Source organism: Serpula lacrymans, assembly GCF_000218685.1.
Source record: "Serpula lacrymans var. lacrymans S7.9 unplaced genomic scaffold SERLAscaffold_3, whole genome shotgun sequence".
Classification (NCBI taxonomy): domain Eukaryota; kingdom Fungi; phylum Basidiomycota; class Agaricomycetes; order Boletales; family Serpulaceae; genus Serpula; species Serpula lacrymans.
In genome coordinates this window covers 226,826-293,352 of record NW_006763292.1, presented here as the reverse complement: position 1 = coordinate 293,352, position 66,527 = coordinate 226,826, and the positions used below count along the sequence as shown (strand labels likewise).

General features: G+C 41.6%; 8 protein-coding genes across 8 annotated transcripts; 2 read left to right on the top strand and 6 right to left on the bottom strand.

Annotated features, from left to right (window-relative positions):
• Window positions 1-7,467: 7,467 nt before the first annotated feature.
• Window positions 7,468-8,222, bottom strand: SERLADRAFT_434057 (uncharacterized protein; the record flags this gene model as incomplete). The annotated part of the gene is made up of 3 exons (XM_007314333.1): window positions 7,468-7,650; window positions 7,796-7,915; window positions 7,968-8,222. The coding sequence occupies 3 exons, from the start codon at window positions 8,220-8,222 to the stop codon at window positions 7,468-7,470; spliced, it is 558 nt and encodes a 185-aa protein (XP_007314395.1).
• Window positions 8,223-11,052: 2,830 nt separating this feature from the next.
• SERLADRAFT_458623 (uncharacterized protein) lies at window positions 11,053-13,187 on the top strand (the record flags this gene model as incomplete). Its single annotated transcript, XM_007314332.1, has 9 exons — window positions 11,053-11,128; window positions 11,217-11,281; window positions 11,345-11,479; window positions 11,536-11,630; window positions 11,699-11,911; window positions 11,964-12,100; window positions 12,155-12,472; window positions 12,526-12,938; window positions 12,995-13,187. 8 exons carry the CDS (start codon window positions 11,248-11,250, stop codon window positions 13,030-13,032), a joined length of 1,383 nt encoding a protein of 460 aa, XP_007314394.1.
• A 2,006-nt stretch (window positions 13,188-15,193) lies between these two features.
• Window positions 15,194-15,717, bottom strand: SERLADRAFT_434054 (uncharacterized protein; the record flags this gene model as incomplete). Its single annotated transcript, XM_007314331.1, has 2 exons — window positions 15,194-15,311; window positions 15,365-15,717. The coding sequence occupies 2 exons, from the start codon at window positions 15,715-15,717 to the stop codon at window positions 15,194-15,196; spliced, it is 471 nt and encodes a 156-aa protein (XP_007314393.1).
• A 15,925-nt stretch (window positions 15,718-31,642) lies between these two features.
• SERLADRAFT_405839 (uncharacterized protein) lies at window positions 31,643-34,219 on the bottom strand (the record flags this gene model as incomplete). The annotated part of the gene is made up of 8 exons (XM_007314330.1): window positions 31,643-31,903; window positions 32,005-32,033; window positions 32,311-32,436; window positions 32,457-32,545; window positions 32,983-32,991; window positions 33,147-33,282; window positions 33,353-33,547; window positions 33,862-34,219. 8 exons carry the CDS (start codon window positions 34,217-34,219, stop codon window positions 31,643-31,645), a joined length of 1,203 nt encoding a protein of 400 aa, XP_007314392.1.
• A 1,487-nt stretch (window positions 34,220-35,706) lies between these two features.
• On the bottom strand, window positions 35,707-36,656 carry SERLADRAFT_434049 (uncharacterized protein; the record flags this gene model as incomplete). The annotated part of the gene is made up of 4 exons (XM_007314329.1): window positions 35,707-35,972; window positions 36,040-36,444; window positions 36,497-36,606; window positions 36,643-36,656. The coding sequence occupies 4 exons, from the start codon at window positions 36,654-36,656 to the stop codon at window positions 35,707-35,709; spliced, it is 795 nt and encodes a 264-aa protein (XP_007314391.1).
• A 5,101-nt stretch (window positions 36,657-41,757) lies between these two features.
• On the top strand, window positions 41,758-43,245 carry SERLADRAFT_405837 (uncharacterized protein; the record flags this gene model as incomplete). The annotated part of the gene is made up of 8 exons (XM_007314328.1): window positions 41,758-41,796; window positions 41,847-42,112; window positions 42,166-42,202; window positions 42,481-42,500; window positions 42,593-42,852; window positions 42,946-43,004; window positions 43,104-43,153; window positions 43,200-43,245. 8 exons carry the CDS (start codon window positions 41,758-41,760, stop codon window positions 43,243-43,245), a joined length of 777 nt encoding a protein of 258 aa, XP_007314390.1.
• A 1,079-nt stretch (window positions 43,246-44,324) lies between these two features.
• On the bottom strand, window positions 44,325-47,965 carry SERLADRAFT_445807 (uncharacterized protein; the record flags this gene model as incomplete). The annotated part of the gene is made up of 13 exons (XM_007314327.1): window positions 44,325-44,661; window positions 44,715-44,937; window positions 44,985-45,284; window positions 45,338-45,438; window positions 45,488-46,037; window positions 46,087-46,228; window positions 46,288-46,358; window positions 46,410-46,630; window positions 46,689-46,780; window positions 46,834-47,037; window positions 47,106-47,276; window positions 47,330-47,471; window positions 47,525-47,965. The coding sequence occupies 13 exons, from the start codon at window positions 47,807-47,809 to the stop codon at window positions 44,518-44,520; spliced, it is 2,646 nt and encodes an 881-aa protein (XP_007314389.1).
• A 6,643-nt stretch (window positions 47,966-54,608) lies between these two features.
• On the bottom strand, window positions 54,609-55,133 carry SERLADRAFT_434047 (uncharacterized protein; the record flags this gene model as incomplete). The annotated part of the gene is made up of 2 exons (XM_007314326.1): window positions 54,609-54,952; window positions 55,025-55,133. The coding sequence occupies 2 exons, from the start codon at window positions 55,131-55,133 to the stop codon at window positions 54,609-54,611; spliced, it is 453 nt and encodes a 150-aa protein (XP_007314388.1).
• Window positions 55,134-66,527: the final 11,394 nt, after the last annotated feature.

Here is a 66,527-nt window from a genome sequence, read left to right as displayed (position 1 = left end):
CCTAGATCTATTCCCGCGGAGCCAAAGTCATTTTGATGCAATACATTCCTATTTGCAAACCAAACATAGTATCAATGGAAATACGTTAACAAAAATACACTATTCTGACAAAATCTTGTAGGTCCAAAATACAATTAAGTATTTTAACTACTTTTCAGGGCTTTTTATCAATTCTGCGTATGATAAATGTTAGTTATGCTTGGTGTGATTGTTTCTCTATAAGGTATGTTTTGCATCTCAATGACTTTGGCTTTAGCGGATAGTGATTGTGAGTCATCAAATAGCAGGCCTGGCTTGACTAGAGTTGATACCGTTTTGCAGTCTTCTATGTGGAACCTTTTTAATATGGTCTCAATGTACTTTTCTCTCAATGTCTTCTTTAAATTCACTAATGGGCTCTGTAGTTTCACAAGCAATTAACATGTTGTTAACTGACACTGCAACTACTAGGCTGTTGGTGTTGCTATGTTTGATGAAAAGAGTGTGGTTGTGTTGTGACTTCAGGAATCCCAGGGTGGTAAACATCTTGGTGAGTCTTGTGTACCACTGTTTTCCTGACTGTTTTAAATCATAGAGACCAATGTTTAGCTTGTATACTAGCCCTTGCTGTTCGGGTTTCAGGTAGTTTGGTGGAGGATACATATATATATCCTCATCTAGTGTTGCATTAAGGTATGCACTCTTAATGTCTAATTGGTGAGTTTCCCAGCCATTTGCTTTGGCATGTGTAAGAATGAGGCAGTTGGTGGTCATGCAAAACTATAGCTGAGTATGTCTCATTGTAGTCTACACCATTTATTTGTGTGCTGCCATTTGCTACTAATTGAATTTTGAATTTTAGGATCCCATTGTTGGGTCCATGTTTGATTCAAGGCACATAGTGGTGGTTTATTATATTTGCGTGCAGTGGGGGTTTGACAAGGTCCCAGGTGCGCAGGTTTTTATTTGTTTTCACTCTTCTTATATGGCCTTTAGCCAATTTTTCTCTCTCTATATGGTCCCTTTAGCACCTCGGTTATTGTCAGATTGTTGCTAGCAGTTTCAGTGTCTGCTACTGTGGCAGCGCTGTTGCTGTTATTCGCCATCTGAGTCAGCTGACTTCTTGATGGCAGATGCAGCTGTGATCTGGCCTTCATGTAGATTTTTGGTTCACCACATTTTGGTTGTTCTGCAAGTGTATGCTCTTGTTCTGCTACCTGCAGAGGTTCAAGGAGAGCCTGAGAAGGCAGTTTGAGATGGCTTTGAGGTGGTTGGACAATGGGATTGGGATAGGTGGTAATAGGATGGATTGGTCAGGCTAGAGGTCATTTAGAGGAGAGTATGAGCAAACAGCTGCTGGTAAGTTGTTGACATTTTTGCTTTTGTGAGTTGCTGATTTGATCGGTTTGTTTGTAAAGTCAACTGTTGGTTCATTAAATATACAGCTGACATCATTTTTGGCAGTTTTGGATAGGGTAAAGTTTTCCTGTGGATTAAAAATAATGTCGCATTCAACGCTTATGGTATGTCATTCTGGCCAGTATATTTTGTGCCCTTTTGATGCATCATCAAATCCAATCCATTTACCAGCCTTTGCATGTGGGTCTAGTTTGCCTGTGTTGATATTTTTGATGTGTGCTGTGCATCCAAATTTGTGAGTATTGGAAAAATTTAATATGCAGCTGTGGATTACTTCATATGGCATAGTACCTTGGTAGGGGCTTGGTTTTGGATCCAGACAGTGTGCCTAATAGCTTTGCTCCACAGGAATTTAGGCATATTTGCACCAAACAACATTACGCAAGCACATTTAATGAGTATGCAATTGAGGCATTCTGATACGCGGTTCTGCTGGGGTGAGTCATGGGTTGCTAATCCCCTGATGGTGCTTTATTTTTGCAGATGTTCATCAAAATTGAGGCTTGTCTATTTGCCTCCATGATCAGACCTCAAGATTTTAATTCTGGTATAATCCTTTTGTGTATCCAGCCAGGCTTCAAAGTTCTTGTACATCTGTAGGACCTCATCCTTTTTTGTGAGTAAGTGTACATGTGTTTCTCAGCTATAGTCATCCATGAAAGTTAATGACAAAACCGGATAAACCCGGTCTCTGCCAAAGCAGCCATTGTTCTCCATGGAGCATAGCCACCACTCCATGGAGTCGCCATTGTTCTCCTAGGAGCACAATTGGAGTCATTATACTGTAGCGAGTAGCACCTCCGACTATAAGTAGTACGGGGCTTAGTATAGAAATAACTCAGTCGTTTCTATAGCCTCTTGGGCAGCGGCTGAGGTATGTTACATTACATTTATTAGAGATCACCTTAAACTAACATCAATTGTAGTTTCACATAGATTTATTAGTTAACATGTATCATTATGCTTTCATGTCTTGGATAATAGCAGGACCCCAGAGATCCAAATGAATCCTTTCCCCATACTTTTTGGCTTGAGTATAACCAATTTTTGGGAAAGGTTTCCTAGTAGCCTTTGCTTTTACACAGGTCTCACAGAAGGCTATAGCTTCAGAATTGTCAATAGTAACTCCTTCGGTTAGGCCTGAATCTATGAGATGGTTCAGTAATTTGTGGGCTACATGACCCATGTATTGGTGTAGATCATTTATGGTTATTGTGGTTGCAAGGTATGCTCCCCTTTTGTGGTTTTTGCTAATGCCTCCACCTATATGGACAGTGTATCCTGCCTTGTCCATGTGACTAGCAGATATTAGCGTTGAAGCCATTGTAGGACAGTGTAGTGTGTCTTTTAGTATGACACAAGAGCACTTGTCCCCATTTGGTAGATTGACAGTGACACCACCCTTGCCTTGGGTGTACATAATATCACTGTTCGCTGCATTTATGGGTATAGGATTGATTGGAGTGTATAGTTGTAATCTTTGATAATCTGGGCAGAAGTGGTCTGTTGCATCACAATCAATAATGACTTCATTTGCGCTATTGTGAGCTTCAGCTTTGTTTGCTGAAGCTGTAGCATATGGAAAGTGAGAGTGATCAGCTTGTAAATAAATATAGAATGGGAATCTAGCAACTGCCGTGCCTGGTTGCTTACTGCTTTAGGGCCAATTCCCACCTCGTGTAGTATCAAATCCTTTGGGGCTGGCTGCAGTTGTGCAGAGCATCAAGCTCACTTTTTAAGCATTCAACCACCACAGTTGTTCAATCTTCCATCTATGTAAGTCCATCAGATACTTCTGTTCAACCATACTAAAGTAACCAGTAGGATCATTAATTCTACCACTGGGCTCATGATCAAGGCTTAGGCTTGCCGACACCAGGAAAAACCCTTTCGCTATATAGTGCTATATAGCCACCACCTATATATATAAATGCATTCATAGAAAGTATAGTACTATCAGTGCAAGCATAGCTCTTATAGCTCTTATAGCACAGTAGTAGGCAAAAATTTAACCAAGGGGAGAAGTGTCTATAATTCCCTCAAACTCTGGATTAATCTAATAAACTTGTTCAATAATAGAAAGAGGCCAAAAGTGTTTGGAGTTAAGTATATTATTATAGGCAAGGTACTATAAGTGCTTTTATAGCCTATAGCAGCCTATATAGCTCCTATAGCTGCAAAGGTCATAGTTATAATATAGTTCAAGGTGCTTGAAAGGGCTAATAAATCATACAGTATTAATCAATTATGTAGTCTGTAGTAGTGAAATAGTAGTTTGTATCTTTGATATATATATAAAAAGGAACAATGATTTATCCAAATATAAGTGGTGACAATGAGTAAAAAAATAACTAAGTCCATGAAAGGTCAATATATAACACCTGTATGATACATTTTATAAGCTCTCATGGTGTAGTGGATAAATGTGATGTGTGGCTATAGGTTGCTTAGTCACCTAAAAGCTGACTAGCAGATTGAGAGTTTAAATACTGTCTGTGTTAATGTTTTTTTATCAGCCACACAACAATTTCCAACATGAGCTATATGAGGCTCTATAGATGGCAGAGGTTCTATAATAGGTTTGACTATTATAACAGCTTTATGAGTACTTATAGTGCTATAGAGCTCTATATAGCTACCCCCATTTATCCTAATGGACTTTACCATTGATCTGTTTTGCCAAGAGGCTCGTCAATTGTTTCCCACCATAGAGTGACCCAAACTTGCATACCCATGATTTTGAGGATGTGCTAGATGCTAAGTTGATATGAGGGAACTATGTTGACCGTTAAATGGTGCGGAGGAGGGAGCACAAGTATATCAGCATTTTATCACTCTAATGACATTTTTTTTCAATCTCTAAATATGTTTGAACTTAAGACCATTGACTTTAACCCTAAGCTCTAAGCTAAGTCCAGGCACAATGCCTGACTTCTAATTGCTGTTGTTCCAACAGAAAAGAGATGGCCTCTGGTAAAAATGAGATTCGGCATCAACTGGGGCCTATGTAGATGTGGTGAGGGGCTCCAGCTCAAAGAATTCACAAAAGTGGTTGCATTGATGTTCTGACATGAATAATGCATGAGTCAAAAGGAGGTTTCCATCAGAAAATATTTGGCCAGTGTCTCTGCATGCATATTAGCCAGCAACAACAGAATGGTACAGTAGTGAAACATACAGAGAAGTGATTATTTGAGGGTCTGTAAGGAGTATCCGACCACCTATAATAGATACATTCAATTAGTTACAGTGAATATATTGTCGAGTTTAAAGCTTACCTTGAAAATCCACAATGAAAGCCATTTTATGTGTCTTATAATATTGAATATGCTGCGAAACTTTCCATCCTCTAACTCCTCAATAAATTCTTCAATCATGTATGTGTCATGGTTATTATTCTCTATAATAGTGAGTGCCAACTTGACAAAGTGCATTTGTGGGATGGCAAATGGTGGATTAGCATGTGACTCTAATCCTTCTGCAATGAAGTTATGTACAATGTGCATAAATGCTTCTGCCCAACGGAGACAGTTGATCTCGGCACTGAGTCTTGAAACTTGTGTACCATTTTCATATGGAATATGGGAAGAAGTTGACTTGCATTGGTACCAGCACTGCTTGATACAAGCCTGAGATGACATGCCAAAAATTAGAATGTTGGTATGACCAGATAGTGCTTGTTTGAATCCTCCATAGACAGCATGCGAATTAGGGTTGAAAATAAGGCTAAGGTGGATAGGTGGATTACTATCAACTATAGCATTGAATGAGGAAGGCCAGGAATCTAATCCACAGAAGTCTGTTAGAGAGACAATATAGACAAAGCATGCAAGAAACACAGCATTTATTGCCAGTAGCCTATATTAGCCATTAGTCTGTAGAATTAATGTTACACTTAAATATTGACTTAACTCCATGCTTTGAGGGACATCTTTGTACCTGCAGTGCACACCGCACATCATCAGCATTTGGTGATATTGTGGCTTGAGCTGTTCATGCTTGTTTTTTATGGGGACTTGGAGTCATTGGAGCTATTAGTGAAGTCCTATTAGATGACTTTGCAGAACCTAGGAGCTCATATGGCAACAAAAGCTACCAGGGTTTGTTGAGCATTTGGGTTTGGTTATGGCCATGAATTGAGACTAAGTTACAAAACCACTTAAGGCCGTGATACTCCTAAAATGGAAATACCCATTTGATCATCCATGGAGAACAACAAGATAAAACAGCAATATATGTTTGAGCAACTCCTTCTGCTTGCCCCACTACTTTTTGAGTCACAATGCCAATTTGATGAGCTAAATTCCCTTATAGCCCAAGCAACTAGTGCTGTTGCCCTCACCTTGATCAGTAATTCACTCAAAAAAACAGCACTTTCAACGCTCTAGTGACACTATATCCAAGAAAGTTCCTTCTTGTCTCAATTTTGTGATCTATTTATTCAAGTCATTGTAGATATTCCTAGGAGATGTTATACACATTCCCGGCTCCTCCACTATACACTATATTTTTTCAACTACTACTAGATACAGACTCTACTCCACCTGAGATTTACAACAATCCAAAGTTGTATCCATACTTTGCTGATGCTTTAGGTGCCATTGGCGGCACCCACATCAATAGTGCCTCGTCAAGCGCTGAAAGGCATCTATCCTGCAATTGCAAAGGTGGTTTATCGCAAAACTGCCTTGCACGTTGCTCATTTGACCTGTTGTTCTTCTACATCCTGACGGGCTGAGAAGGTTCAACTGCAGATGCAGCAGTATTTGATGATGCTAGGAGGCATAACTTTTGGATCCCCAAAAGCAAGTACTACCTTGCTAATGCAGGATTTGGCATCTGCAGCCAATTGCTTATTCCTTACCAAAAGGAACACTACCACCTTGCTGAATGGGGCTATGCTGCAGTCAGGTAAATCTGTAGTGTCATTTTTCATTTACATCTGGCTAACTTGTGTGCAGACCTAAGAACACACGGGAGCTGTTTAATTTGCATCATGTGCAGGCACACAATTGTGTGGAACATATCTTTGGTGTCCTGAAGAGAAGGTTCCAAATACTCACCTGCCCCCCAGACTTTTCTATGGACATCCAGTCACGAATTCCAGCAGCACTTGCAATGCTCCACAACTTCATTTGCATTCACAATCCAGATGAAATCAATGACTTACTCCCACCCAAAAATGGCAAGGAGAAAGAGTAGCATGTTTCATTATTGACTGGCGCTGTTGAACAAAGCTAAGAGGGTGGAAGTGAGATGTGGCAGGATTATCATTGTGAATTGTTGGCTAGAGGTATTGTAGCAAACTCAAACTAAAAGTAGCCCATGCACTTGAAAGTTTGATTAATGAAGAATAAACTTTCTTCCATAACATTGACAACGCTAAGGAGACAAGATAGCTAATAGCAATATAGGAAAAAAATATTCAGTGCTATCATACAACAGACATCCAGCAATGAAAGATGGCAACACTACAACCCAAGCTGCTTGTAAACCCAGGCCTTGTAAACACCTTCCTTTGCATCCGCAACCCTCAAATAATATTTGGCCCAGCGTGCATTTTCCTTGAAGAGGTCAATAATCACCACCATTTGCTTATCCTCAAGATAAGTTTTGAGTGCCAGGCAGTGGTTGATGGTGTTATCTACCATCTGCTGCATCTCTGCATTATGAGGTGCCCTTCTCTCATTATTTTTCAAGTTGATATACATTTGGGAAGTTGTGGCAGATAAAGCGGGTGCTTGGGATGCACCCATGATTTCTTGGACAGTGTAGAAATGCACTCTGAAATTGTGTGTTCTTCTGGTCATTGTCCAGTAAGCAAGTGTTCATGGGGGATAAGGTGTTATTTACAAGGCTGTAGGCCTCATGTTGGGTAGGACGCGTATGTGAACAAAAAGAGCTGGCATTAGGGGAGGGGGTTTTCTTTGATGGAGGGGTCTCAATAGAACCCATGTTAGAGGAAGGTTGTTTGCTTGAAGATTGCATAGACATGCTAATAGGAGGTAGTGTGGGGGCCATAGTACAATCACTAGTGTCATAGCTGGAAGTCCCAAACCATGGAATGGATTACCCAATACCAGATATTGGTATTTCCTGCCTATCCCAATCAAGATCCATTGGCTCATCATCAATATCTTTGTTATCAGGTGTGTCATCTTCCTCAAAATCATTGTCATCCAATATACTATTGTCTACTCTACCAGTGGGGTCTCTAGCAGTGGCTTGTGTGGCGTAAAATACATGGGTGCCCTTTGGAACTTGAGCAGGACAGATAGTGTCCATCATTGCATAGTGAGGCAATCCTTGAGTTTTGAGATCAATAATATTGGTACTTGGGGAAAGCCTTCACAACGGTGAAAAAATTAGCGGTTCAAAAATGTAATAAATGACTTACTGCAATGAAGGTATCAATCACAGCACTATTTGCAGCAGCATAGTCAAGCCCATGCTCCAATAAAAATACAAAATCAGACTGGTTATACAGCTGTTGAACACCTTTGAGGTCAGTTTTTAGCTGGAGGAAAACAGCTAAGACATCAGTTGATCTGGATATTAGTATTACTTACATCTTTCCACTTGGCCTTGCATGCCTTTGGTATCTTGACAGCCCCAACAGTCCAACATTGAGCAACTGCCACTGCAGTGCCAGTCCAGATAGCAGGCTTGAATGTGAAGTTATCTTTAGCCTCCAATTCATGCTCTATAATAAAACTAATGAGAGTTTCTATATCTTTTGTTGTCCATTTCCATTGGTTGACTTTGGTATTCTGGATGGCTGTGTCAGCCTGGAGTGTAATAGCAGTAGCAGATTTCTTGGCCATATCCTCACAACTCCTGAGGTTGTACTTGCATGGTTTCTTTCTGGACCTGGAAAAAAGACATCAGGACATAGTCATAGGGTTAAAACTGGTGCAAAAGCTAGAGAAATTGATAAAGATCAGTGATATTCTTGTCGCATCTCTATCCTATCCCCTCGCACACTGATGTGGCTGAAAATAGTAAGTCCCATCACATCACCATCACAAATTTGGCATTCTAGCATGAGTCAAAAATCAAAATTACAAGCAAAGCTTGTTCATCCTAGCTAGCTTTTGTTGCCGTATGGTCTCTAGATAACACAAGGACATTATAGTACCAGTGTTGGTTTCCAACAGTAGCCACAGCAGTGTGAGAAAGTGAAGTTTGAATAAAATGGAAAGTGCTGCATAGCATAGTGTGTGAAAACTACAAAAAAAAAGTTCAAGTGGAGAATGAAATTTGAAGGTCCAAAAATTGTGTATTGTAACACCCAGTCTTTATCCCTTAAGCGCACATTGTCTGTATTCAGTAAAATATCCTTTATCCACTTATGGAAAAGGGGATGCAGATGAGGAAGCAGATTTGCTTAAGATCTTGAACACCAATATGCACAGGAATGTTACTGATTGACTTGGAGATGTTCTAAAATATTGGTTAAAGTAGGTAGTGCCACCAGTTGTAACAGAGCTACGCACAGACACAACAGATGGGTTTCTGTTACCGGGCTTAAGCCACATCATTGTCACTCTTGAGAATATAAGCTCAGTATTGCTAGTGGCAAAAGCTTGCCTTGCAAAAAACTCTCACATCTCATTATACATTTTGTGAGCTTCCTGATATCCAGGACATAGCAACCCATTTGTAAACTTTGGGATACTAGTAGCTGTGGCAAGTTGGCCTGGTGCAAGAGTCTTGGGCCACCTGTTGGTACTTTGTTCCAAGCTAGCCATGGTTTATAGTTTACAGCATTTGCACTACCTGCTTTCACTGGTGATGGTGGCATTTGCAGACTTGCGCTTGATTTTCCCTGGTCATGCCCTATATACACTAGGTGTGATTGACCTGTAGCAACATGTTGGCAAGGTTAATAACTATAAATACACTAACTCACCTTGCCATTGAGCAGCAGCAACTTGCTGTCAGACATTTGCCACTACAATACAGTCAGTTACTAGGATAGCAAGGACTGACAGTAATACCTTCAGTTGTGCAAATAGTTGTAGGTAGCTGACAAGACACAGATTTGCAGATTTGGTATTCTCAGCAGAAGCTGCAGAGTGACTTTCCTGGCCTGTCCTGCCTGCAGTCATGCATGTATAAAAAGCTCTGTTCCTTTTAGAAAGGTAACATAACATTTATCACAGACAATGTCTGTTGCATTATCTGTGGTAAAGTCAGCAACCTCTTGGACATCCATGTTGGCTCTCAATTGTAGGCTCCCTTATGTATGCCATGCTCGGAACCCACCCAGACATTGCCTACGTTGTTGGAATACTAAGCAGGCATAGCTCAGCTCCAAGGAGCCATCACTGGGAAGCTGCAAAATGTGTCCTCCGATATCTGAAAGCAACCAGGGACATGGAACTACGATATGATGGCACAGATGTCTCCATGGACATGGATTTCTATGGATATTCAGATGCAGATTGGTCTGGAGACCCAGACACATCTCGATCAACATCAGGGTTTGTCTTTATCACCATCCAAGGAGCAATCTCCTGGACAAGCAAAAGACAAAGCATGGTCGCTTTATCCTCCACAGAGTCAGAGTACATTGGATTGAGCAATGCTGGACAACACCTTGCATGGCTTTGGACATTTTTTGAAGAAATTGGACATGCTCAAAATGGACCTACAACATTGCACTGTGACAATCAAGCAACTATCATTCGTACACGAGATCCACAGTTCCGTGCTCGCACAAAACACATTCAACGGAAATATCATTTTATCCGAGATGACTTAGTATCAAAGGGAGAGGCAGTAATCAGATACGTTCCTACAGGAGATATGGTTGCCGACATTCTCACTAAACCCCTCACTCACAAAAAACACTGGAAATTCTCTAAAGCTATGGGACTACGGTTGCACTTGAGTGGGAGTGACAAAACCGGATAAACCCAGTCTCTGCCGAAGCAGCCATTGTTCTCCATGGAGCATAGCCACCACTCCATGGAGTAACCATTGTTCTCCTAGGAGTCATTATACTGTAGCAAGTAGCACCTCTGACTATAAGTAGTAGGGGGTTTAGTATAGGAATACCTCAGTCATTTCTATAGCCTCTCGGGCAGCGGCTGAGGTATGTTACATTACATTTATTAGAGATCACCTTAAACTAACATCTATTGTAGTTTCACTTAGGTAAATAATAAGTTGTTTCTATAGCCTCTCGGGCAGCGGCTGAGTTTCACTTAGTTTTATTATGGTGGACTTGGTGGGCTATAACATAGCTAACATAGACTACCATATCTTAGTACAATGCTAGATCTGACCAAGTAGTGCATATTTACAAAATGACATAGCTCCTCATACTTTACCAGAGCTAATAATCATGAAAGATGTGCTAGATTTTTGTGAACTTAATGACCATTGTATTATGGTAACTCAGAATGATACTCAATGTAGACATGTCAGTTTTGATAACACAAAATAAGAACATATATAGCTTTGTTGTACCTTCATCAATTTTCTGATGTTAGTGGTGTAACTCTACAATATTCCGGAACGTACCGGTGTTGTGAATGACAAAAATTTCGCTTTTCCTCCGCCGGGTCAAATGATAACGCCACGGCAGGAACCGAAGCGGAGTCACAACGTAATCAGTTCATCAGATCGATAAAAAAATTTCGGTGCGAGGTAGTATAATTATCGCCAAACATCTCCAATCTCCCTTTCTTCCTTACCACCACATCCGTCCCTCTGCTTTCCAGTAAGTGGTTTACCGTGTTCTTATATTCTAAGACTGATCATAATTGATCATCTAATGTATTCTTTTCGACACAAATTGGTCATTGTAGCTGACTTACATCTTCTGACTTTGCTCGCCAAATGGGAAAGGAAAAAACTCACGTTAACGTTGTTGGTTTGTTGATTTATGTCTTCATTTGTGTCTTAATCTAATGGGTTGTCATCTCACCTGTCGCAGTGATCGGACACGTTGATTCAGGGAAATCGACGACGACTGGACACTTGATCTACAAGTGCGGTGGAATTGACAAGCGCACTATCGAGAAGTTCGAAAAAGAAGCGGCTGAACTCGGCAAGGGTTCTTTTAAATATGGTGGGCATCATCGATCTATCGATAATGGGATCTTTTTTACTGAATGCATCATGTAGCGTGGGTATTAGACAAGCTAAAGGCTGAACGTGAGCGGGGTATCACGATTGATATCGCATTGTGGAAGTTCGAAACGCCCAAGTTCATGGTTACAGTAAGTAGTTGTTTAACATTGATTGATGTAATCCCATCGACATATTTTTCCTTCTTCATTAATTTTAGGTAATCGATGCTCCAGGCCATCGCGATTTCATCAAGAACATGATTACTGGCACCTCCCAGGCTGACTGTGCCATCCTTATCATTGCCGGCGGTACTGGTGAATTTGAAGCTGGAATCTCGAAGGATGGGCAGACTCGTGAACACGCCCTTTTGGCGTTTACCTTGGGTGTTAGGCAACTCATTGTTGCTGTCAATAAAATGGATACTACGAAGGTCAGTCATTCTTATTTGTATGGTCTCGCATCAATTACAACGTATGACCCAGTGGAGCGAGGATCGTTTCAATGAAATTATCAAGGAAACCTCTACTTTTATCAAGAAAGTTGGTTACAACCCGAAAGCTGTCGCCTTTGTCCCCATATCTGGGTGGCATGGTGACAACATGTTGGAAGAGTCTCCCAAGTATTCACGTCAATAATTTTTTTATATCATCATTTACTAATGATTATGCTGTAGTATGCCGTGGTACAAAGGTTGGACCAAGGAGACTAAGGGCGGCGTTGTGAAAGGCAAAACTCTTTTGGATGCTATTGACGCCATTGAGCCACCCGTCCGTCCTTCAGACAAGCCCCTTCGCCTTCCCCTTCAGGACGTATACAAGATTGGCGGCATTGGAACCGTCCCAGTTGGTCGCGTTGAAACTGGTGTCATAAAGGCTGGCATGGTTGTTACCTTCGCTCCTTCTAACGTGACTACGGAAGTCAAGTCTGTTGAGATGCATCACGAGCAGCTTGTTGAAGGTGTCCCTGGAGACAACGTAGGGTTCAACGTAAAGTATGTGTTTTTATCCATGACTAGTTCACAGCAGAGCTGACAACAGTGTCAAGAAATGTGTCTGTGAAGGATATTCGCCGTGGTAATGTCGCTTCTGACTCCAAGAACGACCCAGCCAAGGAAGCAGCATCATTCAATGCTCAGGTTATCGTTTTGAATCACCCAGGCCAGATTGGTGCTGGATACGCGCCAGTTTTAGATTGCCACACAGCGCACATAGCGTGCAAATTCGCCGAATTGATTGAAAAGATTGATCGTCGAAGTGGTAAATCTTTGGAGCAGGCTCCGAAATTCGTGAAGTCTGGCGATGCCTGCATCGTAAAGCTTATCCCCTCTAAACCTATGTGTGTGGAGTCGTACAATGAATACCCTCCTCTTGGTCGCTTTGCCGTTCGTGATATGAGGCAGACTGTCGCAGTCGGTGTTATTAAGTCTGTTGATAAAGCCGACAAATCTTCTGGCAAAGGTGCGTAGTTGATGTTCCCATTGGCCGTGTTCACCGGTTTAACCATGCTATTCCAGTGACAAAATCGGCGGAAAAGGCCGCAAAGAAGAAGTAAAAGCTTGGGCGAGATGGTCTGCCGTTTTCATACATGTAATCATTGTCACAGTAACTGTATGATCAGAGTGAATTTGCAACATGTGCACCGTTTTGACTTGATTTCGGTAGAAAAATGAGACTTCTGTAGAATAAATCTTGGCCTCGTAACTAACCAGTCCTGACACAAAAGTGAGCTGAGAAACGATCGACATCGTGTATGTTTGAGAAGCAGCTAGCACAATACTCACTACCAACCACACACATGGTAGCCGTATCGCTTTGGATTTTGAACGGCCAATCGCCAGCCTGTGCCAGTAGCAGCTAATATGAGGCAAAAAGACGTCGACCGTATCGTCATATCAGCAAAGAAGAGCGAAATGGGCAATCGAGTAAGTGCAGGTTCGCTGTGTTCAAAAATAGCCTAGAAGATCTCATGAGTGCACGTGTAAGCGGAGAAGCGAATAAGATACCAAGCCCAGGCTGTTATTAGATTGAAGCGATATGTCAAAAATAGGCTAACTTTGAATTCATCAAAGTCTTCGAGCAACCACCCTAAAGGCGTTGCAACGCATGCTCGTGTCATTGCAGTATGTTCTCTGGACAAGCAGCACACAACGGTTGCCTTTAGAAGTGATGCAGTCTGTTTAGAACCAGCTGGTACACGCAGACCTCCCTTTGACAGGACGCGTGACATCCCACCAAATGTGAGTCGGGACTTAGCAAAATTTTAGTGAAGTTGGTTAGTCAGCAATAAATTATGAGGTGTGATCATCTGGCAGAACAGAGGGGAAGAATTACACCTATGTTGTAGGACATGCTGATAGTGAAGGGATGTGCAAACAGGTTGCTGGAGGGAGCGAAGATGAGAATGAACTTGTGGTTGAAGATGATGAAGGTGATTTTGAATGTTTGGTACAAGATGGAGGCTTTGAGCCAACATTAAGCATTGAGAGGGCGGAAGATATATCATTTGATATGAATGCTGAAGATGAGGGTGGTTGTCATATCAGAACAGTACTCCGGCATCTCTGAAGGAGATATTTCCTCAAGTCCGAACCTCCTGATTCTTCGGTATTCTCGGGATTACGCCCCTCATGACCTGCCAGTCGGCTTAGCCCCACCCCCACCCCCACATGGTACTCCAGACTCTCGTTCTGATACTCCTGCACCGGACTTCTAGTCTGTGATATGCTCCTATGCACATTCCCGTACTCCTCATGCACTCTGTAGTTTAGACCTTATGATACGCTCCTTGCACATATGTTTCTCTCTCGCTAGATAATTGTCCGCAATGGAACTCCGTACCTACATTACTCCTTACAAGCACCTACTCCTCCGACAGTATATAAGTTGTAGCTCCTGTACTTCGTTCCTGCAGTTCAAATATCAACTAGATTCCCTCACCTTTTTACAAGTCTCTTTCTAAGTCTTTCCAATCCTTCTCCAAAGGATCTTGACTCTGCTCCCTTGTCATCCTCTACTCTCCTCCGTCCATGTCTGTCGAGTTAGGGACCAAGGTCTGCAGAAGGGCCTAGTGCACGAGCTAAGCCAATTCCCCACCTTGTACTTTGTTACGCCCCTACTCCATCTCTGTACTCCGTAACTCCAAACACTCCGTAAGGTCACGGTTCTGACAGTGGTGGGGTGTTTCATGACAGTGCTGAGGGCTCCAATAATGTAACCAGATGATTTTATCACTCCAAAATTGTCTAGTTCTACTGAGTGACCACGACCTACAAGCTAACAACATTGAAATTTGGCTAAGTCCTGTGTCACAAATGTGTGACCTGCCATGTTATGGTCCACATTTACCAGTCCGTTCACAAGCTCACAATTTTTCTAATTTATTGATTATTGAGTCCGAGCTTGTCTTTGGTACTGGTCACGAGTCTAAATAAATCTCAGCAAATTGAGTGAAATAGAAAATATTGATTAGTTTCCAGGCCACATCCTACTACACTTCCCTCCCCTTTTCCAAGTTTGAGGCCACTGCTGATTCTGGCTCTGAGGGCTGGTTTCATCTTTCAGAAGCAGTGACTACAGATGCTGCCTCTATTACTGCTGAGGGTATGGTATGGGGGGTACTTTGGATGGCATCTGCCACAGCCAGTGTTATTGTGGTGTTGCCAGAGTGCGCACTGGCAGGTGGACTTGCATCAGTAAGCGGTTGGAGTAGGTCATCAGAGGCTCCACAAGACACCAGTTTGGGGGAGGCTGATAAGAGGGACATTAGTTTCTGGAAGTAGTGAGTCCACTATGTTATAAATATGATCTGGTCTGCTGGGCACAATTTCAAGCCTGGACAGTGTGGTAATTAGCATATTCCTGATGGAGAGCACAGAAGCACTTACAATGGATCATTTGGTGGGTTATTAGCCATGTTCTGGATTGAGCTGATAGGTTCTACCCTGGTGGTGCCAGACTCAATGGCCATTTCATTTGGGGAAGTTAAAGTGCTGGCTTGAGCGTCACTTGATGTTGTCACTTTGCTTGCTAAAGGACTGTTTTTTTGCTTGGCAGGGCATATTGGGGGATTATCTTGATGGGACTGCTTGTAGTTGTCCTTATGGACAGCCACATATTCACACGTATCTGCTTGGACAGCCTCTTTTTTGACAGCCATCTTCTTGGAATTTATTGGCACAACATGGTTGGCATACCAGTCTAGCTTGCAATAGCATAGCTGTGGTACCTTCTGGTACATTTTGGACCTGTATGAATCAAGTACTTCCCAACAAGCAGCTGCTTTTGGTAGCAGGAACAGAAACATCTCCAACCGCAGACACAACAAACACAGCGAGAGACAAACATACCCCAGTGGGAACAGAAACACTGAGGTTTTAACTATGAAGGAGACCACATTATATACAGACTAGAATACTAATAGAGAATGCCAACAAGCGGAGTGTGAATGAAAGATATGCTGGTGTTGAGTTGGAACTCAACACACTCCCTCAACAAGATAACAGAGAAAGTCCAGACAAATGATGGAAGAAGGATCACCGAAGCAAGGCTTTGTTGGCAACATTGAATTGTGTAGAAATCCATAAGGGTAGGAAAAGGCCGGAATTGATATGTTTGTGAATGAGATGGTATCTGACGTCTATGTGCTTGGAACAAGAGTGATTAGAGGCTTCCTTTGAAAGAAAAATGGCCCCAGTATTACCTATGGATAAGGCAGCATAGTAGCATGGTTTGGGGTTAGATGGTGAACAGTGAATGCGATATTGGGACAGGTGTATATAACGAGGTACAAGAGTTTGCCCACAAGTTTGCTATAGGTGTTACAACAGCATTTTTGTCATCTATTTTCTCAGCTAGCACATTATCTGCCATTGCTGTAAACTCAGCATCAACAAACAGAATGCTTCTTCTCAGTAATCCTGACCACCAAGGTTTTCTTGTAGTTGTTTTACCAGGTCTAGATTGACAGTGACTGAGCAATCCTTTGCAGTGACTTGAACAAAGTCCGGTGTAAGCCACATGTGTTGTGGTGATGTTCCACTTGGCAGGACCATTTTTTCCTCTGAAGAAAGATGGTGATTACTCTGATATTTCTGAAAGTCATCCAGCTTTTCTTGAACCAAAGGCAGCCACAACCAATTAAAAGCTCAGCTAGAAAATGATGATTTTACTCTAAGGGTTAATGGATTATAAATATACACATGTAGCTCATTGTTTGGATTAAAAACTCCTTCACTTTGGCCTATTAGTATAACGTGCCGGATACTATGCCCCTCACCTGCCCATTTCCAGTGCCAAAAACCCTCAATAGGTGTGTTATGTTTGCTCTGAACTTGTACCGCTGTAGGCCAGAATCAAGTGCAAATTCAGGAGCGGCATTGAGCCTGTACAGCAATATCAACATTAGCTATATACAAGGGGCTACAATCTCACCAAAGAGTCTCTTGAGATCTAATCATTTCACCAACCTCTGAGCCTTTGTCAGCTGTTAACTGGAGGGGAATGCCTGCATATAAGTATTAGCTGATGTTTCTGTAACACCCAGTATATCCACATCCATACATCTCTACCATGTCTAGAAATACATGTGCAATGGTTTTTGCACAGTAAACATTAGGTAAGACGCACATATAAGGAACAAATGACACAAATTGATCTTTTGATGAATATATGGGGAGAGATACTTTACCACCCATCCTCAATGTCTGTTCCACTAGTTTATCATGTCCATCCATGTGTTGATGATGCCATGGCCCAAGACAATTGAGTGGAATGTGGCCAATAGCATTTTTTGATCCCACTAACCGCTTGTCAAACTCTTCATCAAAGTGGTCATGAAGTACTTGTCGAACATCTTTCCTGGGAATCAATAGACATAGTAAATTTAAAATAATATAGTATAAAACTCACTATTTTGTTATTATTCCTTGATTTGCAAGCTGTTGACAAATCTGGTTTACTCCCCATTTCCCGGCAAGGTCATGCCTTTTGATGTCAATAAACACCTGTGCTTGGTCAACATGGTCTGCTGCATTTTTACGAACACTTTCAATTCCAGGCTTGTCACAAAGTTGATATAGCTTGTTTCTCCTTGAAGAAAACTGACCAAATTTGGTAGCTTAAGAAGTTTAAGCACTTACTAGATGTCTAAGCCAAACTCCTTATTCAGCCGTGATATCTGCCGAATGGCTAATAGTGTTACAACCAAGAGTTTGTATACTCTGGCGCACAACTCAGACAATGCTTATAAAAAAGTGAGGGGAGTGGTTACCCTTTAGATAGGACCAAGTTTGTTGTGGGTAAACAACAGGAGGACTTGCTGAGGAGTCTCCTTGATCTATTGGGGTATATATACTACTACAGGTTGTTTGTACATATATACTATACAGTTGATGAAGGCAGTGGCTGATGATGTCATAGGGCACAGCCTGTGTGACCAGCTCCGCTGCATGAGATACTTGTATCTAAAAATGAAGAAAGGCAGCACGGCACGAGAAGGTGGAGTTTGAACAAAAAAATGGAAAGTGCCGCATGGCACAGTGTGTGAAAACTACAGAAGAGGGTTAAATAGGGGAATGAAATTTAAAGGTCCAAACATTGTGTATTGTAACAAACAGGCCTGAACCACTGTTCTCTTTTGCATACTGCTTAAAGGCTTCTTGCAACTTGTCATCTGGAGGGTCTGTGAACTGTCTCAGTGAAGCACATCACAAAGAAAAGCATACAAACAGTGTTTCTCTCCACACTAATTGTGTCCAAATGAATTGGCTGAGGTCTAAAAGGCTGTATTTTGTAGCTCGTCAACTATCTGAGCCTCAGCAACGGTCTGCAGATACAGTTCAAGTTGTGGGATCAAAGTATATGTTTGTACATATTAGGCTCAACTTTCTTGCGCTGCGCAGCTTCCTTTTTTTTTAGTTCAAGAGTAACCGCACTGTGAGACCAAGGACATGTGATAATCACCCTGGGCCAAACCTGTTTTAGTAGGGAGAAAGTCAAAGTCTTCAAGTGAAAATAAACACTATCATGCAATAATCAACTGATTCTGTGGTGACAGGATCAGGTGATTATTGCCTATTTTATGTCCAAATTCACCTCATGCACAATTTTTGGGTCAATGATGTATAGCACTACCTTTTAAGGTTATTTTCCTACTATGTTTCACCTGTAAAAAATACACTGATTGCTAGGCATGTTCACATATTATACACATTGATATTGCCTATGTAAGAAATTTGTTTACCTGGTATAGGATATAGTGATTTCACTCCTGGGATCATCCAATTCAAGTCAAATTTGCCTAATATATACCGGTAGTTTTTCCTAACCTTGAATGTTGAGAAAATCACTAGAATACTAATCAGCTCAAGTGATAGTGATTTCACTCCTCCCATCAGATCATCTACTTTGAGTAAATCTCACCCAATATAAATGAGTACACTTTCCTCTTCCTAAAAGTTGTGGAAATCACTTGAACATTAGGATTACTTTTTCCTGGCCCAAGTGGCCGGTGTATCTGCTGTTGTTCCAACCAATTAAAAAACAACTAGATACATGCAGAAGTGATTATAAAACATCAACATCAGGATTAATTAGCTGTAGATGTAGTTGATACATTGATAGCTGCATATATACATATATGCTTGAGCTTGGAAAAAACCTGTATTAAAGGCTGTGGCTGAGTATGGTCAGTTCTGGCAGCTAAGTGGTAAGTAACTTCATATACAATAAGGCTCAGTGGCTCACTGGCTAGCTTTGATGCCCATTTGTTGTCAATACCTGAGAAGCACACTATGAGTATAAAAGGCATTAGGCTAAGGGCACTAGTATTACTGCCCCTGCATCATGTCTATACTCACAACTACTCCTACCTTTCTACATCAACTACTCCTACCTCTCTACATCAACTACTCCTACCTCTCTACATTCATCAAGCACACAAAACACTCAGAATCTGGGACCTACGCTATTCTCCTATCTTCATTGGACTTGTTACCATGAAGTCCTCTCAAATGGGCTATTTCCTCATTTCAATGCTGAGGTCAGTGATCTGTGCCCTTGGTTGTGGTGAGCCTTGAAGGGATACTATGTGCTCTATATTACCTTGTAGACTTTATCCAGGCCTGTGACTGAAGCAGGCGAGAGGGTAACACCCTCTGATATAATAGATCAATGTGCACAATACAACTACCTGGGTCCATCTTGCTTATGTGCCATGGGCTTGAATGATAGGGGAGCATATACAGAAACAGCAATAGGTGTAGCTACTGGTGGATCATTTGCCGGCAAATACATAGCTGCTTCCAAAGCTTGTTCCTGTGGTTATTATGGTGAGAGATGGACCTTCATCAATATTGATATCAATTTACTTTTTTGGTACTCACCAAGTCTTCAGTTGGCATGGAACGCATGTACTCCCAAAATGGGCTTTTGCTTAATAAATACCCTCTTTGTGGTAAGGCTGTAACTTTTTGTTAGCTGTTCCGAGACTGATTGCCTTTCAGAGGGTAACACCCCTCCAGTCCCACTATATGTAGATGATCAAGGGTCATTTGATAATCCTCGGTGTCGATGATGAGAACTGTTGTTAGAAAACCACACACAAAAACAAACTAACACACAATCCTCCCAGATTCCACGGAACTTGTTTATGGGCTTTGCCTCCTAGAACAGTGGGTGCTCTGGTTGTTCGTGGGGTGGTATGTATGAGGATCCTTCAAAGTAAAACCCAGAGATGTATGGGTGTGGGTTTTGAGGAGAAGGGATAGTTGGAATATAGAAAGATGGGGGCTTTGTGGCGAGTATAGACGAGCACTACCTTGCTAATTGTAGCACAAGGTAGGTTTGAAAACAACAATATGACGAGGTTCCCAGTGATAGCAGGCTCCTGATGCACAAACTGTAGTGCTCAGAAGGAGTCTAATCAAAAGGGATGACAATGACTTCAAAAGTGGGAAGTGACGATGACAGCAGTTGACAGTGGTAGCAGTGGGAAGTGTTGTGACCACACTGGATCACAAGCAGCAGAGTAGTGAACTTGAAATTAGAGAAGAAGTCTGGAATTGAGTTCTTGTTCTTTACAAGGTAAAATACAGGGGTTTATATAGTAAAAGAAAAGTAGGCTATGCACAGTATAGCTATGCAAAAAGAATGAGAAAGAACATGAAGGAAGGAATGTACGCTGACAAATCCTGCATAGGTAGTACAGGATAAGATTGTCAAAAAAAGGAAAAGAAAGGGATAGAACAATGAATGCTGTGAGTAATATCACAGGTTTGTACAGCCATAAAGTAAAGTCCGATAGCAAAAAGAGAGCAGGAAAATCATGATGTCATGGGAAGATACAGGTAAAAAAAGGGCAAGGCAAAACACTATCAGTATCAACACAGTTCCTTTATTGTCAGTCAGGCATTCTAAAAAATATGTGTCCATAAAAATGATTCAAAAATCAAAAATAATCGCACTGTAAATGAATGTTCTGTTAGTTTTGGTGATTCTGCACCTTTGTGCTACCTATATATTTTCATTCCTTTCTCTATCTATTCTTCTATCATTCACTATTGATTGTGTTCTCTATTATTTCGCCTTTGTGGCTGCTTTGTTTACCTTTGTTTACAAAACTTCGGACAGTACTGCAGAGTCCAATGCTTCCTATTCTCTAGTTACTCACATTGGACTCTAGGTACTGTATACCTATCATACTCTCTAATAATATAGTTACTCACATTGGACTCTAGTTCCAGTCCCTGATTGCTCTCAGCAAGTGGCTAGACACTTCCTTCAAGCTTTGTTCTTAATATGTTCTGCTGAAAAAAAAGAAACTGGAGCCACTGGTCCACCACCTAGTCCAAATCCGACAGTTCCATGGCCTCACCAATGGACTGGTTGTGTTGGACCACCTGGTCAAACAAGGGCGGGAGAGGAGTAGTCCCAATTTGGAACAAGTGAGTCCCAGGCAGCATGTGGTAGGTGTAGCTGTAGCAAAGACAATGGACAAAAGATAAGTGTACCCAAGTGAATGGGACAGCAATGAACATGGGCAACGCAAGGGGATGAACCTTCTCCAGCTCAAAAACTACCCACCCACGCTCCAACCAGGCAAGATGAGCGACCGATGTTTCGATAGTATATGATGGTAGATCGACATCATAAAGATGGACCTGCTGCCCTATTTGAACCGGCCGCCGGGGCTTTGCTGATATCAGCAGTGGCACGTGGTAGTCAACGGATTGGCGACGAAAGCAGATAGGAAGTGGTGACATCAGAAATGGTGGGGGTGCAAATAAGATGAGGAGGAGGAGGGTGGAGGTGATGAAAAGGTGGATTAGAATGGGGATCCAGAAACGACCGTCAGGTGAGAATAAAAAAGAGAGGAAAGGGCCCATGGTGGGGCTAGGCAAAGGAAGGGAAGTGAAGGAAACGACAAAAACGAGGGCGCAATGCAATGTGTAGCCAGTGGCAACGGGAAAATTTGCCGAAATGCGGAAATGCGGAAAGTACCGAATGGAAAAGCAAAGGTGAGTGTGACTGGATTGCTATTTCACGTGGCACTGTGCCTGTGTGGCGCAAAGGCAAGTCTTTTTGAATATTCGCTTCGTTATTGACACCTGTCCATGCTACCAATCAACATTGGTGCATGACATCGGGTGCTCCTCAGTAAGTCCTTCCAACCCATGGCAGCTTTCCACTGATACAATGCAGGCTGGTCCTCTGTCCCCTCAGGGTTTGGTGATGACTAAGAGAGTCTTCCATTATCACCAATGTGTTTGAACAATCACACAGCAGGTAGAACCTATTATGATTGATTTTACACAAAATGATGATGGCTCGGAAGAGACTGTTTGAGATATTGCAATATATCAGTTTTTTGGTGCAGTAAATCACATTTGTGACTTGCTTACAGTTATAGCTTGAATTAAATATGGGTGGTTAAAACTGGAGCTACAAAGTGTGAAAGGAAGTTAACAATGGAGATGAGATGGAGGGTGAAGATACTTGTGAATACAAGGCAGATGCTGATGCCAATGGTACAAACAGCAACTCTGAGATGACTGAAAATAGGGAGGGGGAGAACAAGGATACATGTTCCAAATCACCAGATGACAGCAGCTTGGAAGGGACTGTGTAGTGAATTACAATATATTAGATTCCTTACATGCACCATAAATCAAATTTTATCTTTTTGCTTACGGTTTATAGATTTGATTAGTTTGAGCCAGTCCAAGCTGGAGCTACAGAGTATATGTGACACAATGAAAGCTTGAATCCTATTTTTAAAGGAAAATAAGCTAGTCAAAAAGTCTCAAAGCTCGGGAAAAAAAGGATTTTACCCATGATAAGTGGGTAAAAATGACAAGGCCTTATAGAACGTGAAGTGCCAGTAATGTAAACCTAATTTAAAGTAAATAAACCTATGTATCTATATTACACTACCACCAAATATCCATAGGCTTCATGACTCCTCCTTCTTCTTGATGCCGTGGCAGCATGTTGTAGAGTTATTATTGTGGCTGGGTCCTGATTACCTTCACCTTTCTACTTTCAATACCATTCCTATCTGACCCACTCTTTCATCATAGTCATTTAGCCTATACATTCTATGCTCAATCTGTTGTACAGCCTGCTCCACCTACACTGCCAATGGATACAGTCTGAACAATCCCCATTTTGACGTTTTTCAAATTGCATAATCTGTACTTTGAACCCGTTGGGTTTGCATCAAGCACGGCAGACAATTTTACACAGGGACAATGCACATAAGACTCTTTCTCACCTGTTGTAGGTTTATTATTGTTTTTTTCCACAGCAATAAGGTTATTCTCCGTTAGATCTTCAAAGACTTCAGTCAGAAGTTATTTGCACAGATTTCATCCATTGTTGATGACACTGAAGTAGCAATAAGGTATGTCTCTTTTTATCAAGTGACCTGTATGCTATAAGTATGTCATATGTGTAGGTACTCTTTCTTTTGTGGATGATGAGAAACTTGCAAATCCTGTAAAAATTGTACATATTAGCCTCTGTTACTTCACTTTATTAACCAGTTCTTTTAGCCATTTATCCCAAATCTAAATCCTACAAACCTCCAAATGCTTTCTGGCCAGCTTCAAGGGATTATTCAGGCCATTTTTTACAGGGTGATTGACATTGAGATGCAACCTGAACACGTGCAACTTGTACAGGCCTTGAAGAAGAGCCGGGGAATCAATGAGGAAAAAGACAATAGAGATGAGGATGAAGAAGACAAGGATGATAGTGACAATGGTGATAGTTGCAAAGGTGGGGATCCTAGTGGTAGTATGCTACTAATACAAGCTCTGTTTATTCTCAGCCACCATCTGCATTAGCATAAGCGCTATAAATGCCCCCATTATATTCAACCACCACATCACAAGTCTACCTTCAGGTATAGTTTGTGTCCAGAATTCTTATATATGGGACTCATCAGTCCTAGCTATCCCCACTAATGTTTTTTGTCATTACAGTGATTTATTGGTATATGTAGAACCACTTTTATTTTTTCTGAGCTGTTGGTGAATAGGCAGAGGTAAGTTCACCCATCTAATACTTGGTGGTAGTCACTTATCGGGTTTTTGTGGTGCACAGACTTGATGAGTTATCAAGCAAAGCTCACAAGCCATTCATGAAATTATGGTGAGTAATTTCATGGTAGCATTTGTATAACATTACTGAGTCATGGTGTATTGTACATAGTATGAATAACTTACAGTATCTGATTTAAAGGTATGGTTTCAACTTTGTTAGGATAGTTTATCATTACATGTGTCATGTTACCATATTAGAAATATATGTTGATTTTACTGAATATGACCTCTGATTATAATACAAGTAAAAATAATGTAAATGCCCTGGAATAATATTTTATGGTAGTGATAGCTTTTATGTTTTATGGTAGCAGTTATAGTAGAGGTATAGTACATGTATTACAGAGGTGCTATCATAACTGGTATAGCAAATGTCTCAAAATAGTGCTGTTATATAGCGCTATATGATAGGGACTTGTCTAGGCGTACTATAGCTACTATTTTCCCTATATAGCACTATGGTGGCTATAATAGCTATAAAAGGCAGCTAGATTTTTCCTGATGGCCCTGGAGGTAATTGTCAAACCTGGTCAACGTGTTTCGGTTGATCCTGTGTTAGATGTGGACTGGAACCTTTTGCTAGACAAAATGTGGGATGCTATGGTCCAGACTGCATATGATTGTTATGACCACTTTGTCAATAACCTTGTTGTGCAAGATAAACTCCCAGCCAAGAAGGCCAGATTTCATGCTGGAAAATAAGGTATGCAGTGTTGGGGTTTAGCTTTCACATTATTTTGTTTTTGCCTTCACATTTGCCACTTTTTATGCATCTATCATGAAGTATGTTGAACTATGTTGCTGAAATATCTGAGGTCATTATACCCAAATGCATTGCCTAATTTAGATATGTGTCCAGTTGATTTTGTGTTATGTTGGCCAAAGCTATCAAATAATCAGGTTAATAATAAAGTGATTCTGTTTCCCAAAGATATATATTCATATATTCACTGAACTTCGAGGCTATATAGACATGTCCTTCACCACTCAGAAAGGTCTTGCACAGCCTGTGGAAAAGTCTTGAGCATACCACAAGGAGTTATGGCTCATTTGTCTATGTCAAAGAGCTGTTCATGGTACAAAAAGGGTAAAAGAAGGGAATTAGAAGCTGACAGTAACCCACCAGAGGAACGTGTGTATGAAGATCAGATGAAGAAGATATAGAATATGATGAAGATCTGATGGCCAACCTTGATATTATCACAGAGGAATTCCATATCACTACTTGAGATTCATTCCAGACTCGCAATCATCCCACACCTATGAAAATACTGTTTTAGGAGATGGCAAACCTCAGGCTGGCCCATCATTTCACAAGACCACTTACCATTTGATGGGAAAAACAATAAAAATAATGATAGAATGGTAAAAGTAAATGAGACAGCAGGGAGGATAACAAGGATGGACATAGATATCCACCAAAAATAGAGGGATCCCATGCTATAGATTTGAAGGACACCTTCAAACCAATAAAAGGACACATGATTCCCCTCTCTGCTCCAGAAAGAGATAAGGTTTCAAGTTTCATATATGAACAACTTAGGAATGGTTACATCAGATCTTCTAAAAGCCCTATGACGTCCCCGGTGTTCTTCATTCCAAAAAAGGATGGTAAGAAGCGCATGATTATGGACTATTGTTACTTAAATGAGTACACGGTTCAAAATGTGTATTTGTTGCCTTTGATCAGTCAGCTAGTAGATAAATTGGCTGGCGCCAAGATCTTAACTAAGATGGATCTCAGATGGGGGTACAATAATGTACAAATCAAAGAGGAGAATGCCTAGAAAGCTGCATTTATGTGCCACCGAGAATCCTTTGAACCCCTCGTTATGTTTTTTGGGTTGACCAATTCACTAGCAACCCTCCAGAGCATGATGAACAAGATCTTTGCGGATATGGAGGACTGCGTCATCATTTACATTGACGATTTATTAATATTTACAAAATCAGACAATGAGGCTGAGCATGACAGGATCATGCAAATAGTCCTTCAACGCTTACAGGAATGGGACCTATTTGTCAAACACAAAAAATGTAACTTTAAAGTAAAAGAAATAAACTTCCTTGGTATGATAATTGGCCAGAACAGAATCAGGATGGATCCTGAGAAAGTTCAAGCTATTTTGGATTGGCCCAAACCTACTCACATCAAAAGAGTTAGGGCCTTTCTTGGCTTAGGCAATTTCTACCAAAGGTTTGTTGAAAATTTTGCAAAGATAATGAGACCATTGAACGATCTCACTAAAAAGGACATTATCTGGCACTGGGGTGCAAAAGGACAAGAAGCTTTTGATAAGCTTAAACAGGCATTTACAACAGTGCCCATATTAGCATTTCCCAAGTTAGACAAAGAGTTCCAGCTAGAAAATGACTCTTCTGATTTTGCTAATGGGGCTGTTCTATCAATTAAATGCCCTGACAATCTTTGGAGGCCTTGTGCCTATTTATCGCATAGTTTGTTGCCCACAGAGTGCAACTATCAAATTTACAATAAAGAGATGCTGGCTATCATTAAAGCTTTAGAGCACTGGCGGCACTACTTGGAAGGTGCTAGGCACCAATTTGAAATTTGGACCGATGATAAAAATCTGGAGTATTTTATGACTTGAACCAAAGACAAGCCCGCTATGTGGTGTACTTGTCTAGGTTTAATTATAAATTAATTCATAAGCCTGGTGCTTCTATAAGGAAAGCAAACACTTTATCTAGAAGAAAGGATCATGCCAATGGCATTGAAGATGACAACAAAGGTGTCACCCTGATAGATCAATCCAGGGTTGCCAATATTTGAATCGGGCAAGACTCCGATCTTCTAGAAGTCTGCAAGAGAGACATCTCCTCAGAAGAGAAGGCACACCTTGATGGCAATTCACATTATTTATGGAAAAATGGGCTCTTCCATTATAAAGACAAAATTTATGTGCCTGAGTCAGCAAGGATCAAGGCAATAGATAGACATCACAACACTCCAGTGGCTGGGCACCCTGGGTGGCAACAAACTATGCAGTTGATCTCCAGAAATTACATGTGGCCTGGCATGGTCAAAGACTTACAGGAATACGTGAAATCCTGTCTGAGATGTGCCATGACAAAGAACTCACATCAACCGCCAGCCGGTAAACTCATGCTGAATTTGGTACCAGCTGGTCCCTGGCAGGATATATCGGTTGACTTTACGACAGATCTACCCAAATCAAATGGGTATGATTCAGTAATAGTGGTAGTAGATCGCTTCTCCAAAGAAGTAGTATTCATTCCCACCAACAAAACAATTACAGCCACTGGTACAGCAGACTTATTGAAAAATTTTGTATGGTCCACCCATGGGTTACTGGAAACAGTTATCTCTAATAGGGGACCCCAATTTGCTAGCAAATTTGCAAAACAATCTTTGTTGCATGCTGGGCATCAAACCTACATTATCAATGGTGCTCCATCCACAGACTGATGGACAAATGGAGAGGCTCAATCAAGAATTGAAGCAATACCTCCGTATATTTATTAATGACAAGCAGACAGATTGGGCCAAGTGGCTAAAAATAGCCCAGTTCTTGTACAATATCAAACAGTCTTTAGCTACAGGGAAAGCACCATTCGAGGTTACAAGATTGTACCTCCCCAGAATGGGTGTAGAGCCTGGTAAAAGCAAGAACAAGGCTGCAGGGAACATGGCAAAAGACATGAAGTCTGTATTAGACAAAACGCGCAAGGCACTATTCAAAACTGCAGAGCAGATGGAAGATAGGGCAGAGCGTAGACACTCTAAAGCCCCTGATCACAAGGTCGGCAACCTGGTCTGGTTAGATACTGACCACTTGAAACTAAATGGTCAGCAGTCTAGAAAACTGACCGAAAAGTGGATTGGCTCTTACTAGATTAAGGAAGTCAAACCTAACACAGTGGAGCTGGAACTCCCAAAATGAATGAGGGTAGTACCCACGGTCAACATTAGCCGTGTGAAACCCTACAAAAGGCTGCTTGCGGGACAGCGTGTAGTCCGGCCCGGACAGGTGGTAGTCGCCCAGGAAGGTGAAGAAGAACATGAAGTCAAACGGGTAGTGGATACACGCTTGAAGCGTGGAAAATTAGAGTTCCTAGTCCTATGGAAGGGCTATGGAGGCAAGGACAGAATGTGGGAACCAGAAGCCCATCTGGACAATTCCTGCGATTCTGTTCAAGAATTTTATGCTAAGAATCCCTCGGCTCCTAGGAAGCTTAGAGGCATGGATTCAACATTTTTTAATTCCCTTTTTCAACCTATGCCCAAAATTTTCACTACTACCTCTGATATTTGGTCTCGCCTGGAAGTCAAGCCTTAGAAGGGGGGTAGTGTTACAATAACACAATTTTCAGACTTTTAAATTTCATTCTCCTCTTCAACTTTTTTTTGTAGTTTTCACATCCTGTGCCATGCAGCACTTTCCATTATTATTCAAACTCCACTTCTCACGCTGCACTGCCTTTTCTATTTTTAGATACAAGTTTCCCACGCAATGGAGCTGGTCACATGGGCTGTGCCCCATGATATCATCAGCCACTACCTCCATCAACTGTACAGTACACATGTACAAACAAAGCTGTAGTAGTTTATATACCCCAATAGATCAAGGAGACTCCTCAGCGAGTCCTCTTGTTGTTTACCCACAACTAATTTGGTCCTATCCTAAGGGTAACCACTCCTTTTACTACCTTTATAGCTTTGTCTGAGTTGTGCGCCAGAGTAACAAACTCTAGGTCGTTACAACACCTTCGTTTTTCTCTGTGTACAACTGAAAATCACTGCAAATGTCCCAGGAGTGTCAGAAATCATTGTAGTATTTGTGTTGGTCAGGTATTTACGACCAACACTAATGGACAATGTCGAAGGGCATCTGCTGTTGCACCCAGTACAATCTACAGTTATATTCCCATGTCCATATATAAACATGACATTTTCTTGTCTCTGGGACAGAAAAGCCTGCCAGTTTGTCTTTTCTCATGAGATGTTGCTGACAGCTATAGCTTGATTTGCAAGCTCGTAAAACAGCATTCCCTTCATCCCTTCTGGAGAAAAAATCTATCCAATGTTCTCCAGGTCTATGATCGCTTCTTTTCTCTAGTTGATGTAAAAGTGGTCCAGGTGCAGATCCAACACATGCATACTCGTCCTCAAATATCATCCTTGTCTCCATTTCCAGCTGTTCCTCCATGAGCATATCCTGTTCCATCTGCTTCTTGTTTTTTTTTGCGTCTGGTACTTGGGACTGTGAGGGGAAATACTTTTTGAAGCAGGGCATTGGTAAATGAGCATGGAACTTTCCAAAGACCCCACAAAAGAGCCATACAGGAGCACCCGCATTGATTATAACTGATATTACATTGGTCCACAAACAGGGGTCACAAACACTGATGAACATTCCAGTGCACTTGACAGACTTGGAGAAATTGCCTATAACAGAAGCCCATAGTCCTTTAACCCACTCTGGATAAACTCCACAAGGTTCCTGTAGCATACGAGTTCATGGAGGGAATGGATCTTGCAAATTGCAACCTTTGCTCATTATAGCTAAAACAAATGAGCACAAGCTAAACAAAGGCAGGAAAGCAAAGCAAGATTTCAGGATAGCTCTGCATGTATCCTCCTCTATCTTGCGTTCTCAAAGATAGCCGAACATATGGGGGTAAGGGAAGGCCTTGGCCTTGAGAGGCCATAAAATGGGCCACTTGCAGTCAAGAGAACAAATGACATAGACTATTCCATCCTCCAGTCTTAACCACAACATGAGTAAGTCCTCTTTGAGGTAGTACTGGTCATTTAAATATTGCAAAGGGATTTGGGCAGGAAGGGAGAGTTGACTGAGCAATGGCCCCTTAAAACCAACTTCAAGTGGTGTGAATGCAATGTGGAGGTAAATATCAGATACTAGCACCTATTTTACACTTTACTTTTACTGTACTTTTACTTTCATTTTCTAAGTCATGTGGCTGATCACTTGACCATTTACTTTACTTTACATTTCGGACTTTTCATAGTCACATGCTAAACATCGGACTTTGAACTTTATTTACCAACTGTATAGTACCTCATGTATTGTGGTATAATATACTAGAGCAATACATGGGGAAGGACTCAGCGAATCCTCTCTTAGTGTCTACCAACGTTAGTGAAGATAACCTCCCTCCTTTGATAGGTTGTACACTTCCTATTCCTCCATTGAGTTGTTTGTGTTGTGCTCCAGTGCCCCAAAGATTGTATCTCGTTGGTGTTGTCACAAATATCTGAAGTAGGTGATATTTAAATGCCTTGCTGCTCATCCAAATGCACAGTGAATGCCAGGTGGTTAGTTTGTCCTGGAATCTGCTTTAGATATTAGTATCATTGAATAGAAGAAATGATTAAAAAAATTAAAACTTACGTGATTCATGCTGGAAATTGATAATCTTTGGGTAGCAGATTTGAGTGAGATGGTGTCTGTAGATCAGGATGAACATTGGTCATCATTTTAACACATAATATTTCTCCTGGGGATGTCTTAAGTGGCCCTTGAGAACATATACAGTGTATGCACAGTGTAAATGCAAAATTAGGGTGTTGATGGTGACCTAGGTAAATCAGAGTGTTTGGAAGTGGGAAAAGCATTGGAGTGTTGGGAGGGGATGATTGATTCATTGGTAAACGGGAATTTTCCTGGCAATATCTAAAAGAGAGCATATGAATTTATGCACAATATAAATGCTAGGCAATCAGTGGTGGTCGTGATGGTTAGGAAGAATAGTAGAAAGATATTAACATCAATGCAAAGATCACATGATACATACAAGTACCACACTGGCAATTCCTGAAATCTCAACTTGCTAACTTACCACCACCACCACCCACTATTATGGTCAGCAACTGCAATTGGGGTATTTTTACACCTTAATCATACGCTACACATTGCATGCAATGACCTTAAAGGGCAAGACATGAACCTATGTATGAAAAGACAACACCATTGCATATCAATTTTCCAGGAGTCTATAACAACTTCCCCACAACCCCTAACTAGCATCTCTCTATTGTCACCTCCGCCAACAGCAATTGGGGTGTTTCACATCCCAATCATACACTACATACCACAGGCAACAACTTTCCTTTTGCAACACTGGTAACACCCAACTCACCACCACCACCAATTGTGATTGGGGTGTTTCACAGCCCAATTGTGTGCTACATACCACAGGTGACAACCTTGGTTCTGCAAACTCTACCTTGACTCACCATATTAATACCATGATAATCACCACTGGCAAGTGGGATGTAAAACACCCCAATTGTACACTGCAATACATTGCATAATTATTTAATTGGGACAGGATATTTACAGTACTAGTACACCTTATATACAGCTAACTCCTTGCCCACTTTGAACCACCTGAATTGCTCTTTAAAAACATTCAGAGTTCTCTCGCAATAGCTGGAGCTCTGGCTTTCATACCAGTCATTCTTGTATAAGATCTGGGGAAGCTTGCAGACCAGATTTTCCTTGGAAAGGGATTTGTATTGCTACATGTTTGCCTGGCAGGTTTAGATCCTTGTTATGAGTATAAGTTGTCATCCTGGAGTTGAGTCTTATTAATAATACCGAGTTCCTTCTCAACATTTTTTCTCCAAAACATTGCCTTCACTCTGTACACTTTTTGCACTATTCCATCTTCATCTCTATCCACATTACTCTCCTCCAAACTCCTTCTATCTTCCCCTAAATATTTGACTAGGTCCTGCAGCCATTCCCAAACAGCAATGTCTGCTGCACTGTGTTGTTCCTTTATCTGGATTACCACCTTTAAAGTTTTTTTCTATGTTTATATTTCTGCATATAGATTTAATAAAAACATTGCAAGCAATTACATTGCTTTTTCTCTCCCTCTGTCTTGCCCACATTAACCTGTCCTCTTACCTGGCTACTAATCTGTTTTCTACGTTGTCCTACATTTCTAGTTCATATTTGGCAGTGATCTGCCCACATAGTATAGTAATAACCTTCCATCTTAGATGGGGCATTATTACCTGATAATATTACTATGTAGATGGGGCCAGTGGAGTCCAGCGGAGTGTGCCAGCCAGGCCATGTTAAAGGTGATATTATTGTGCCCATCATCAATGACCCGGCTGGGTGAGAGTCTGCTTGTTAAAGATGACCCGGCTGGGTCACAGGATGATGAGTGGCAAAGAGTGCAATAGCTGAGATACAGTGTGGTCTTACCTCCACTCTTGATAGATATCTGAGCTATTATTAAATCTTGATAACTCTGCCCTCTAAGGTCCTGATGGATTTGAGGCATCCATGAGACATTTTTGGGCATATATTTACATATAACAATACTATTATCTACTTGGATATTGGTATACCCAGGTCAAAGACATTTGTCTCTGTGCTTTCTTTTGGTTTTTCTGTCACAAATAGAGCACCAACACTAAAAGCAAGCACTCCTTTTCCACTATATCCTGGTTTCAATATTCAGGCACTGGTGGCATTGGATTTCCAGCTTTTGATGATGACTTGTGTACACTAGGGACCCCTATGTCAAAGACTGAGGGCCCGGGCATCCCTAACTTTGTGCTCCCGGGGTTATTACGATTAGGCCTCTTGCATGGCACCCCAATGTCAAAAATGTGTTTCTCAGGGTTGTTCTTAGGTCTCCTGGAGGGCACCCCAATATCAAAGATGTTTTTCCCGTTACGATTAGGTCTCTTGCATGGCACCCCAATATCAAAGATATTGTTTGTAAGAGTGGGTGCTGGGGAGAGATCTGAGGAAGGCCCCGGGGAGGGTACAGAGGAAGGACCCAGGGAGCATTCAGAGGAATCCAGGGAGCATTCAGATGAGTCAGATCCTCCAGGGATGGCAAATCGTCTGATAAGCCAGTTGACTCACTTGAAATTGCTGATGAAATGTATATCAGACCTTTTAAGTACAAATCAATGTATGAACCTACAATTCATGGTTGTTGGGTTATATATAGTGGGTAACATGGGTAAATCAAAAGAAAAAGTGTTTCAAGATGGTAATGGAGTAATATTTGAGACAATGGGACATACCTGAGGATGGTTCCCGGGCACTGGATTTGTACTGGGGAGTTGGTATTTGCAACATTTCTGGCATTTGATAAATACCAAGTCCAGCTTTCATCACATGCATTTTTCTCAAAATTCCCATGGGCACAATTTGTGACACCTGATCCATGTATATCGTGTCTGAACCCTTTAACATCTCAGTCACTCAGACATAACACTCTACACCACACTTTCAACACCTCCCCAACCAAAAACACCATCCCAATGTTTTTTTCCACCCAAGAAAAGATCTACACAGCCAACAAGCACATTAAGAAGGCCATTATGTACTGGCCCATAGTTCCTGTCCAACGCAGGGGTGTAGAGGATCTGCAGAGGAAGAGCATGGAGGAGCGGTGCAAACAGTGCAGGCTGGACAATTCTGCCTGCACCATAAGCAGAAGTAAGCAGACAAAGAAGTGGAGGACGTCCTGTGGCAAGTGCAGCCAGGAGAAGTACAAGTGCGGGTGGGACAATGATGCAAGCCTGGGGAGCAAGTCCTGGAAGCCAGTAGCCTCAGAGCCAGAAATGCCAAGGGCTCTGGTTGCCACTCCCAACCATCCCATCAAGATTGGGCCGCCCCGGGGAGCACCCAAGCTGGTCTACCAGCCCCATGGAACAACCAGGACCAGATTCACAATCAGGGTCCCCCCACCTTCACGAGCAGAAATCCCAGCTCCTGCTCACCACACTCCCCTACCTGCTGCATGCCATTCACCCCCTCTTCCCCCTTCAAGGAGGCCTCCCCGGGTGTCCCATAGAGAACCCAGGGAGATGGATGCCAATGCAATCCATCCCGGCCCCGAGATTGCCAGGATGAAAGAGGCCATCCCCTCTCCTGCCAGGGAGGTTTTGGATGCCGTGGCAAGGCTGCCATTGCCATCCCCCAGCCCCCTTCCCATTTGTCCCCGGGAGGCTGTTGATGCCCCCCCCCCAGACATCACACTCCCTCGGTCCAATACTCCCTTTGAATTCCCATCCTCATCCTTCCCTCCCACCCCGATCTCTCCCCACAGCACTCCCAACCCATCCAGGCAGGATAAAATGCCCTTGAACATTCCTGAAACCCCTCATCCATCCCCCGGGCCTCCCTCACTGGCCTTTTGAGGCCCAACAAGGGGATTCACCTCAGCCACCGAGGCCTCATACACCCCCGGGAGGTGAGGTCCCTATTGCTATCACTCCTCAAAGTGATGGCTGGGACCTCATTGACTTCAGCTTTACATCCCCGGTTCCCAGCCACATACAATGATTGTTCCCGGCACAGCAGTGGAGCCTGCCTCCTTCCTTGGAAGAAAGGGTAGCAAGGATGGAACAAAGGCAGGAGATCATTGGGGATCTCTATGAGAGGATTAGCCAGCTGGAGGATGAGGTAGCAAGGTTGAAAGCAAAGGAGAGGGAGTACAATTAGACAAAATCATAGTTCAATGGCCTTGTAATATAAATTTTATTTTTTCTTTCTTTTTTTCAACTAGATTTTATTTGCATATACTTAGTTTTTCCTCACTCACCACTCAGTGTACATTTAATTACTTTATCCATATAAATTTGAGCCACCCACACTACAATCTTAGTGTGATAATGTGTGATAAGAAACAAGTCTGAGAACTCTACCCCGGGCCCCATCAACATGATCCGGGACCTGTCTAACTTCAACACATCAATAAACTATCTGTAAGTGGTGCTTGGCAATATGGAAATGTTGCCCGGGAACGGTCTATAGCCAAGTGATCTATGATCTGTTGAGCCGGGCTGTAAGATCATCTAACCCGAGACAACTACAACACTCACATCCCCAGGTACACATTTTAAACCCAGGGATATTATGTACATTTATTACATTACTGTACAAGAGGTGTACCTACTATTCAACACCTCCTGGGTTTCTTTACCTTTAGCGTCTGATCTACCTTGGTGTCCTTGGCTTGTTGAAGCCACTTTACTGGACTATTACCTGACCTTGTCCTGTGTGCAATGTTCCCAGGTTCCCCATCCATCCCCTCATACCCATGTTTGGTGGGACTCTGCATTGCCTTTCTCACCATCCTGGGTAGAGGCCTTGCCTTGTCAGGGAAGGCGGATTCCAAGCTGTTTTGTATTGCAGTGGTCATGTCCCTGCACAATGGGAGGATAGTTTCACCCACTATGGCAAACTCAATATATGACCATGTCAGGTTGTCGTTCTCATCAGCAAATTGGATTGTATGAAAGTCCCAGCGCAGCATTTCTACTGCCAAACATATCAGGGCCATAGCTGTATAGTCCCTGATACCCATGTGGCTGTCCCAGGACCCTGGGTGATGTAGATAAGGCTGCACACGGAGCCACCTCAACAGGTTTTGAGTTCTATTGCCTTCATGATTCTCCAATAAAATCATGCTGTGGATGTAGCCCCATGAGGCCCATGACAGCCAGTAGTCCAAGTAATCCTCTGGCTGGCCATTACTCTGGGAGCCGGGCCCGGGCTTGTTTTTTGGTAGTTGGTACACTGCATCCACCAACTTCAGATATCCTCCTCAGTACATAAGCCGGCAAGGAACCTCCTCTAAGACTTGTGTGTAATAGAAGCATGCCAGGGACTGTCCTTGTCCACTTCTTCTACACCTACAGATTGCTGCCCTGAGATAGAGGGAGCCAGGACGAGGTTGGGCATCAGTTTGGAGGGCCCGGGCCTGGTTGTTAATTCCTGGAAGGCTACGGTTTGTTGCCTTGCAGCTGGTTTGGAGGGCCCAGGCTGGCTTCGAACGTTGGCACTGTGTTCATCATTGCTTAGAATTTCATTTCCTCTTGTTCCTTGTTGTGGATTTGATTCTGGGTGAAACCATTCCTACTTTGGGAAAGACTCTCTTCATTGCTGCCTTTGCTGCCTTCTCTTTACCCTTTCCTTTATTGGCTACTGGGTGCAGACTAGATTTGAACCTGAAGGTAACTTTGGCATTTATATTGTTCTTCTGGTTGTACCAATGGTCCAATAGACACCGGGTCTCCTCCTTTGTCATACATGATGGTTCCCAGAACTTGTACCCCTTTGGCAAGTCGATATAGTTGCCTGGGCACTCCGCAAGGCTGGTCCAAGGTACTGAAGCCTTTGCGTTTCCAGTGGAAATCTGGTAATGTGTTGTCAGAAAAGACCTGATGATAGCCTGTAGGTCTGAAAAGGTTGCCAGGGAAGACAGATCCTCATCTACAAGGATGGGATATTCATTGTTGTTGAGTGGAATCTTGATCTTTTCTTTCTGCTTGCTTGGTAGGCTCTCCTTTGGCACAGACCCATCTATATCAGCTATATACAGTTCAATACTCTGGGATGTTTATTAATTAAGCTGGAAACTTACTAAACTGACTTTGTGCATACTTGCCCCAAGCCTCCCATATCTTTACATTTTGCCAGTTGGGTTGTACCTTGCTAAAAAGCTCAAACCCGGCTTCATCATTTTGCTCATGGCTGCAATTAAAGCAATCAGTTTTAGTGACCACACACCCAATTTGAGACATGGGGTCCATAGACTACTTACAAGGACATGCAAATGGTTCTATTTGTATCTCTATGGGCGGTGAGCACAAAACTCAACATTCCCAGATCCCGGATTGCTTGCATCTGGAAGTCCTTCATTACTTTCCTACCCTTGATTTCAGCAGCTCTGGGTATCTTGAGTCACTATTTGTCCCGGATGAGTAAAGGACATGATACTCACTTTTGTCTCACCTCCTCTTATGGCCCATTAATATACCACTCCTCACACTTCTCTTTTAGTTCGGCCAGTGAGTGTGTTGAATTGACTAGAAGCTTCATATAAGCTGTTAATAGATCGTAGACCTGAAGCGTAAGCCTGAGGAACTTGAATGAGAACTTGAACACCGTGAGTGACTCACTTGCCAACTCGGAGTTGTCAGGCTGGCCGTACTGCGTTAACTTGAACCAGTACTGGCAGTACTGGTTCAAGTTGGCACAGCCTGAGTGTTGAATGTATTATTTTTGGCATGCATCACGGTCCCTGGGGTCCGGAATCTCTCTTAACCTGGCCTAAGGCTACTTGTGCACGTGTACCCATGAGTCGCCTTTTATAAGGAGTTTGACTTTGTACTAACAGCAAAAACAATACTGATCTTATTCCTCAAGAAGCAAGTCTAGCACTGTGACCACACCAACAAGACACAGTCTTGGGGCACTGGAGCACAACAACAACAACAACTCAGCGGAGGAAAAGGAAGTGTACAACCTATCAAAGGAGGGAGGTTGTCATACTAATGTTGGTATACACTAGAAGAGGACTCGCTGAGTCCCTCCCCATGTATTGCTCCAGTATATATACTAAAATACATGAGGTACTGTGCAGTTATAAATAAAGTTCAAAGTCCGATATCTAGCATGTGACTGGTCACATGATGAGTCTAGACACTGGTCAGGTCCTGTGTCACATGATCAGTCATGTGATTATGAAAAGTCCCAAAAATGTAAAGCAAAGTCAATGGTCACATGATCAATCATGTGACTTGGAAAATGAAAAGTAAAAGTATAAAAAGTGAAGCATAAGTAGGTGCTGGTACGTCAATTGTAACAGTGATCATTCTTTCAGCCCGTATGCAAACAAGAGTTGCTTTCGTCTGGGAGACCGGTATTGGAATTATAGTGTTCAGAAGTCGCAGGAATCTTTCAGGCAGCTCATTGATATTGTTGGAAACCCAACCTTTTGTTAGAATATACTCTGACATACCAATACTCCATAGGATAATACCTCTGATTTGTAAGCCAGCCCAGTATGCAGCAGCTATTCTGTGTAAGACGTCCATGGTTGCATGTCATGTTTAAGATCCTACATTGTATAACCTTGGCCATATAGCTCAATTGGTAGAGCCGCTGGCATGTATCCAGAAGGTTCCAGGTTCAATCTCTGGTCTGGTTATTATCCAATTTTATCACCTTTTGTCCTGAAGACGTTCAAAATTTGAAGTGGAGCACAATCAACAAGGACTTGGGCCTCAATAATCTCAATGGTGAATGGCTAGATCAGGATGCAGGCTGGCAAAAAACACCTGTAACTGTTTTGGTTCCATTTCATAGCAGATCAGCGGACCCTGGAACTCATGACCATCATGTTACTGATTTATTCCATTATTCACTCATTCAGATTCTTCACAATAAACTTGCAAACCCTTGTGATGACCAGCTTTTTCATTATGAGCCATACAAACTGTTCTGGCATCCAAGTGATCAATTGCACGAAGCTCGAGTCCACGGCGAGGCTTATACTTTGGACGCATTTCTGAAAGCTCATCATGAACTTCAAGAATCCCCACCAGAGCCCGGGTGCAACCTTCAATGTGTGCTGGCTGGTTTCATGTTTTTGTCAGATTCCACCCAACTTACTTCCTTTGGCAATGCAAAACTTTGGCCGCTTTATGTTTATTTTGCCAATGAATCCAAGTATTGTCGCACCAAACCATCCTGTCACTTGTGCAACCATGCGGCCTATTCTCAATCTGTGAGTGCTGTCTCTATTGTAGCTCATTCACACTGTTTGACTTTTTTTTATTGATTTATAGCTCCCAGACAGCTTCAAAGATTTTGCAAAGACTCACACTAGCAATAGCAAGCTTACTAGCGCCTTCATGACACATTGTCAGCGCAAGTGTTTTTATGCACAATGGTGTATTCTACTTCATGATGAATTCCTACATGCGTATCAGCATGGTGTCATCATCAAGTGTTGTGATGGCATTGATTGTTGATTTTATCCCTGCATCCTAACCTAATCAGCAGATTACCCTGAAAAGTAGGTCCAACATGTTCTGTGCAACAATCCTGCTCATCTTATGTAGGATATTAATAGCGAGTATAAAAAACCTTGGAAACTGTCCCTGTCCTCGGTGTTTAACACCTATGACTTTGGTTCCCAATATTGGACAAGACGCCAGTATGCTGAATTGAGTTGTCAACATCTGCATTGACAACGCTGATCAGCAGAAGAAGGTTGCAGTTGCTCATGATTTAATCTACAAGAAGAAATATGCTGTGAACAGCAACAAAGTTAATGGATTCCTGATGGCCAAATCCTTAGTTCCAACTTTGGTGCATAATAGTGGTGTCTGAAGATGGGAAACACACTGACTGCTGGCACTCTTCCATATTACAGAATGCATTCTCCCACAGGCTGGGTCCATTGGGTTCCAATTTATATTCAATGTTCGTTGTTGATTTCATGCATGAGGTCGAGCTAGGGGTGTGGAAGTCCCTTTTTGTCTATCTTCTACGGATATTAGATACTGTCAATGGGGGGCTCTTAGATAGATTGGATCTAAGGTTAGTCTTTGTTTATTCTCTTAAGACTCAGTGTTAACAATTGTCAAAGATATCGCCAGATCCCAACTTACGGAAGTGATACTATTTGGCAATTCACAGCTAACACATCTGAAATGCAAAGAATGACAGCCCACCATCTTGAAGACTTGCTGCAGGTAAGCCCTTCACATTTCTTTTGACATTTTTGCAGCATTTTAATTCTTCCACTATGCAGCGTACCATTCCTGTATTCAATGGCTTAATTCCAGAACCACACAACACTCAAATATTGAGCTTGCTACTCTGCATGGCTCATTGGCATGGTTTAACTAAACTACACATGCATACGGACAATACTCTGAAAATATTAGATGCAGTAACTAAAAGTCTAGGTGATAAATTACAAAAATTTGCTGCAAATACTTGCTCTGCTTTCTGTGTTAGGGAACTCTGGGGTGAAGCCGATGCACAAAGGCGCCGTCAAATCCGGCAAGGCACTGACATTCAGTCGACATCATCAGGAGCTGCCCAAAAACACAAGACATCCAACCTATAAACCTATAAACTCCATGCGCTCGGGGATTGTCCTGCACAAACCAGGTTCTTCATCAGGAAAATGTGACTTAGATATAAATACAATAAATTGCAAAATATATGCTATAATAGCAAAAATATCTGTTATATCTATAAGTGTGATCCTTGAAAAGTCCCCTACTCTACATGCATGATTATCAATAAATATCATAAAAAGTGGTTTATAGCACAGTCGTTAAAACAAAAATGACCTTGCACTTTTTCACTATAATTCACTCTAAGTGCAATTATATCAATCCATACTCAATTATATCCAAAAAAAGCACTAATAAATCAAATTATATTGATTTTTAAAAATGCTGCAGGAATAATATTTATAAAAACAATTTTGACGCTTTTGCTGCTTCCTCTAAAGCATCAAAATCAAATATAAGCTCAGAAACATCAGATTGCCCCCTCCCCCCACTGTCATACAACCATTCCTACAAAAATACTTGAGGTTAAGAAAACATTTCAATATAAATATGTAGTAAGCTCTTACCAAATATATTCATCAACCCCACCAACCACAGCCACCAGGTATGTAGGAGAATGTTTCTAAAAGTTGTCCAGCAACCTCATATGATGATCCCACCTTGTAAAAGTATAATAAGTACAGATTTATAGTGATTGAGGTGATGTACCTAGCAGAAAATGCTGTCTCTGAGAATTCTATTGTGGCATTGTTGATAGCACCTAGCAAAGCATATTCAATCTGGTAAACAATATTGATTGTTAATTTTATTTAAAAAAAAGATATGAACACTTACAGAGCATGCTATTAGAGCCAAAGGTCTTTCAGAAGTAGCCTAGAAATTGTGAATAGTAATATCAAATAACGCCAACATAAATAAATTTAATAATATCACTGTTATAGTTTGAAGGTGGTGATGATGGAGAAGGAGTACTTTTTGCAGCTCTACCCCTGGCCATCAGATAACTGCATTATTTAGAATGTATAATCCTAGGTATTGGAGTCCTGAAAACCAAGCCAATGATACAAGTTCAGTATATGTGGCAAAGATGAAAGATACAAATGATACAAACAAATACAAATCTAAAATAATAGTTTCAGCAGGTGAAAGTGAAAAATTCTTGTGCACCAATATAGGGAGAATATGACAGTGAAAATAAATATACCAAATCCAATGCACAGAGGCCCATTTGCAGCCCAAATGGTTGAACCCATTTGAGTTTTTATTTTGGTTTAGTATAGTATTGAAATGACAATGTGAAAAGGTAAATAAAATTTGCACATTTTGACAATGTGTGCCACAGTATTGAGCCATAATAGAGGGCAGGAGTGCGCTGCAGCACAGTAGCATTTTCCCACAGTTGACAACACATTTTGCTCAACACTATAGGCATTATAGAGAGATCTGACTGCTTTTTGAGACATTTAAACTCCGATTGTAACACTTTCCCGCGTGTCAAGCCAGCCAATTTTTCTGAATTGGCTTTAAGAATGAATGCAAGCTGGCTAACTCAGCCAGAAACTTGGCATACAGAAAATGTACTAGATATATGTTCCACATTTTTACTTAACAATTGGACTAGCAAGTTTGCATACCAAACAATCTGGTAGTAATTAGTAGTGGATAAAATATCATTTTTATGACATGTATAGATCACTATAGGTCACTATAAATCAATATAAATCAATATAATGCACATTTTGCTATAGTTGCTATCATTGGTAAAAGTTCCAATTATATCCAACTATAGCAAAATCATGTTTTCCTGATGGCCTTTGGCACTACAGACTCCTATTCCACCGAGCCCGTAAGTTCACCTAACCATATCTTGCTTCATTTGTAATAACCAGTGCCCAGGGTGAATTAGAGCACTGGACAGGGAAGTCTAGATACAAAAGAACCAGCAAGAAAACCTGCACTGAACAGCTTACTCACATTGAGCGTCGGGAGGCCCATATATGTCTCATGCACCAGAAGCTCGGCATGTCTTCTGAGGATTGTGCCGTTGCTACTGATCAGGAGGCCAGCACTCTTGATAACCATCATCACATAGGAAGTCTCAAAACTCACCTTTGCACATCACATTCTTCTCCAAAATGTACTCCCGCAATCCAGCTTGCACGGTAAGGGGCAAATCAATACTGTACAATACCAGTATCAATCTGATTTGCTATAGGATTTTGTACCAAACCTCAAGGTTGACTTACATCACTGTATGCAATCAACTCTTCTCACTCCTAATGTTTCCGAGTGTCACCTTCATGATCCCTCACTGAACCAGCAACCTTCCATTCAAGTCATATTAAAAATGACAGAATGTATACTCGCAACATCTTTTGCATCAACTACACAACATACGACATCCACCGAGCACAAGATATTGTTAACCCATGCACAGATCATTGCAATATTATGTTACTAGCTCCTCTGGATGGATTCGACACCAATCTGCGACACCCCTCCCACCCATTCTATTATGCTCATGTTCTAGGCATTTACCACGCAAACATTGTATGTACTGGTCAAGAAGTCACAACTTATCACACGTGTAAGATGGAATTTCTATTCGTGAGGTGGTACAAATTGTGTGATCCTTTGGACAGAGAAATAGACTCAGGCTGGTACAAACTCAACATGCTACATTTTGTTCCCATGGCTGAAGATGATGCTTTCGGCTTCGTCAACCCAGCCAATGTTCTGCAGAGTGGCCACCTAGTGCCAGCATTTCACAAAGGGAAATTACATCCCAATGGCATTGGGATGTCCAAATTTGCTCAGGATGCACAAGATTGGAAAAAGTACTATGTCAATTGGTCCCAGCTATGTTTAACGCTAAAGAAACCTACCAATATGTTTCTTACAGGTTTGTAGATTGAGATATGATGATGCGGTATCATTGGGGCTTGGGGATCGGCTACACATATGCCTGCGGTGAAACATTTGAAGGCATTGACAGACTTGGGGTCTTTCTATAATGGGTTATTGCACAACCCTGGGTTCTGGATTGCTATTCTGGTGTGCCATTAAGCAACCTGTCGTCACTACATCAGGAAGATATGGTTTGGCTATAAGTGCTAACAAGTACACATTAATACATAATTTTTGATATTATAGCAAATATATTGGCCATATCAGTTCATATCAATTAGTACAATTAGTAGACAGTCAGTTGCTCTATAGCATACTATAGTATATCTATTTTGCATCTAGAATGGTTTCAAGCACAGTGCCAAAACCCAAAATGACTGTGCTTTAGTTTCTATAACTGCTTTATTTCACTCTGAACTGAATATAGAGTATATTATAGTCATTATAATGTACATTCTACTGAGATATATACACAGTACCAAGTAAGCTATAAGGTTATATGACTATTAAAACACAAAGCTTGAATATGCTACTGAAAAACCAGAAACAAAACTTACTACATACAATTATCCATACTAGTGCAATGTCATCCTTCCACAGTGAGCACCCACCTTTCAGAGCCTTACACAATATTATAGACAGCATTGAGCACTCTTAAATGATTCAAACCTATGATAATACACTGATATTAGTTTGGAAAATTTGTACAAGTGTTTAAAACTTATCTAAACTTCAAGTCACCATCCAGCCAATAACATTTTTCTTCTTGTGCTTTGAGGTCATGCAAGACAGTGAGTGGGATAGGCAGGGGAGGCGGCATCCATTCTTGAAGAGCCTTGCACACTGTCATGGACAGTGTAAAGCACAGATATTTCAAGCTCCGCTCCAACATGGCAGAACATATTGTACATATTGAAGCGGAGTTTTAATGACTTGGAGAGAGTGGTCAAAGAGACTTACCCTCCAGTGGGGCATAGATAAATTGGATGAACTGGATAGATAGATATATAGATGTGGATGAGCTGTTACTGTGTACTCAAATATAATACTTTGCATAAGGTAAAGCAACTGTAATTTGATTGAATTATATACATATTTATATCTGTTTTCACTACATCTGTGAGCATGTCACATCCAACAAACTTTCAGTTCAATATATCATTATAAACCACAATATTGCTCAACACATTCACCAAGGCACTTCCCACAAAACTTTTCTCTTCTCTACATACTTGTGTGTGGGCTTAAGATAATTTTGTCCCATTTTTATTTTTATTTTCCCCCCCAATAACTTTGTATCGAGGAGTGTTGAAATGTTAATACACTAACATTCTAGTTGCGATACTATCAGATCACACACCTGACTTCCTTTCTCTCCTTTATATATATAAGAATTCTTACGATTTCCCCCTTCAGTAGATCAGAATCTACTGAAGGGGTATGTTATTTCAGTCTTCTACTACGATAACAGTAACTTATTTATCTCTATTACAGTACTGATAGAACCTAGTTTCAACGCATCAATATGATGATATGTAATTCAGACTTGGTACCCTATGGTAACCAGAAATATACACTTCTTACAACAATCTACTTGCTTATCATGAATCTCGCTCGCATCATGAATTCTCGCAAACGTTAATCAATCTCAGCACGGTTGTTACCATTGGAAAATTCTGCGTATGAATGCTGCGTCCCTTTGTGCAGATGTTGAATGATCACGAGAACTGGAGCGGGCTGTGTTGAATCGATGAAGCTCTTCGGTGTCCGAGTTGGGCAATGGTGCCATCCGCGTCATTTGCACCTGTACCGACATGTTTTGGCATAAAGCATTATTTACAAGATGATGGTACTTACGTCTTCCGGCATAAGAAATTCATTAAAAATTAGAGTCCCTATCCGAGGCCTCTCAGGAAAATCATAGTCTCTGGAGGTATCACATTGCACTTGACATTGGGCTGTGCTTTGGATGAACTTTCCAAACATATTGAACTTGCCCCAATGTATTTGACCGTGGTCGGATGGATGATAATCAGGGTTACCTTCTTGTGCGCGAATGAGGTCGGACATATGAACCTCTCTATACGAACGCGGTTAGCCAAGCCTCACATTGTAATAATAACTTACAAGGCAGGAATGCAGGCACCCTTCGTGTTCCTTAAAGCCATCCTGTAAGCTTGGTGAGCCCCTCTGTGCTGTAGTAAGACATCCCACGATAGGAGGTTTTTGAAGTGTTCTGGGGCCTTAGTCCTGAAAACTTCCATGGTGTCATCTCCTTGAAAGGTGGAATTGTTGATACCAGCCACAAAAGCTCGCAGAGCCGAGTAGTTGTTGAGAGCGCGCAACTTATGAGCTATGTCCACAAATTTCTCGATCTGGCGGGCTCGATGCCTTGGTTTGTCGTGGCAAAGGATAAGCGACACTACCCTGAAAATGATGGTGAGAAGATCAAGTTATAATCAAGCGCCATCTAAGCGCACCAGTCAGCGAGATGGCTAGATATTGCATTGAATCGCGAAATTGTGTCAGAATCCGAGCTCTTTTTCCCTGTAACAAGTGTATAGTGAAGCCAATCTCTTGGCTTCAAAGGATAAGTAATGGTAAATATACAGCAGTCCTGGAGGCAATACCTCGATGCTCATGAAAGCCACTACTTCCACCCTTGTTATCTCCTGCGCAATATCTCCCGAATCCAGGTTCTGTATATCCGACGATATCTTCAGAAGCTCTTTGAGGAGCTGTTTCGTTGACATTTCCTGGCTATCTGGGTGATTGGTGGGGGATGGGATAGACGGCACGAGGGAACTAAGTGGTAAACTTAGTTTACGTTCCCTGACTGCGTAAAAAGGTAATATAGAGTCATCGTATAGAGGAACGAGTGAAGGAGAACTGGTGATGGGCGAACGAACATGACTGTTGAGGAATTCGTCTTCGTCACCGAATGGGCTATAGGGATCATCGTTTTCTTCCGCTAGGACCTCACATTTCTGTGCCCAGGCAGCATCCTTATCCACGAGACTAGAAGCTTGCTCTAGAAAAGGGAGGAAATCGGAGCCATAATGAAGTAAATAAGTTTTGGCGATGATCGACTTCACTAGTGCGTTGAGTGCACCCGAAGCGCCTGGCACTGCGAAGTCATGCGCATAGGTTTCCATCCAAGACTCAAGCAAGTGACAGATTCTAAAATACATGTGAGAGAGTTTATTTCTGCATATATTATAAGTTGCACCTCATTTGAGCATAACATGCCAACATAGGATCACCAGGTGAGGTATCAAGATGGCGCATACGCTTTTGCATCGCTAACAGTACACTACGAGGAGTTGCAAACCGCCGGTAGGTAAGCAAGAAATTCGAAATATATGTCGGATCTGTGATTAAAAAGATTAATACAATTTCTGCGAATAACAAGGATGATTTATAACTGTACCATCCCCGCTGACTGCCAGGAAAAGAAGTTTGTCGAGAAGCTCTTCCAGAGTGGCATACTGTACAGGACGACTAAATAAGATCTCAGCTAATGCATCAATTGATTGCAAGGGTGAGAATCACCTGAGCTTCTCTTTTTTATCGACCTGAGCTCCCAAACTTGGGGGGGGTGATTTATAGTTCACATGGTCATAGTCAGTCAGATTCCATTGATTAGACTGTTTCTTTTCTGGTGGATCGAGATGAATAGTCGATGTGTTACGGTTTAGATCAGCGGTCAGGGGTGTGCGCGTCGGAGATGTAGAAGAATGCAAGGAATACACTGGAATTTCAAGTGCTGTGACCTGAGATGGACAAATTTGTTTGTCAACTACTACGCAAATATATTATCACAGCATCTACCATTTTTGGATGATCTAAAAGGAGAGGAGATACTAAAGATTCAGGAGATGCTGGATTCCGCTGGTCGGGCTGTGAGGTCGGGAGTCGAAGGCCTATAACGATAAAGAGATGTGTAGAATGCGCTAAGATGAATATATTAACTTACTGCGTGTAAGTAAAATGGATCTTAATATCCAATTGAATGATTTCCCCATCTTTGTCTTCCCGTCATCTTGTACAATTGAAACTTCGACGAGACCTAAATCAAAACCTTGAAAAAGTTCTGAGGCAATTTGGGGGTCGACTGTGGTATTTAGATCGGATTTGCAGGCCAGTCCAACTGTGGGAAGTCTGAAAGGGTGGGACATCCCTGACGATTGATAGAGAAGTTGTAATGAGCCGTGTACTTTGATGCAGAGATATTTATGATATACATACGGAGAAATCGCGCCACAGGCTCGAAAGAAGAATTATCCGATGCGTCATAACAAACAAATATTCCGTCCACTTGGGGAACGGAAACCAATGTAGTGATATCCATTTCGTAGATGAGTAGATGAATATTTAATGAAGATTCACTTTGCCTAAGCCATTCCAACCGGCGGTCGTCTTGCAAAGTGGCAAATCAACGTCAAGCACGAAAGCAATTCCACAAGACTCACAGCGATATAGTATACCAAATGGTAAGCTACAAATTTCGGTCGTGGAGTATCCGTACGTGCTGGCATCTTGGTGGATTACGGTGGATTTACCACATCCGGGAGAGCCGATGACAGCAATGAGCAGCTCCAATCCATTACGGAACTTTTGCGGGTGATAAGTAAGTGCAACGCTCATGGGGAGAGTTAAAGCTCTACCGAAGGCCGTTTGCTTTCTCCACTAGCGATCAAACCCCAGCTACCGATGCGATTTCGTTTGCTCCCGCTACTTCCAAGCGAGTGATGGGCAAGTTGGGACATTTGTGCTAATATCTTGGAGCTAAGAGGATGACTTTCCTCGCTCAGAGGAGAAACCTCAGTTGGATAGAATAAGTTCGACGCAGGGTTCTGCAAAGTGACACGGGGAGGAAGTATGAGATCACCGAGAGGCAGTTGCCGATCAAAATCTTGACTTTGCGCCGAAGCCTGTCTGTCTCCTTCCATGTGAACAGGATACCATGCTTCAAGCTCTAGGGTGTCGGTCGTTAAGGTACTATTTTGACGGGAATATCTGGCGCTAGAGCTACGGCGAAGGCGAGTCGACGAATGGTGATCACGGGAAATAAAATCTTCCACTCCACAGGAAGATAAATTATTGCCCAAGTTAGTACTAAATTGAGGTTTACGTCGACTCCTGCCTTCTACCAAAACCGACCGCTCACAATCAATAAAAGAGTCGACGGAAGTTGATTTTCGTAGACCGCGATATGGAGGGAAAATAGACTGGCGGTCTAAGAGCTTTGAGTTTACGGGTGGAACTTCCATGGACAACAAGGGATTAGATTCTGATCTGGAGTTTTGAGACGTTAGAGAAACTGGAGGTTGTTGGACCAGAGAATCCACTGACACCAGAAGGGGTAGTGCGGTAGAGGCTCGAGACGACAACCTTGGAGTCTCAGCGGACTGTGGCGTGATTCGAGAAGTATGCGAGGAATAATCAAATTGGTCGTGGTGTGAGTCTGGATTGACTACAACCATATTAATGAGACGTTTGAATGAGATTCAAGTAGAGGCCAAGAAGGGAGAGGTCTGACTTCTAGTGATCGTGTGAGCAAATTCCTAGACAACTATAGGACCCCGGCTACTGTGTAACCGGCACCAGTACTCAATCCCAGTCGGAAGCGACAATTTTCCTACCGAATCCAACCTAATTGTGCCCATTTTTTCCGATTCTTAAGGGCCCGTACGGGATCGGTTTTTTTTTCTTTTTTTCCTTCTTTTTATTTTCGTCCCCGGCCAAAGCCTTGCCACTCTAGCAGAGACGCAATCATGTAGAGTTCTGTGACCCATCGATAAGATATTACTAGGACACTATGTTATCAGCTATCAGCTATACCGCCTATATGAACCCAGACACCAATCCTGCAACTCGCATGGAAGGAGATGATACTTGTGATGCAGAGGGGCAGGATGGTTTGAATACTGTAGCTAATCACCAGCTAATCACCAGCCAACAGTGTGTCGGAAAAATCCATTTTACATGATTCAGCCGAATGTGACCTGGTAAGGCTGCCAGAAACAGATTAGATACAAAACACTGTGAAAAGGTCTCACCAGTAACTTCTCCCACTAAAAGCTTTTGAACTTAAGCAGTGCACAAGGACAGAAACCAAAAGAAAAAATTGATTGCAGATGCTAACAATAAATTAAGTATTGTATATATGCACTACACTACACTACACTTGTAGTGCTATGAGTTGGGTGAGCTATAACTTGAGCATGAAGTTAAACCTACAACACAATGTTTAGTGTATATACTGTAAAAACTGATTGACAAATGGGACTTACCATTTACTCCATTGGAATCCTGGCCTGTCTAGGAGGAATAGACTATGTTCCAATTGGTGTGATAGTCTATCAGGTCGTTGGCTATGACTGTCTGCTAAATATAACTATAAGGCAACAAAAACTAGAACAAGGACCATGTAAAAACATATACCTTTGTACTAGTACTGAAATAGTACATTTAGATTGCCTTGAACCTCCTTGAGCTCTGTGTTGGCGGCGTTGAACAGAGGTCAGTTGTTTCAAAGAGGTGTTGCCCACTGAGTATATATGTTTGGGTGGCTCACAGTGGAGCATTTGACATCATGATTAGTAATTATGAGTGCTCACCACCCTAATTCACCCGCGATCCTACAATGACTACCATTCTACACCAAGAGTTGAAGAGAGTCCTTTGCCAGTTGCGAGAAACAGCTCAAGCAATCTTATTGAAATTATGCTACTTGAAAAATATGCCAGAACTTACAAGATGTACAGTGCAATAAACAGTATAAATATTAATCTGATTAGACCTGTTCATGTTCTCCTCAATATTCTGGTTAGGCCTGAAATGGCAGCCTGATACATCAGGAAAACATGACTTGGATATAAATGCAATAAATTGCATTTATATCTGTTATATCTATAAGTGCAATTCTTGCGCAGTCCCCTACTCTAAATGCATAAATATCAATAAATATCAGTTTAGAGTATTGCTATATTGTAAAAAGTGGTTTATAGCACAGTTGTTAAAACAAAAATGACCTTGTACTTTTTGACTATAATTTACTCTAATTCACTCTAAATGGATTATATCGATCCATACTCAATTATATCCAAAAAAAACAATATTAAAGCAAATTATATTGATTTCAAAAAATGCTGCAGCAGTAACATCTATAAAACAACGTCAGATTGCCCTAATGCTGTACAATTATTCCTACAACTATTCCTATAAAAATACTTGAAGTTACGAAAATGTTACAATATATATGTAGTGAGCTCTTACCAAACATATTCATCAAATTATCAAATATTCTGCCAAGTATATAGGAGAGCATTTCATATCATAATCCCATCTCATAAAAGTATAATAAGTAGAGATCTATGGTGATTAAGGTGATGTACCTGGCAGAAAATGCCGTCTCTGAGAATTCTATTATAGCATTATTGACAGCACCTAGTAAAACATATTCAAGCTGGTAGACACTTTTGATTGTTAGTTTATTTTATAAATAAACGAACAAATGAACACTTACCATGCATGCTACTAGAGCTAGAAAAATGATGCCACATCATCATCTTTCTTATATTAGGTCTTCCAGAAGTAGCCTAGGAATTGTAAATAGTAATGTATCAGTGTAGAATAAGTAAGAAAGACCTTTTTATTTTGGCATTGACATATTTGGGGCTGTCTAGGTTGGGTTGAAGGTTGAAGGAGGTGGTGATGGAGAAGTCGTCATTAGCAAAAAATGGCCTCTAGCAGAATAGTAATTCAGAATAAACAAACAATAACACACCATACTGGGGCTTACAAACTGTTTGTAGGGCATCGGTGTTGGGGTGGCAGCCATCTCCATCTGGTACTTGCAGTTGAGTCTGGTGAGAGAAAGATTTTGCAGTCTGGCTACTCTCTACTAGTAGCCAGGCTAGAATTGTTACAATAACACAATTTTCGGACCTTTCCTTTATTTTCACTCTCCGCTTTAACCTTGTACTTTAACCTTCACCCATGGTGCCACGTGGCACTTTCCCCTTTTGTCCAAACTCCTCTTTCTCGCGCCGCGTTGCCTTTCTTCTTATTTCAGACACAATTCTCTCACACAGTGGAGCTGGTCATGCGGGCTAGGCCCCATGACATCATCAGCCACTGTCTCTATCAACTGTATAGTACACATGTACAAACAACCCTGTAGTAGTATATATACCCCAATAGATCCAGGAGACTCCTCAGCGAGTCCTCCTGTTGTGTACCAACAAACTCTCTGCAGCCTAAGGGGTAACCACTCCCTCATCATCTTCTTTATAGTGTGTTTTTGTGTGCGCCAGAGTAACTAACTCTTGGTTGTTACAAGAATGATACCTTGGTAGAATAGCAAGACTTAAAATTTTGTGCAGCATTGTTGGCACTGTGTGACAGGGAGGGAGGCGCAACTGCGCTGCAGTGCAGTAGCACTTTCCCACAGTTGACAAAACACTATAGAGAGGTTTGACCGCTTTTTGGGTCATTTAAGCTCCGATTGAACGCTTTCCCACGCGTTGAGCCGGCCACTTTGCTCACATATGTCAGCACTTCAAATTTTGGCTTCAAGGATAAATTCACACTGGCTAACTTAGCATGTACATACAAGATAGCCAGCAAGATTTTACACTAGATATATTTTGTAGTGTTGATTGATATAACTAGCATCCTCATTAATTATGACTCTAGGTAATAAATAATTAAATTTGGTATAGTGTCACTAAATGCTTTAATCCACTCTGATATGCTTTAGGTGGAACTAATTACTATACGTGTCACAGCTACTAAATTTATTCCAATATGATTCACTATAAACTGATATAGATCATTTTAGATGCACTTTTTGCCACAATTGCTATATTTGCATAATTACCTATCTATATCCAACTATAGCAAAATCATGTTTTCCTAATGTAGGTGATCTGCTGTTCTGCTTTTATCACTTCTGCTGGTAGGCCTAATTACCTCATCTCTCATGATCAGAGTCTGGTCATGGACTCATCAGATTGTCAGCTGGCATAGGATTACTTCAGGTTGCCACAATGTCTGAAATGGATTTTTCTGACATGGATGTACTTGGCCCGTTTACAGATGTCAAAACTAGCTTCTATCATCATTGAATTGATCACACACACTACTTGGGCTATAGTGGAAGAGCAAGTGCAACAGCCCAAACCAAGACTGTACCACAACTCAATCCTGACAGGCTATAGATGGGTCAGGGAATTGATAGATGGGCATTCTGATCATATCAGGACAGAGCTTGGGGTGTGGCAGGAAGTTTGCTCAAAGTTGTTAGATTTACTGCAGGCCAATGGATACTCAGATTCAAAACATGTATTGACTGAAGAACAACTTGCCATTTTTCTGTACACATGTGTGACAGGATTGTCCATCCGCCACATTGCCAAACATCCCCAGCGCTCCAATGACACAGTTTCTAGATACTTCAAGGGAATGCTCAAAGCTTTCACTTGCCCTAATATCTACAATGTGTGTGTATGTCTACCAGATGCTAATGTCTCTACACTATTTGCCAACAGCAATAACCCAAAGCTTTGCCATTTCATGGGTGCCATTGGTACAATTGATGGCACCCATATTGTTTACAGTCCTTCTGCTGCAGAATGTGCGGCCTCTCACAATTGGATGGGTTCAGTCACCTAGAACTGCTTGATGTGCTGTGACTTTGACATGAAGTTCATATATGTGCTTAGCGGCTGGAAGGATCAGTTGCAGACACCAGCCTGTTCCATGATGCTCAGACCCATAACCTGCACATCCCTTATCATTGCTACTATCTCACTGATGCAGGTTTTCCTTCATGTAACCAATTGCTGGTCCCCTACAGAGGTGTCTGCTATCATTTGGCCAAATATAATTGGGAAATTGTGGGTAATGTACAGTGTCTATTTACTATGTTACAGTAGACTAAAAATTGTTTTTTAGACCTCAAAATCCTGAGGAATATTTTAATCTATGCCATGCATCTGCCCAAAATGTTGTGGAGCAAATATTTGGTGTTTTGAAGGGCCAATTTGGGATTCTGAGGGTCACTAGAGTACAACATGTCCATCCAAGCCAAGGTTCCACCAGCTGTCTGTATGCTGCACAACTTCATCAAGGCCCATAATCCCTCTGACATTGACCTCCTCAACCCTACTCCCGAGGTTAACAATGGTGAGCTTTTTCACACCCTACCGAAGGAGGCAAACCATACTACAGCCAATAATTGGCATGATCAGATTACCTGTGCTATGTGGATTAATTATTAGCAGGAGCTAGGTAGAAGGGGCCTGCTTTAGTTTACAATTTTTTGTATCCTTACAATATGATTTGTGTGTGATAATCCATTCAGATTCAGTGCACAAAAACAAAGCAATAGATTTGTTAAAGACACAGTGCACAATCAAAAAAACATTGGCAAGCAATACAGTAAGGTAACTCCATCCACATTGTCTATCTTACTCCAGCTTTGACTTTACATATGCCTTGCAAAGTTTGTTGGATTCAAGGAGACTGAGGTATGTGTCCATGGCTATGACATCCTGTTCAAACAGATGTAATAACTTGACAGAGCTGTCAACTCCCAGGTAGTTGTTATATTGCATCATGAATGTGTCAGGCAACAAATACGAAGCTATATAACAACAACGGATGTCTGGTCAAGTCCCTAAAGAGGGTGGTTAATGAGAGTACTGAGGTTGAAGAGTATCAGTATAAGCACAAATCCAAACTAATATTGAACTAAGGAACAATACACCGAGTATGTACTTCCTTATATAGTGAACAGCAACGGTCAGAACAAAAGAAGGAAGAGTTGAGAAAGTGGTCTGACCAACCAACTAACCAATAAGAAAAGAGAGAGAAAGTGGTCTGATCTATTGTACTTACTAATTGCATGAGAGAGAGTATTGGTAAGAGGTGTACGATAGGCTGTATCAGTAAGCCCATGAGAAGGTGCTGATTCATAGCCTGTCTTGCTTATCAATATTCCTCCAAAGTATTCCCAGACACAGTGTTGGATCATTGCTATGTTGTCTGGATATCTTTTTGAGGGTCTACAACCATCCTTCTTTATTGTAAATACAATAGGACATGAGTATGAATGGAAAATAAAAAGAAAAAGGATAAGAGTAATGGAATGCCGACCGTGATTTCTAGTCCAAGAGTGACAGGAGTGACAGGGAATAAATCGGATAACCACGACATGATGGGAATGCAATAAGAAAAATTGATTCCCACAGAATGCGATAGCGGCACAACAATGAGCACGGGCCAGCTGCATGGATAAGCTGCCTTGTAAGGCACCAGTTGCAGAAGGGGGAGTATATAAAAACCAAGAGTTAGTCACTCTGGCGCACACAGGAACACACTATAAAGGTAGTAAATGGGGAGTGGTTATCCCTTAGGCTGCAGAGAGTTTGTTGGTTAACAACAGGAGGACTCGCTGAGGAGTCTCCTGGATCTATTGGGGCATATATACTAATACAGAGTATTTGTACTTATGTACTGTACAGTTGATAAAGTTAGTGGCTGATGATGTCATGGGGCCTAGCCCGCATGACCAGCTCCACTGTGTGAGAGAATTGTATCTAAAATAAGAATAAGGCAACACGGCGCAAGAAAGAGGAGTTTTGAACACAAGGGGAAGTGCCGCGTGGCACTATGTGTGAAAGCTAAAGTGTTCAAGGTTAAAGCGGAGAATGAAAAAGAAGGAAAGGTCCGACAATTGTGTTATCGTAACAGAGTAAGTGAGGTAGTGGTGATGGGCGGCACAATGGTAGACATGGTGAAGTGTTTTTCCACCAAAGCTGTTTGAGAAGGGGCAATAACTGGGGAGGCAGGTGGAGCAAGGCTAATGTTGGGTTTGGAGTTGAAGTCCTTGAAGATGGGGATGATTTCCCCCAACTGGTCGTTCAACCCACTGAGAGCATTGGAAGCAGTGTTGCATGTGGCCTTGTTAGAGCCTCTGCTGGCATTGCTTGCACTCTTGGTGTGAGATATGATGGTAGCACCATTCTTGGCATCATTGTCTGAGAGTGCAGCATCCCGTGCTGAGCGCTTGCTGCTGATAGTTGCTACAGATGAGGTGGTGGGAGCACAGATAGACACTGGAGACTTGACACCACCAAGCTAATTTTTTATGCTACCAGATGATTTTGGGCTGGTGGTGCTAGCATTTTCTACAGAGACACTGGTGTTAGTCTGATTAGAGGGAATGTTGACGGAAGGTGGCACTTTGGGTGCTTTGGGGGGCATTAGGATTCTTTGAGACTTTGGGGACACAGAATACATTGGGACCCTTAGCTGGGACTCCACCCAACAAGGCATGCATGGCAGAAAAATGGGTCCAGCCCTTCTTCCAAAAGCTCTTTGCTACCAGATTGTTCTGTGTAGTGATTAGCTATCAGTTATGAAGCCAAAATGTATCATCATACTGTAATGAGTTCCTTCCAGACCATTTCTCCTTTGTCAAGTATATTAAAACCTAGCTCATCATCTCAAAGAATGTCTGGTAAGTTGGTGATAGTCTTCACTAAATTGTACTTTGTATGAAGCTGTAAACCTTGAGGTTAATATTCAGTGATTGATAGATTAGATAATGTACCCTGCCCCACTTCAAACTGCAGGAAGTGGCGCTTTTTGCTGTTCCCTTGGTAAGAAGAGGAACTAAATGTAACGCAACCTTGGGCCAGAACCCAGGCTTGAAATTCAAACCATCCTAGCCCTCTGCACTGTTGGTGGTGATAAACTGAATAAGGGCCAACATTTCTGCTTCAGTCCAAATGGCATTGTTGCTACTACTACCTTGGGCGCCTGTGCCATTGCCTTCTTCAATGTCCATTGCAACCCTGGTAGATATGTCCTGAGCAGGCTGGAGGTCTTGATTCATCCTGGTAAAACAGCACAGTTGTTTTGGTGAAGGGACTTGGGCTAGGTGTCAAGAATCAAATTTTCTCATCGCATTCCCATCATGTCATGGTTATCCAACTCGCTCCCCGTTACTCCTCTTGCCCTTGGACTAGAGATCACAGCCAGTACTTTATTACTTCTATCTTTCTTCTTCTTATTTTCCCTTCGTACTCATATTTTATTGTACTTACAACAAAGGAGAACTGTCATAGACCCTCGAGATCACAATCAAAGCTGCAGTTCAAGGATGAAAACAGTGTGGAAGATAATTAGAAATAATTTCAAAAAAATACTGTGGATAAGGGTTGAATATAAAGAAGATATGAGTTTGAAATGTTTCATAATAAATGCTTAGGATCAATGATAATGCAATTTAGAATGGATCCTTGGAAAATTTTATAAATATTATCTACAAAATATTCTCTTTATATTGCCTGCCTTGAGCATGAGCATGCCACAGAGGCGAAATAATAGAGAACATAATATATACTCAATGATAAGAAATAGATAGAGAAAGGAATGAAAATATAGAGGTAGCACAAAGGTGCAGAATCCCCAAAACTAACAGTAAATTGTATTAGCTAAAATAAAATGAATATTATATAGAATAAAAGTGACTCTTGTACTTGCCATTTCAGGAACCAGTGCCATGGCATCAGCACAATAGTGAGAATGAGGAAATCATTGCGGACTTGGACATGGAAGTAGGAGAGAGGGAGTAGAGACAGAGAGGAATGCTTTTGCATGACCAAGTTCCCAGAGCATGTGGTTTTTATTATTTAGGCTAATCCACAAGACTATTATAGACTATCAATCAAAAAACTGTCAATTATAAACTGTGGGAACTTCTGGGAAATGGATGTGATTTGGTCTGTGTGGATATAAATTGTACAAATGGTAGGAATCTATGGGAATTTTGTTGTTTTTGACTGGGACTCAGTCCCAGTGCAGATTTTGTTGGAATGAGCCAGGTCTGATGTAATTGTAGAATCTATTGTAATATAGTGTAATTCATCCTGTCTACAATGCCAAGGCAATGTACATCCTTGTTTCCGAAGTTTGCACCAAATGTAGTACCAGCCACAATGTTTGACAAGCTTTTTCCTGCCATTTGCACGCATAGTGCATGTTACCTGCTTGCCAAATTTATATCAATACATTGGTGTGTGGTGCGCTTATCTTTGTATCTAATTTTATCTTATTCAGCAACATTGATCATGGCGACATCCACTCCACCAAGCTCAATGTTTTGCTCAATCTCCTGAACATGCACCTTTCATGTAGACTTGATCAAGGCTACACATTATTTCCTGGCTGCTGGTAAGTACTTCTAATTCTAAGCAAAGTCTCAATTTGATCTCCAAGTTTGTGTGTTCCACTCCTCCCATCTCTTCTTTGGTTGTCACTGTGTGTGCCAGAGTACTCAAACTTTGGTTGTCACACTTATTGATATTTGAACTGCAAGAATGGAGTACAGAAGCTACAGCTTATATCCTATCAGAGGGAGTGGAGTTTGTAAGGAGTAACTCATAATGTAGATATGGAGTTCCATGCGGACAACTCTCTAGCAAGCAGGAATTATATGTGAGGGGAGTATACCATAAGGTCTAATTACAAAATCTATAAGGAATATGAGAATATGTGGAGGAAAACATATGGCAGACTAGAAGTCTGGGGCAGGAGAGTTGGAGTGGACATCCAGAGTACCATATGGAAGCAAGGTACAGAGCTATGCCAAACGGCAGAGCACGAGGGGCATACTTCTGAGAATCCCAAAGATTCAGGATTTCAGACTTGGGGGTTTCTGACTGTTCTGAGGTCCAAATACAATAGCCTGTGGCATGGATATGACAGAAAGAACCAACACAATCTCTACAACTGGAAATATTGTCAACAAATGTGGCACAATACATATTCTTGCTAGGTGAATGAAAAAAAAAAACCTTAAGAATGATTCAATAATTAGGCTGGTTTTGAACTTTTAGCTGTTAATTTGGACAGATTATATACTCTGTTGAAAGTTGTAGATTGATCTGGACATTTTTATACAAGAATAGAAGATATATTTAGCCCTTTCAATTGAAAAAATATTTGATTTCCAACATAATACACAAATCTGCCATGATTTGTGAATTTGGAAAGTTTATTAAAAATCACTGGAAAATTGAAACAAAATGATAATATAACATAACAGCCACTGCCCAATATGGTATAATTTAGGGAAAATGATATGGAGGGTCTGAAATGATTTACTGTGCACCTGCCCCTTGACATTGTTTGTTGGCCAGACACTACACCCAAGCAAGAGGCAGAAGTGTTTTGGCAAAACACAGCGTCCAATGTTATTTCACAATTGAAACCAAACACCTTACTAAAAGTATACTACATCAGCAAAAAGGTGTATATGGAAGGGCCAATATATAAATATACTTATTCCACCACAACAATAGATTATTAGCAAGTACTCTGGTAGTAGGGCCAGGAGGAAGTTCGAAAAAATTGACAATGTTATTATAAAAGTCAACTGAGTCAAAATCTCCATTGGTGCTGAGCCATGAATATGAATTGGAGAATGAGAAACAAAGCTACAAAAAAATGAGAACACAAATGTAATAATCCACAGGGGACTCAGAGAGTACAGAAAAGCAAATTGGACCAGCCAGGGATTGAACCCAGGACCTCCTGCCTATATATGGTGGTGCTCTCACCAACTGAGCTACTAGCCCTTGGATATCAACACTAGATTGCACAATGTTGTCTAACAAAGCCCAGACTTTGACCTTGACAATTCCAACAACAAATAGCAGAGACAACATAAAACAAACCTAAATTGCTGTATAAGTGATGACCCTAGGCTTGACAGTCTTCATCCAGAAAATTGAAGCAATATGGCATTGTATCAATTTATTGGTTGTCCCTTTCTTCCTTGCATTACCAGAGGCAGTAGGTATGTTATTGTCCATAGTACAGACAGAGGAATGAAAAGTGGATATTAATTTGAACACCTGAATTCTGAATCAGATTTTATGGTCACTACTAGGAATGACAAGGGAATAAACCTTTAAATAAAAGAGTTGATTTGAACAACCCATCTCCAACATCATCAGGGTTGGAGGCATGGTAAACATTATAGAGAAATACAGGCCAGGAGTTGACTGTAGTAAGAAAATTAGGGTCACATTTGCAAACTTTCTTTCTAACACTAAGGGACATATCAAATATCCAGTATGAATTGACTGGATTTATGCACACTTACATGACACAATTCCAATCATATTCAATTGGACACAAGAGCTTCCCTGTAATATTGTGATGTAGGCTTTGTTCACCTTTAGTATTAAAATCAACAGGCAGATCCATTGGATAAAACAATAACAACAGCCACTTGACAATGGCGTGTTTGAGATTTCCCACAATATGCATCTGCACCCTTTTGAAGCTACAGCCATGACTACTATCAAAAGCTTGGAAATAATGAAATCAATATAGCTACTTCTCTGCAAATACTGTCTAGTGCCTGTGGCTCAGTCTCCATAATCTTTTGACTAATCCAAGGTAGGGACTCGGCAAGTTCTTGAATCCTCTATCAAGATAGTACTCTCTGTAAAAAAAACTGTGGCTATTATTTGAATTAAGAGGAAGGATGATAAGATGACAAGAGTTTACTTTAAACTTTGATTAGCATTGATGGAAGCATCTCCAAGTGCACTTTAATGATCATATTTGTCAATCAAGTCAGAAATGCTGTTGAACATAGTGACAAAACCGGATAAACCCGGTCTCTGGCGAAGCAGCCATTGTTCTCCATGGAGCATAGCCACCACTCCATGGAGTAACCATTGTTCTCCTAGGAGTCATGATACTGTAGTGAGTAGCACCTCCGACTATAAGTAGTAGGGGGTTTAGTATAGGAATACCTCAGTCGTTTCTATAGCCTCTCGGGCAGCGGCTGAGTTTCACTTAGTTTTATTAGGTTATGAGCCCTGGTGCGCAAAAGCTATGCAGGAAATAATTCTTATTTGAAACGGCAACCTCGGAACCATGACCACAGCACGCGATACATCCGCATGTCCAGTTCTCACTGGACCCAACAATTTTCAGATATGAAAACTCCGGATCATCTCAAAGCTACGTCAGGAAAAATTTCTCCGGGTTGTTACTGGAGAGGAGCTTAAGCCCTCACCAGGAAAACCTACCTCCTCTGAGGATCCTGAAATCACCTGGATACTTAAGGATGAGAAGGCACGTGGAATCATCCAGGACCACATCTCTGATGCCCTCCTAATGAGGACTGGAGACCTCACCAGCTCCAAGGAGTTATTTGATAAACTTGTCTCACTCCATCAAACGTCCAACATTGCCTCGGCCTTCTATTCATTCCAGCAACTCACCAAATTGTCCTAGGATGGGACATCACCTATCCAGGACCACATTGCAAAAATCCGGACAATTGATTCACACCTCTCCAGAATGAAACTAGGAGTTGATACCAAACTCATGGCTTTCGCTCTTCTCCAATCTCTCCCATGCACTCCTGAATGGCAAATATTTCAGTCATCAGTAATCAACACGATTGAAGAAAATAAACTTACCTTTGATGCAGTTGAGATCCGGATCACTGCAGAAGTTGCACGACAGTCAGGGAAGGCCCCTGGAGGTTCCAAATCAGCACTCAAATCCGAGGAGAAATGGTGTAACTTCCACAAAGCCAAATCACACAACACCTCAGAGTGTCGGACACTTCAGTCAGCTGAAAAAGGTCAAAGGAAGAAGGGAAAGGAAAGAAACAAGGATAAAGGAAAAGAGAAGGAAAAGGCAAATACAGCGGAGCAATCATCTGGATCTGACTCCGAGGAGGAACAGAGTCATATTGCATTGGAACATGTACATATTTCCAAGCCCCTTGCTAAACGCATTCAAGCTTACCTTGTGTCAGAACCCGATAAGACCAAAACAACAATTATTATTGACTCCGGAGCAACATCCCACATGGTCCCTCACCACTCCTGGTTTGAGCCAGGAACATACCATGTTCTGCATCCTCTGAGGACAATTAGTTTTGGGGATGAATCCTCTGTAAATGCCATTGGCATTGGAACAGTAATCCTACAAGCAACTGTTGGCAAAAAGGACTACAATATTGCACTGTCAAATGTCTTACTTGTGCCAAACTTCACGTTAGCACTCATCTCTGTCCACAAATTGTCCAAAACAGGGATATCAACACTTTTTCCAGCAGGGTCAAATGCTTGTGAAGTTCGGAAAAAGGAGGAACTTATCCTCACTGCGTTACACAAGCGAGGACTTTATCACATCCAAGCAAAACCCAAAATCAACCCGGAGTCAGCTTTTGCAGCAGTAGATGTAAATTTATTGCACAGGAGAATGGGACACATTGGAATGGACTGCTTGCAACGAATGGTTACAAAAAGACAGCTCCAGGACATAGACACCCTTACCGGAACCCCGGAGTTTTGTGAACCTTGTGCTTTAGGAAAGATGAAGAAATTACCTTTCAAGTCCACTGGAGAAAACCAAGCCAAGCGCCCCATACAAATTATGCACATGGATGTTGGAGGACCAATCAGGCCAACTTCCAGCGGAGGTTTTCGGTGCTGGGTTATCGTTGTGGGTGGTTTTTCCAGGTTTCCATGGGTGTATTTCCTGGGACATGAAAGTGAGGCACTGGAATGATACAAGCAATGGAAAGAAGATGTCCAAACATTCTTTCAGACTCATTTGGGAGAAGAAAACTTCACTCCACTGTACACAGAATTCCTCTGGAGCAATGGGGGAGGAGAATATACTGGCGATGCATTCAAAAATCAACTCTGAGGAGATGGTGTCATCCAAGAAACTACAGCTGCAGATGCTCCGGAACAAAATGGCATTGCAGAATGCATGAATTAGACATTGGCTACATTAGCAACCACTATGCTCCATGATTTCAAGCTCCCAAAGTCATTTCGGGTAGATGCCATGCAAACAGCTGCATATATTACAGCACACAGCCCAGCATCAGGACCCCATGGAAAGACCCCATATGAAATACTGTTTAAAAGGAGAGTTGATCCAACTTTATTTTGCCCTTTCAGATGCCAAGCATATGCCTTGATTCTGAAAGACAAAAGGCAAGGGAAGTTTTACTCCAAGGGGCGCAAAGCCATAATGATTGGCTACACACATGGAAAGCAAGCCTACAAACTCCTAGACACTGAAAAACGGACTGTGTTTTCCAGTTGGCATGTCATATTCAATGAATCCGGAAAGGTACAAAAGGATGACACTGCTCCCTGGAACACAGACACTAGCACAGATCAGTGGGAGGGACTCATTCCAGAGAATGCTCACTATCCAGACCAAAAAACATTGGAGGAGGATGATCCTGACCCTCAGATCCGAGATCCAAATGAATTGCAAATGGAACCACATCTCCAAGGAGTTATTCCACAAGCAATGGAATCATATCAGCATGAAGATGTTCCGAGAGCAGTGGGGCAATACCTCCGTGGAGACGTTCCGAGAGCAGTGGGAGCACCTGATCAGCTAAGACACCCTCCACAACAGTCTCTACAACCAAGACCTGAACACTGGCCATCTTCAGAACAGAAAGCCAAAGTATAGTTACAGTCAGTGGGAGGACAGCCCCTCAACATACAGCCAGCTGATGTGGAAAAAGTCCGAATACAGCTAGACAGCCTGTCCATTGGATCAGCTTCTGGAAGGCATACAACACCTCCAAGGAGTCATCCAACACCTCCAAGGAGTGATTTAACACCTTCAGGAGTGAGTGGGGCAACAAATACACAAATGTGTCTACTCCCTGGAGTACCTGCACAAGTTCCTAAAAGAGCAGTCATGCCTGCTGAAGTCCTAGGAGTACGCAGAAGCAGTCGCCAGACCCGTCCTGCAGACAAAAACCAAGATTATCAAAGGACTCTAGACGAGGAACAGTCTTGAAAAGAGCAGCATGACAACTCCATGGAGAAATCTAACACTCCTGAGGTTCATGAAGAAACATCTGATACAGAGGAGACATTCTTTGCTGGAATAGCAAGTACCGGTCCATCTAACACAGACCTTCCAAGGACACTAAAGGAAGCCTTATCACGTCCGGATGGAGAATTATGGAAGTCTGCCTTGGAGGAGGAACTCCTAAGTCTCAATACTAATGCAGTATATGACACTGTTCCACTTCCGAAGGGAGTAAAACCCATCACATCAAAACCTGTGTTCCGGATCAAGTTTGATCAAAACGGAAACATTGAGAGATACAAACTCCAGATTGTTGCATGAGGTTTTACTCAAAGGGAGGGGATTGATTACCAGGAGGTTTTTGCTCCGGTTGCAAACTTAGAGTCAATCCTTATTATTCTAGCCCTGGCAGCAAAGTACAACCTAGAACTTGATCAAATGGATGTATCCACAGCTTATCTCAATGGAGAACTTGAAGAAGAACTGTATATGCTTCCTCCAGGGGGTGTTCCTATCCAACCTGGATACTGCTGGAGATTGAAGAAATCCATCTATGGGTTAAAACAAGCTGGTCGTACATGGAACAAAACTTTTGATCGCAAGCTCCAGGAGCTCGGTTTCACAAGACTAAATGCAGAAACATGTCTCTATGTATTCCGTGACAACAAACAAATATGCTTTGTTGTTGTCTATGTAGATGACCTCCTCCTAGGAGCTTCATCCCAAAAATTCATGGATATCACAAAAGCCAAACTCGAATCCATATTCAAAATGCAAGACCTTGGAGAAGCAAAATACATGCTCGGAATAGAAATCCAACGTGATCGTTCAAACAAAACAATATCCCTATTGCAACGCCAATACATTGACAGAGTCCTGGAGCGTACTAGAATGAAGGACTGCAAACCAGTATGGACACCAATGGCCCATGGATCAAAACTCCTTGCAAATGCTCCAGAGGAAGATATTGTGCAACACAAGATGCATATTGAAGGGCGTCAAGTGTCATACCTCTCAATTGTAGGCTCCCTCATGTATGCCATGCTCAGAACCTGCCCAGACATTGCCTACGTTGTTGGAATACTAAGCAGGCATAGCTCAGCTCCAAGGAGCCATTACTGGGAAGCTGCAAAATGTGTCCTCCGATATCTGAAAGCAACCAGGGACATGGAACTACAATATGATGGCACAGATGTCTTCATGGACATGGATTTCTATGGATATTCGGATGCAGATTGGTCTGGAGACCCAGACACGTCTTGATTAACATCAGGGTTTGTCTTTATCACCATCCAAGGAGCAATCTCCTGGACAAGCAAAAGACAAAGCATGGTAGCTTTATCCTCCACGGAGTCAGAGTACATTGGATTGAGCAATGCTGGACAACACCTTGCATGGCTTCGGACATTCTTCGAAGAAATTGGACATGCTCAAAATGGACCTACAACATTGCACTGTGACAATCAAGCAGCTATCATTCTTACACGAGATCCACAGTTTCGTGCTCGCACAAAACACATTGAACGGAAATATCATTTTATGCAAGATGACTTAGTATCAAAGGGAGAGGCAGTAATCAGATACGTTCCTACAGGAGATATGGTTGCAAACATTCTCACTAAACCCCTCACTCATGAAAAACACTGGAAATTCTCTAAAGCTATGGGACTATGGTTGCACTCGAGTGGGAGTGACAAAACCGGATAAACCCGGTCTCTGGCGAAGCAGCCATTGTTCTCCATGGAGCATAGCCACCACTCCATGGAGTAACCATTGTTCTCCTAGGAGTCATGATACTGTAGTGAGTAGCACCTCCGACTATAAGTAGTAGGGGGTTTAGTATAGGAATACCTCAGTCGTTTCTATAGCCTCTCGGGCAGCGGCTGAGGTATGTTACATTACATTTATTAGAGATCACCTTAAACTAACATCTATTGTAGTTTCACTTAGTTTTATTACATAGATACTATAAGAAGGAAGTACCAGTGAGCACTTCTGACATCCACTGATAAAGACTGATTAGTAATAGAGTTTGAATCTGAGTATATTAGTCAGGAGAAAAGTACCAATGGATATTCCTGAGCTGGAAAATGGTGCAAGTAAAGATGCACTTGATTCTGTGTTTTCCCCAAAATTCTGATCCATTCCAGAGACTATATTATTCCTATCAAAGCCACTTGCTCTGGCCATTGAGAGAATCAGTTCTCAGGAGCAACATAACTAGAAAAGCCACTTCCACAGTTAATATAGTAAGCATTTAATTTGGAATGCTGAAGACAAACCTAATATATAGATAAGGCAAAACACCATGTACCAGAAGGGAGGAAGGATGAGGGACATATGCTACAGAGTACAAACTTGAACTTGAGAGGTCACATGCCATTGCCATCATTTACACATCAAGGTTGGACTTACATTGCTAAAGCTGCAATGTACAACACAACCTACAGTGCCAAAATGAGTCTGTCTGACATGTATCCAGACATCAAGATACATCCCATCAAGTATCCTTCCATTGGCATTCTATTGATCTCGATGGATCATGAGAGGCTCAACTTGGATTATTATGACCAGTACTGCAAGCTCCTTTGTAGACAAGGTATTATATATATTGACAACTTCACTATCATAACAGGAATGAGTATATATCTTTTGATGAAGACTAGCCTTGTGAGAGTTCAAAACATATTCTGAGAGGTGATGGAGATGCTGCATAAAATACACAAGTGGTGTGCAGAGGAAATGGTGTTATTACAAATATGCTTACTAGCACTGACCATCTCCAAAAGCTCCTGTTGAGTCTGAAGTGGACAATTTGGACATATGTCAGCACCTTAGAAGCTTCCTTTTTGTTTCTTCAACGACCCAGGAATTATGTCATTCTTTGGGTCTGTATTTCCAGGATTATCTGTTTCCTGAAGTACAGACTGGTATAAAAGAGGCATGAGAAATAGGACACATGCAGTATGCAGTGTCATACATGAAAAATGTTTCATGTATGGACATGGCATTCCATGACATATTATACCCCGCAAAAAGTACCTCATCTTGAAGTACACATTCCAAAGTACTATGTCACAAAATTTTATATTTTGATGACCGCTAGTTTTGGAGATATGAGCCAATCAAGAATGCTTGTATCATGCTTACTGTCAGCCACTGGCAGCCACCCTGAAATCTGACCACATGGCTTACACATGGTCAGTTTCTGAAAAGGGAAAGTGAATTTCCCACAAAATAATCTGCCTTTTTCTCAATAACCACTTCACCAATCACTCCGGTTTTTGGGGAGTATGTAATACTTTCACGCCCTTATCTGTCTGGATACTTTTGGAGGGCTTCCAAATAAGAAATTCTCCAAAATTGTTGTTTTACTGTGGAGAAGGCTGAATTGGCATTTGTTTCTTATAAATAGAACACTGTGCCTGACTGAGTTATATTTTGCTCCACATTTTCAAATTGCTTTTCTTTTCTTAGTCTCAAAAAAACCACTCTAGAATCATCTAGATTCCCAATAGATGATTCTGGCCTTTTGAATTTCATTAGATATTTTGGTACTACCATTTGTAATTTCCAACTAGGAAGGTATAGCCAAAAAGTATATAAGGAGGCCAACTTTCCACCTAATAAAAATAAAAAAGCTTATCCTTACAAGCAGTCCCCACATAAGTGGACAACCCCTCAGAAGTCAACTAGCTTTCGCCTAGGAAGCATACAAGAGGTATTGCCCACCCTAGGAAGCCTAGTCATCAAGTCACGTCCGTC